General features: G+C 34.3%; 2 protein-coding genes and 1 pseudogene across 2 annotated transcripts in view; 1 reads left to right on the top strand and 2 right to left on the bottom strand.

Moving 5' to 3' along the window:
- Positions 1-4492, top strand: part of LOC120119120 (ATP-dependent 6-phosphofructokinase 5, chloroplastic-like) — a 16535-nt gene extending 12043 nt beyond the window's left edge. The window contains exons 8-13 of the mRNA XM_039139013.1: positions 2433-2573; positions 2723-2839; positions 2920-3024; positions 3629-3709; positions 3938-4066; positions 4213-4492. Of these exons, the coding sequence (XP_038994944.1) occupies positions 2433-2573; positions 2723-2839; positions 2920-3024; positions 3629-3709; positions 3938-4066; positions 4213-4380 (741 nt within the window). The 3' untranslated portion in view covers positions 4381-4492. The remainder of the gene's footprint in view (positions 1-2432; positions 2574-2722; positions 2840-2919; positions 3025-3628; positions 3710-3937; positions 4067-4212) is intronic.
- Positions 4493-37672: 33180 nt separating this feature from the next.
- On the bottom strand, positions 37673-38907 carry LOC120119131. Its single transcript, XM_039139018.1, has 2 exons — positions 38233-38907; positions 37673-37870 (listed from the first exon to the last, which is right to left on the bottom strand). Exons 1-2 carry the CDS (start codon positions 38905-38907, stop codon positions 37673-37675), a joined length of 873 nt encoding a protein of 290 aa, XP_038994949.1.
- A 6994-nt stretch (positions 38908-45901) lies between these two features.
- Positions 45902-56794, bottom strand: LOC120119130 (annotated as a pseudogene).
- Positions 56795-72089: the final 15295 nt, after the last annotated feature.

Here is a 72089-nt window from a genome sequence, read left to right as displayed (position 1 = left end):
GATCATGTAGTTGCATATAGTTGCATTTATGGTTTTGTGCTATTTTATTTCTTAATGGTGGTGTTTGAGGGAAATGTGCAGTTTGTCTATGGTGTGCAGGGAATAGCAAGAAAAAAGATTTTTTGGGAAGTAATGCCGCGACATCACACGTTGCTAAAGCAGATTGAAATGCCTTGGCATTTCTGGTGCAGAAAAAGATAAAAAGATATTTCTACATAAGGACAGCTGGCACTGGACAACTGTCTCTGCACGTGAAGGACTGCTGTAACCGCCTGTCAGAGCTTCCAAAGGACCACTGCCACTTGGAGGATAAGGCTCATGCACAACATGTGATTCTAGGGATATGAGGGGTATTTTGCACCCAACAACCTCATCATTACCCTAGATATTTTTATTATATATGACACCTCATGGGAGAGAAGAAAAAGGAGGACAGAGAGCACAAGCATAGAGCAGAAAAAAATCACATTTTTATTTCTTCTTCCTTGGGATATTCCTCCATTGATAAAGCTCAAAGGAGTGGTAACCTAGGTGCCGGAAGGAGCTAGCGAGGTAGGTGGTTTGTGGTGGCCAAGAGGAGACCTCCGGTGGCGCGTCGAAGGCTTCTTCTCACTTCCCTTTTGCTGCTATTTTTCAATTAATTTGTGGGTTGTTGGAACGAATATTTTCATGACTTTGTGTTTGGATATTTCGAATCCCACCATGAACTAACTTATTTGGTGGTGGTTGGTTGAACGATTGCTTAAACTTTATTTTTTGAGGGTATATTTAAGTTTATTTTGGGTTCTTTATTTGCTTTGCTTATGAATGCTTCACCATCTAGGCTTGTAAGAGGCATGAAAATGTTAATCTCTTAGATGAAGGTTAGGTATTCGGAAGAATCCTAAGCTAAAAATACTTGTAAGTATTCGGAAGAAACGCAAGATAAGATCCTCATAAGCAATGGGTTATAGTATTTTCAAGGGGCTTTGAACCGGCCTAGGAATATTATAACTTAATCCCTTAAATCTCGGAAGAGACTAGGATAGGATTTCAACGACTAAAAAGAGTGTCTTTATCAATAGGGTAGGCTGTCCAACATCGTTGAGTGAGAGCAGATGCCTTGGCATCCTATTCTGTTAGGTTCTTTTGAACACCTTAGGAAAGCCCTGTCGAGTAAGTAAAGACAAGATAGCTTAAATATACATGATAAATAAGTTTAGCAACCTTAGACCAATCCTTACCATTCATTTCATTGGAAGCTTGTCACGTGAGGATTATTTTCTTCTTATTTTATTTATCTTTTTATTTATTGTTTTTACCATTTTTCAGTGCCATACTCAATATTAAACATCCATCATTGCCACTGCATTTCCATTTGCTACACCATCACACCATCAATCCACATTCACCAGCATACACATTTCCATTACCGTGACATTTGTATATATCAAGACTAACTATATTTAGATAATTTAGTGCGTTGCTTTGGTTAGACTTTCGTAATTTCACCCAATCCTTGTGGAGACGATACTCACTCATCATTATATTATTTGAGCGATTGTGTATACTTGCACATTATTTGCGTATATTTTATAGTACTCACAACACGTGAACACTTATTGGTTCTTAGCTAAGTTTAAATATTTGTCTACTCCTAAGGACTCTCTTATCAGTGACCCCTCCCTAGGGGATTTTTGTTTCCCCCATAACAAATAGATCAACACTAAGCTCCCTTGGTCCCCTCCTCCTAAGGGCTTCGTCAAATTGAATGTGGATGCAGCAACAAGCGGTGATTGGAAGAGAAGTGGAATTGCTGGTATTCTAAGAGATGATGCAGGAGTGATTTTAGGTTCATTCAAGGAGGCTTCTAGCCCGGGTCCACCTGCTTTGATGGAGCTAAAGGCTGTTTAGAAGGGATTATCTCTTTTTGATTCCTTGCGAGGATGTATTAAGGGTCGGTTGATTATTGAAACTGATTGTAAAGTGGCAGTGGAATGGGTTAAGAATGTTGTAAATTGTCATGATATGTATGTCATAATTGTCAAAGGCATAGCTGATAGGCTTTTAATGACTTGGAGGGTGTAATTAGATGAGTTGCTAGGACAATCAATATAGAGGCAAATGGACTAGCTAAGGCTGGAATAGGCTAAGTATACTGTTGTTATTAGGGGCATTTGATTTTGGGTTTTCGGGTTGTTTGTAAGGGGGTTATCTAGATGTTTTAAATTTTATGTATCCTCTTTATTATTAATGAAGTATATGACTCTTTTCCTCCTTCCGCTGATTAAGAAACTCATTTTGAATTCCATTAATCATGAAAGGCGTTTTTAACGAGACCTTCAATTCTTATATAAAAAAAAGAATCTCTAAGAGTTGCAAAAATCTTCTGTCACAAATAGGGGCTGGCTTTGTGTTTTGCTAAATCTATATGTTCGTACACTTGTTTTCAGTGCCGCAAAAGAAAATTAAAAGTGGCTGTAGTTGGTGTGCCAAAAACTATTGACAATGACATTCTGCTGATGGATAAAACCTTTGGTTTTGATACTGCTGTTGAAGAAGCACAACGGGCAATCAACTCTGCATACATTGAGGTATATCAGCTTCGATTGTTGGTGTTGATATAAAATAATTATTTTACTTTTGGGTTCATGCATTACATGATACTTATCTACCTAAATATATTTGCAAAAAATCTTTCCCGTCTTTAACTACCCTTTTTTCTACTTTAATCAATTACCAGGCACATAGTGCTTACCACGGAATCGGTATTGTGAAATTGATGGGTCGTAGCAGTGGTTTCATAGCCATGCAATCATCCTCGGCTAGTGGACAAGTTGACATATGTTTGATTCCAGAGGTATTTTACTGATTATTAACAATAAATTATGATCAACGATGATCTTCAGTCTTTAAATGCATGTTACTAGTGCTGATCAGGTACCTTTCAATTTGAATGGGCCTCATGGTGTATTAAGGCATCTGAAATACCTCACAGAGACAAAGGGATCGGCTGTGGTCTGCGTGGCAGAAGGAGCTGGACAGGTGACTATATAAGTGTGTGCGTGTGTTAGGGGCGGGGGGCTGGTTTTTTTATTATTGCTTTAATCTGCTGTCTATTCTATGGTTTTTTATTATTATTGCTTTAATCTGCTGTCTATTCTATGGTTTCTTCCGTTCAATTCTATTAGTAAATTTTGTATCTTTCTCAACATCAATAACTTCTCGTATGGGAATTATAAATTATGTGAAATTCACTTGCTTTACTGCAGAGAAGATTGGTCTATATTCAGTTGGTAGCTTCGCAGAGACGTTCCTTGAAAAATATTTTTTTTGTGTGCTCTCTCAATTTTATCATGTTTTGGCAGTGTAAATGTTTTGAGTCTGATGAAATTCACAAGCAATTAGTTGAAGGATAAAAGAACCAATAGGTTGAACTTTATTTCCCTTTGTAAAATAGGTATTTTCAAAAGCAGGGTTAAGGTACCAGGATATCTCTTTATATTTGTTTGAGAAATTGTTTTACTGTGTTGTGTCCCTATTCGAAGACGAAGCGTCATTTCTTAAAGAGATTTTCAAATTTGAAAAATATGATGCACATTAAAATATGTGAGCTGAGCATTTCTGAAGTGCTGCTTTTTTGGTGCAGAATCTCGTTGAAAAAACTAATGCTACCGATGCTTCTGGAAACATTGTACTTGGAGATATTGGTGTGCATATCCAACAAGAGGTATTTCATTCTCGTTGTAGTTTATTTCTTACATTTGTTTGTTTGTAAACTCCCGCTAGAAGAAGTAAAGATCTACTAAGACATTTGAAACCTTTCTAAATCGTGTTTCTAGGAGACGGTGAAGCAAATCACGTTCTATGTTCTTCTATTAAAAGATATATCATTTTTCTTTGCATTTGATGAACATTTATAGGTTTACTAAATGTTATTTCACTATCTTACTACCAGACAAAGAAATATTTTAAGGAAATTGGCGTCCCTGCTGATGTGAAGTATATTGATCCAACATACATGATTCGTGCAATCCGTGCAAATGCATCAGATCGAATTCTATGCACTGTGCTAGGACAAAATGCTGTAAGTATCCATTACTTTTAACCCTTGCATTTTAATTTTGGCTTTGCCTTCTGGCATGTCACTTCCTCGTTCCATATCGATGTAGGGTTATATTACATAGATATAGAACTGATCTCCTGAAATGGGATGCATGCATGCATTTACAGGTTCATGGTGCATTTGCTGGATATAGTGGCATTACAGTCGGTATATGCAACACTCATTATGTCTATTTTCCAATCCCTGAGGTTATTTCTCATCCTCGAAAAGTAGATCCGAACAGCCGTATGTGGCATCGATGCTTGACTTCAACAGGCCAGCCCGACTTCATCTAAAAGTTTTGAAATTGTTTATTTCAGTTTTAGGGTTCAAAAGAAATAAAAACCAAGAGAGAACATGGATAATAAAGCGGGATTACCATATTGTTTTCATATGTAACAAACAAAAAGCAGGTGTAATTTGGACAAATAATTGTATTTTCTAATTCTGTTCCATTTTGCAATTCATGTATTATTGTTTTGCATTGTATCCTCGCCCGCATCACGACGGGGAGTAAAACGCCTTTGAAGAGATAGGTGCAGCGCAATACGAGAAGCTTTACTAGACACGTACTTCAGGGGCTTTCTGAATAGGTGCCAAGCGCGTCTCTGTCACCTTAGGGATAAAAGATAAAGTTTACCACTACTTGCCTCTATTGAAAATTCTAGACGTTAACCAGAGAAAAAAATACAAATAGAAGCTCAAAGATTCCAGAGACTAAAGAAGAGGAAGATAATGGTATATAAAATGACTTTTGAAATGATACAATGAATATCATCTACACTGTTAATGACAGAGTCATTTTATATTCAATGACTTTTGAGATGATACAATGAATCTCATCTACACTGTTACCAAGACAATTAATGATAGAATTAGCAGCACATTTTTCAAGTCGAACATGCATGAATCTAGTTGGATGTGGAAGAGTTAAATGAACGATGATTGCAAATGCAATTAGATTTAGCAAACTAACATATAAAGTAGAGAAATGTAGGTCACTAGATGATTTTTGACCCTAACCAATTAAACTTTTATGTAGCCCCTAATAGTCTAGCAGATCAATACAAGGAGTTTGATCCATCAAAGACTGATTGCGCTTAATCATTGCAAACAAACTAACAACTTAGGCTAGCTTGTAAGAACCATAACAACTCTCCTAACAAATTCCAATGGCCTTTTAACTTCTCAACAGCCGTTTCCATAAAAACATGCCACATATGTAGTATAATTTTGTGGAAGGGACAAACAATAGTGAAAGAACATGAACTTAAGTTCTTTAGCAGTCAATCAGTGGATATGGATAATAGGTATGTATATACTCTAAAACTGATTTATCAACTTCTTTTTAGCGTGAAATGGGCGCCTCGTTTAGGAAAGGTGTGCGCCTTTACCTTGCGCCTTACGCCTGAGACTAGGGTTGCACATAATTCGGATTTCAATCCGATCCGGATCGGTTTTTATCCGATCCGGTTTTTTCCCATAGAAAAAAAACCGGTTTATAAAATAACCGGTTCGGTTTCTAACCGGTTTGGAGGGCCGGATATCCTAACCGGTGTAACCGGTTTCGGTTTTAAAAAAACCGGTTATAAAAAAACCGATTTTAATATTCCAGATTGCTCATAGGGAACCGATTCCCCCCCAAGGGGGTACCGATTCTTCACTGAATGGTTTGGCTCCGAGATTTCCAGAATGCTCGGAGGGAACCGATTCCCCCATAGGGGTACTGATTCCCCCCTATTCAACGGTCGAAATATTTGAATTTTACACTTAGGGAACCGATTCCCTATGAGAGGAAACCGATTCCCTATGAGAGGAAACCGATTCCCCCATGCTCCAAGCATTTTTATTAAATGTTTTCACACTTAAACGACTATATTATCTTCATTAATTATCACTAACGTTCAGAAGTGATTCAAGGTGTATTTAAGCAAGCTTAGAAGCCATTGATCAAAGACAAGAAACATCAAGCAACTAGAATCAAGAGAGAATCAAAGAGAAAGCATCAAACCTCAAGTATGATAAATTCAAATACTTAATTGAAATACTTAATTAACTCAACATAATTGAAATACTTAAATACTTCCAAGTTTGATAAATTCAAATACTTAAAAACTTCCAAGTTCGATAAATTCAAATACTTAAAAACTTCAAGTTCGATAATTGAAACAAAGTTTACGATAATTGAAATAAAGTTATAAAATAAACTACATTGCCATCTCTTCTTCATCATCTTCGCCTTCTTCGTTTGGAGGGGATATTCCAAGTTCGACTTCTTCAATGTGTAAGTTTGCTTCCAAATCGGCATCAATTGCATCTTCTAGGGTGGTGATATGTTGCTTACGAGCCGCTCCATCCAAATAATCCTTTAAACAAATGCATACTTCCACCGACTCGGGACTTAGTCTTGATCTCCGTTGTGATATAACCCTACCACTAACAGAAAAAGCGGATTCCGAAGCTACCGTAGAAGCTTGGACGGTTAGTAAATCACGGGCCATGGCGGCTAGAATCGGAAATTGTGCTTCCTTTTCTTTCCACCAAGCCAAAATATCCAAACTTTCAAACTCTTCAAATGTCATTTTTGATAGAAAATCGCATGACATGTAATTTCCCAACTCGCTACTTGGGGTGGTAGTACGTGATCGTTTGGATTGGGAATTTACAAGAGTGTTAAAAAGATTCAAATTTATGTTACTTGGACGTCTACTAGATGATTCCGCATTCATTCTCATTTGATCGTGTATTACACTACTTGATCCGTATTTAGTTAAATAAATTGCAAACATGTCTCGAAAACATTTGTTAAAATAATTTATTTGGTTTTGGACAAAGTTGGGTTCATCATCGGTTAGATTAAAAGCAAACGCAATTTGTTCAATTAGTGTTTCAACCCCACCAACATTTAACGTTGGGTTTAAAGCGGTGGCACAAGTAAAAATGGGAGGAATCTCCTTAAAATATTTTAAAAGTTTTTCCTTTATTGCAAAGCCAATTTCTTGAAAAACTTCGGTTTCAAATTCAAAGTCATTTAGTCGGGTAGCCAACAAAAATATTTGATTAAGAACCAACGGGCTAGTAGGGTAATAAACACCGGATAAAAAAGTTGTTGCATTTTAAAAACCTCAAGCAAATCGGTTATTTTGGCTATAGTTTCCCAACTCGAATCCGGATAAATGTTTGGGACATGACCCCTCTCGAAAAGCCGATCGTGAAATGTTTGCAATGTTTCCCTTTGCCTTAAGGCAGTATGCATCATCATCCAAGTTGAGTTCCAATGAGTTGGACAATCCAAATTAGGACCCAAAGCTTTTTTATTAACAGACTTACAAAATCGTTTATAATCATTTAGTTTTTTATTGTTGTTACAAAGAATCGATTTTATCATTGTTTTAAATTCTAATCTAATTGGCTCAATAACCTCCAAACCGGCTTGCACGGATAAATTAATTATGTGTGCAACGCAACGGGTATGAAAAAACGCACCGTCTAAAATCGGTGAAAGTAATATTTTCAATCTTGGAACCGCGTTTGTTTTATTCGATGCATTATCAAAGGATATAGAAAAAACTTTATTTTCTAATTTATAAAGACAAATTACTCGTTTTAAAAGTGTAAATAAATTAGCACCGGTATGCGGCTCACCGAATAATTCAAACGCGATTGTTATTTTCATCATTTGCCAATTATCTTGATCTAACCAATGTGACGTAACGGCTAAAAAAGAATTTCCGGTATTATGAGGGGAACTCCAAACGTCACATGTAAGCGACACCATAACGGTGTTCTTGGAATCCTAAAATCATTTTTTCCCTCGCCGTACGCTACATTTTTATAGCATCTCTTCTAAGGGTAGTACGACTTACTTGAGTATAACGTGGTTGCATTAGTTGTTGAATTGTTGTCGTGAAATCTTCATCATCAAAGTGGTCGAACGGCAATGCTTTTGTAATCACAAACTTTGTAAACGCTTCTCGTAATTTTTCGTTGTCGTAAACAAAAACACCACCTTGCGGTGTAAGATTCGATTGACTAGGATCCGATCTTGAGCGAAGTGCCTTGCATGATTTTGTCAAATGGTTCTTCAACGTTGTGTTTCCTTCCGATGCAAGAAACTTTAGACAAAGTTTACAACGCGCCCTCCTCGAGCCATTTGACATCTCACATAAATCGTAGTGATCCCAAATATCTTTGTTTCGAGTGTGTTCGATCACTCTCACGACTTCAAGGTTTCCCCCGACGGAAGATTCAGCAGTGTTACTCATGATGAACAAAAAATTACAAAACTAAGATTTGAGAGATGTTTAAATGTTGTGTAATAAGATTTGAGAAAGTTGTAATCAACCAAATACATCCCCAACCTATTTATACATGTTTAGGGTGGTAAAATGGTAATTTTTTAAAGAAAAAAACGGTCAAAAACGGTCACAAACGGCTATATTAACGGCTAGTTTTTTAAACCTAGACCGGTTTTTTTTCCGGATAAAAACCGGTTTTTTAACCGGTTTTTTTCAAACCGGTTTTTTATCCGGTAAAAAAACCGGTCTGATTTTTTTTCTCCAAACCGGTTTAAATAACCGATTTAAAAAAATCTGATCCGGTTTAAAAAAACCGATTTTTCCCAAATCCGGTTTCGGATATTTTTTTCGCAAAATCGGATATTCGGATTTTTTGTGCACCCTACCTGAGACCCTTTAAGCCTCAGTGCATCTAGCACTTCTTAAAACCAAGATTGCATCCATGTTTGATATCGCTTGATGTTTTGTGTTCTTGTTTCCTTAGAACCTCCTAAAAAATTATTAGCAATTTGTTGCAAACAGACTTACCCTGCTAATTCTACTATTTGATTTATTAAAGAAAATTACTACATTTTCTATTAAACTTTGAGCATTATTCATTTATATCATTGCACTTTAAATTTTATTAATTATAATGTTAAATTTTGATTTTCGTGTTAATTATATTAGTTTGTATTTAAATCACCCACGGTGTGGTGATATGACTAACATACAATGACATAATATATTGCTACAAACATAATATACATATAAGATATTTTAAATTATTTTTAATTTATATTTTAATATTAAAATATTATTTTTAATATAAATAATATTAAAAGAGATAAAATACTATTCATATATTAATATATAATATAATTAATATTAATATATATATATATGGTTTATAATAAAAATAGTTTTCTAAAAACCCTATAAAATTTCATAATTTTTTTAAGAAAAGGGTAAGCTATACCATTGACTACTAAATTATTTAGCTCTTTAAGTTTTACTACTGATCTTTCAATTTTGTCAAACATACTACTAACTATTTAATTGTTTTCAATCAAGCCATTTGACATTAACATTTAACAAATTGGATGATGTGACAGTTAAATATTTTGGTATACTCACACTTTTGACAACTGTTATTCACATAATCCTGGGACGCATGGGTAACTAACCAAACACTAAACAACCAAGCCTAGGCAACTGCTTGGTTTCAAATTACAACATTGTTTATATATTTGTATGTTATTATCACCCTTTGATTTCAAAAAATTAAATCATGCAAAATTAAGATATTTTAAAGATTGACAACATCTTTTATTTTTATTTAAAAATATTTAAAATGTATATTTTATTTCTATATTAACTTATTAAATATTATTTTATTCTTACTTTAACTTATTAAATATATGTTAATTTTTTTTAAATTAAGAATAAAAGTAAAATATATTTTTTGAATTTAAGATAAAAATAATATATATATATTATTTTTATCTTAAATTCAAAAACTATATTTTACTTTTATTCTTAATTTAAAAATATTTTACATGTATTTAATAAGTTAAGAATAACATATATGTTTTCAAGTTAAAATAAGATTAAAATAATTTTAAGTTAAAATAAAAATAAAATATATTAAATAATTTAAAATAATAATATAATCTATTTAATAAATTAAGATACAATATATACTTTCAAAATTTAAAATAATAATAAAATATATTTTTAATTAAGTTGAGAATAAAATATATTTAGTAAGTTAAGATAAAAATAAAATATTTTTTGAAGTTAATATATATAAAATAATATAAGTTACGTATTTATACATTGAAGTAAAATTTATAGAACCCTTCTTTGATTCTCTTTGTTTTGCTTTGTTTTCTTTCAACTAGAGCGGGTGACATATCACCCCTCTTATTTGTAAAAAATAAGTATATTAAATTAAAATAAATTTAATCCTTCAATTAAATATTGACACGTGACACTATTTGATTCATGTAACGCCTTGAATCTCGAAAACCATAATCTGATCTGTCGGAATCATCTTTCGGGTCGGGTGGGCCCCGAATTTGGGCTTCAATTTGGATTAAACGAATTGGAATCGCCACCGATCATTTATTTTAAAACAAATGGGTTGATCGGATACCCTATTTCTTACCTGATCTGCGTCTTTCCAAAGATGTGTCGGATTCGGGAGTTAGTTACAGTCAAGGAAGGGTTAGCACCCTTGAACTGCCATTTCGGTACTACACAATTTTCAGTTGTCTTAAATTAAGAAAATTGTAATTTAAAATTTAAAGGTAAAAATACGATCTCAATTACTTACCTTAGATAGTTTTAAAGGTGTGCCCTTAAGAAGGTAAAGAAATCATGTTAGATAAAAAAGGTAAAAAATAAATAAATTAATTAAATTAAAATGAAGAAAAAAATAAATTAAATAAAAGATAAGATAAAGAAAAAAAAGATAAAATAGTAAGTAAAATAAAGAAAAAATTAAAAAAATAAAGAAAAAGAAGAAAAAAATATATAAATAAAATAATAATAAAAAAGTAAAAATAATATATATATATATATATAATACATAAAAACATAAAAAATAGTAAATATATATATAAATTAATAAAACAGATAATAAAAAATAACATATATATATATGTAATCTAAAAAAATAAAAATATATACTAAAGTAAAAAAGAAAATGGATAAAATGTAAACAAAATATTACATGAAAAAAAAAGAAAAAAAATAACAAAGCAATTAAATAAAATGAGTAATAAGGAAAATGTGCGTATAAATAAAGGTAAATAAATAAAATAATAATAATTAAAACGTAAATGTAATGAACCGAATCAAAAGGAAAAACAAATCAATGGGTAAATTTCGAAGAAAAAAATTGATTTAGGGGGAGAATTGAATATTTAAAAATAGGAACACACCTCGGGGTAGATCTAGGTTCGAAACTTCGAAACCCCACCCCTTTTTGATCATCGGTGCAACCCACGTTTTCGGTTATTCAAACCAAATCTCAAGAAAAATAACATGCACATGCGAGAAATGAACGAATCAAGGTAAAAAAAGATGTTACCTTTTATTTCCTTTTCGAATCGTTTACAATAGCTTTGCCTTTGTATTTTTTCGTACTTTCCTATGTATTTTGTATATAAATCATGTGTTACAATAGTGAGTTACAATGGCTATTTATAATGCTTGTGAAACCTATTTTTAGGAGTTTGAATCGTAGTAAAACTCTATTCTATTTTTAGGAGTTTGAATCTTAGTAAAACTCTATCCTATTTTTAGGAGTTTGAATCTTACTAAAACTCTAACGTTTGTTTTCTGAATTTGACTAAATTGGGATTGTTGAGAGTGTTGTAGCCGAACGAAAAGGTGTGTTGACAGTTGCCCCTATTTGCCCATATTCATGTAACGGGGATAGGGAAAAGAATAAAAGACACGTTTTTCGTTTGGTGAAGTTGAAAATTGACTCTGATGTTTCAATAACTCCCTGTTGAATTGAGTTACGGATGACTCCTCCGTCGTGAAGTCGAGTTCATCTTGAAATGATATAGAATTGAAGCCGTAGTTCAGAATTTGAATCAGCACGTGGCTTCTCGTTACCCTTCGGTCTTCTTCTCAGTTTAAAGACCTTGGATTAGAATCAAACTTAGAAATCTTCGTTGACAGATAGTTTTTCTTGAATTAAGCTATGCTGCTTGAAAATGGTTGTTTGTCACTAAGGCACGATTAATCCAGGTCTTCTTCTAGACTCAAAAACCTCGACTACAACCGGAAAGTGGTGTGATTGATGTGTCATCAAGCTGAATGGAATTGAACTCGACCAATTTATTGACATATAACCCTTATTGCCTTGGGCTATTCTATAAATTTGCCTCTGAGCTGAGTGTAATCGAACTCGAAGGTCTTCGGTTGGCAGATAGCTCTTCTTGACTTAAGTTATGCTACAAATGATATGCCTTGGAGCTGAGCGTAGTCGAACTCGAAGGTCTTTGGTTGGAAGATAACCCTTATCGACTTAAGTTATACTACAAATGATGTGCCTTGGAGTTGAGCGTAGTCAAACTCGAAGGCCTTTGGTGGGCAAGATTCCCTTCGTCGTGAAGTTGAAACCGTAGATGGCCCCTTCGTTGTGAAGTTGAGCCTTGAATTGGATATTCTTCGTCGTGAAGTTGAAATCTAAATATTTGTGTTGTTTCGAGGCCAATATCCTTCGTCGTGAAGTTGAAATTGACTCTGAAACTGGAAATTTATTTGTTGACAGCCAGCCGCCCCTTCGCTGTGAAGTTGAGCTTGTGTCGTCTCGAGTCCAATATCCTTCGCTGTGAAGTTGAAATTGACTCTAAATAAAACTGAAAAGTTATTTGAAAACAATCAGTCGCCCCTTTGCTGTGAAGTTGAGCTTGTGTTGTCTCGAGTCCAATATCCTTCGCTGTGAAGTTGAGCTTGCGTTGTCTCGAGTCCAATATTCTTCGTTGTGAAGTTAAAATTAACTCTGAATGAAACTGAAAAGTTGTTTGTTGACAGTCAGTCGCCCCTTCACTGTGAAGTTGAGCTTGTGTTGTCTAGAGTCCAATATCTTTCGCTGTGAAGTTGAAATTGACTCTGAATGAAACTGAAAAGTTGTTTGTTGACAGTCAGTCGCCCCTTCGCTGTGAAGTTGAGCTTGTGTTGTCTCAAGTCCAATATCCTTCGTTGTGAAATTGAAATTGACTCTGAATGAAACTGAAAAGTTGTTTGTTGACAGTCAGTCGCCCCTTCGTTGTGAAGTTGAGCTTGTGTTGTCTCGAGTCCAATATCCTTCGTTGTGAAGTTGAAATTGACTCTGAATGAAACTGAAAAGTTGTTTGTTGACAGTCAGTCACCCCTTCGCTGTGAAGTTGAGCAACCACCATCAATTTCTGAATGTGCTTTTGAATCGAGTATCTTTGAAACTTGACTCTAAAAGCTGCAAAAACTTATGTATACAAAAAATGATAAATGTGATACTCTTAAGTATGTCTAAGATGCATGTAACATGAATTAGTTATATTTTATCTCTTAGATGGAGTCTCGTGCTTTGTCTTCTTGTTCCTGCATATGGAGGAAATGCCTTCAGAAGGTCTGATAATTTGCATCAGGATGTTGAATCCCCAAAGGTGCCCAATATTTGATGTTGAATCTCCAAAAATGCCCCAAAATTTGATGTTGAATCTTCAAAATTGCCCCAACATTTGATGTTGAATCTTCAAATATGCCCTCAACGTTCCTCATTTCTTGCTTCAACATTGATTCTAAGCATGAGATTAGTATCTGAGAGCCACATGTCATTTAGATTGTCTTGTTTGAAAAAAATGTTTTTCTTTCTCTTTTATTTTCAAAGTTATGAAAATATCAATTAAAAGAATTTCGAAAAATGTTTAATCAAAAGTTTTGAAAATATTATCCCTTTCACGGTTTTACAATTGAGACGAATCATAAAACTAGAGTTCATTGGATATTAAAGAATTAATTACATTGTTAATCCTTCAATAAATTATAGCTATTTGACACGTGCCAAGATCAAAGCTATTTTTAAGAGATGGTTAAGTAAGGAAAGGATAAAAAAGTCTTAGGTTATTATGTTCGGTCAAAGGTTTGGTATTTTTGTTTATTTGATGCTTAAAGGTTTGATGGGGTAGCTTGTATGTTCCTCTATTGGAAGTGTTCTCCGACTCCCAGCTTTCATGGTCACGCTCGGATTGTGCGATGCCTTATCAAGGAATTTGTGCGATCGCATCAGCTACCCAATTTTTTATTCGAGCCGTCTCTTCAGGTTTTCAACTCGAATCCTCCTTTGGTTTCAAGATGTCATTAGAAATTTACGTCTTGAACCCCCTTTGTTATTTTTCTCTATCATGCATTAATTACACTGTCTTTTGCAAATACAGATTAATCATGATGGGCGAGATTTAATCTGAAGATAGTCTCTTCTGTTCAGAACTTCATGTATGATTAGAAGGGACTTTTAAGGCACGTAATGTAGGTCATGGTTCATGGTTATGAAAGAAAAGGATAAATAGGCCCAAACAAGTGTTTCAGGGTATCGAACCAAGGATCAATTTGAATATGCTCGTATATGTTTTTCTTGATTTTCTTTGGATGTTCCATGATCTTCGAGTGAAGTGATTCTAGAATGATTGTGCTTGATCAATCTCATAATTTGAATCTCGACGCGTCATTTGAATCGAGTGAATCTTTGTATATGCATCTTGTTTTCTTTTTTCTTCGTTTTTGCTTTTTTTGTTTTTATTTTATTTTTGTTTTTTTATTTGTTTTCTCTTTTTTCTTCTTCTCTTTTTGTTCTTGATTGGATCTTCGCACTTGGCATTTGTTATCTCCTTTGGATTGATGTCTTCACTCATGTGAGCATATTTCTTCCACCTTGCCCCCTAGTGTGGAGGGTGATCCTTGGTTAGGATTGAATCAGAAGAAAAATAATATAGTCTCAAAAGGGGACACAAGAGATATATATTTTCTCCTGTTGTGAAGGGATAAAGAAAGAAAGTCGTTCATTATTTCATACATGGAAGTTTTCACAGAAGAGGTATTCCCAGGGGGATAGATTTTCAAGATTAATTTCATTTACATGAAAGCAGTGTAATTAATGCATGATAGAATTATTTCGAATGAATTCTTCTTTCTACTTCTTGGTCCCGACATGTCTTAATGTTCAAGCTACCTGCGAAATACCCCGAGTTAGAAGAAGTTTCATGTTCAAATGAATAACTCAATGCCTTAGGTCTTAGTGGTATAAAAAAATCAATTTTGAGTCTAAAAAGAAAATGGTGTGACTTTATTGACTCAAAGAAAGGTTCAAAAGTTTCAAAGGGTGATAATGTCAAAATTTGGTCTTTTGGTAATAACCATGAGTTATTTTGGGTAAAGAATCAATGTATTTTATTTTAGGATTTGAGACAGGATAAGAAAGGTCTAATCTTGCCGTATGTCAAAAATCTATAATTCTTGAAGAATTAAAAGAATCCTTAATTCATTTAATATTCGAAGAACTAAAGATTAAAATTTGTTCAATTATTCCACCTTAGAAGGTAGCATAAATTCAATCATTTAAAAGATTAAACAAACATGAAAGATCAAAAGCGTGTTCAAACAAAACAATGCTCTCAATGCAAATAGTAAATCCCTTCTTCGACTGTCCATGCCCCTGAATCCATCAGGTTTTGGATCTTGCGCTCACAGTTCTTAGATGAATGTCTGAAGCTTCCTATGTGGTAACTGCAAACAACTTCAACATTGTAGCCCTTAGGATATGTGGACTCTTTTCTCAGATCATCCTAGCAGACTTAGTCCTATAATCAGCTGATCAGGCTCCCACTGTACTGATTTCAAATTTTCTTTTAATTGTTAAAATCTTGCTTTCATGTGGTGTCACGTGGTTAAGAACACTCCATCGAATCCTCCATGAAGAAATTTCATGTTTATGAAAATACTTAAAAATGAAATGTATATGAAAAATGCATGAAATGTTTGAGGCATTGATCCGAAAACATGTCTGTTATTATAAATAATCCTTATTGGGACAAAAGTGTTTCATTTTTTAAGAGACAATAAACATATTTAAAGGTACATCCGGACTAAATCTTTTAAACCAGAAACAAGTTGACTAGTTTTATCTCTTCATCTGTCACCGGTCGAATACCCTGCCGAACCACTCCGGCTTCTCTGGCCAAATCGTGCAAGTGACGAGCTGCTTTTTGTACATGTTCCCATAAGTATTGAATGACTGCATCTCTAGCTTTCATCCTTTGCTGAACCTGTTCTATAATGGAAACGCCATTGAAATCCTCCATCAAAGGGATTATCTAAGTCCATTCGATTGTTTCTTGAATTTGTTGACAATGGCTTCTAATTCAGCTATCGTTTTGTCATCTTGTTCTTGTTGTCTTTGAAGGGACTCTTGAGGTCAGCAACATTTTTCTTGTCTTGCCCCTGCCACCTTTTTCAACCTATTTTTGAAAAGTTGACTTGTGATGTACTTGATTGTGGGCACCACGTCTTCTTGATCGAATGTGACACATAATTACCTTGCAGATTGTTCTTCTTTTCTTTCTTAGTCTTTTTTGACCATAGCTGGACTCCTGCGTTTTTCACCTCTTGTATTACAACCCCTTTGTCCATTAATGTGAATTATTTACGTTTAACGAACACGTTTTTTTTTATCAACACCTCTTTTTTTAATGATGCAAATGATGAAAATTAAAATCAAAGAGAACAAAAATAAAAAGAGTTAGTGAGGTAAATCAAAACAATAATAAAAACAAAAAATCCTACCCCACATGATATCTATCCCACATGCTTATTATTCCTACACGGACATGATCTCTATCCCGCATGCTAATTTCAAACAAATCCTAACTGCATATTTGTCTAGTTCGTATGCTTTGAACAGAAAGTAAAGAAGGAAATAAAATCAAAGCAGCCTAGGATTTGGAATGAGGTTTCGGATGAGCTCTAATTCCTTGTAATCTCCCGGTTTAAGTTCTAAAAAGGTACCCGAGTTCTCCTTGCTGGTGCCCCCTTGGGCTTGCCAGACCCTTAGTCCTAAGCTCATTACAAGCTTATGTGGACTAAGTTAAACTCGAGAGGAAACATTCTCTTATGTCCGCACGGTGAATAAATTCACACAAAGACATAAGGCATATGAATCCCGAAAGCTACTTGCTAGACATGTGTGGTGAATAAATTCACACGAAAGCGTCGCTTTCACCCCCACTTAAATATGGTTTAGAACTCAAGTTTAAAGCCTTAAGTGAGAAACAAACTTTGAAGGCTGAAATCATTAGTAAACAGTTAGTACAACTATTTACTCGAAAATATAATCAAAAGTAAGCAATAAGGATCGAAAAGATACCTTATAATTTAAACTTACCCTTTTCGTTAAAAAGACAACTGAAAATAACCTTAGCCTGACTCACTTACCTGTCCCTAGCGGAGTCGCCAAGCTGTCATAACTGTCTTTCATGTGAACCTCGAATTTAGGCTTCGACTTAGATTAAACAAATTGGAATCGCCACCGATCATTTATTTTAAAACAAATAGGTTGATCGGATACCCTATTTCTTACGTGATATGCGTCTTTCCAAAGATGTGTCGGATTCGGGAGTCGGTTACAGTCAAGGAAGGGCTAGTACCCTTGAACTACCCTTTCGGTACTACGCAATTTCCAGTTGTCTTAAATTAAGAAGATTGTAATTTAAAATTAAAAGGTAAAAATACGATCCCAATTACTTACCTTAGATAGTTTTAAAGGTGTACCCTTGAGAAGGTCAACAAACCATTTTAGATAAAAAAAGGTAAGAAATAAATAAATGAAGAAAATTAAAATGAAGAAAAAAAATTAAATAAAAGATAAGATAAAGAAATCAAAGATAAAATAGTAAGTAAAATATATAAAAAAATAAAAAAAAATAAAGAAAAAGAAGAAAAAAATATATAAATAAAACAATAATAAAAAAATAAAAAAATATATACATATAATAATTAAAAACATAAAAAAATAGTAAATATATCTATAAATTAATAAAACATATAATAAAAAATAGCATATATATATGTAATCTAAAAAAAATAAAAATATATACTAAAGTAAAAAAGAAAATGCATAAAATGTAAAAAAATACTACATGAAAATAATAATAAAGCAATTAAATAAAATGAGTAATAAGAAAAATATGCGTATAAATAAATGTAAATAAATAAAATAATAATAATTAAAATGTAAATGTAATGGACCAAATTAAAAGGAAAAATAAATCAATGGGCAAATTTCGAAGAAAAAAATTGATTTAGAAGGGAGAATTTAATATTTAAAAATAGGAACACGTCTCGAGGTAGATCTAGGTTCGAAACTTCGAAACCCCACCCCTTTTTGGTCATCGGCGTAACCCACGTTTTGGGTTATTCGAACCAAATCTCAAGAAAAATAACATGCACATGCGAGAAATGAACGAATTAAGGTAAAAAAGATGATACCTTTTATTTCCTTTTCGAATCGTTTACAATAGATTTGCCTTTGTATTTTTTCGTGATTTCCTCTGTATTTTTATGTAAATCGTGTGTTACAATAATGAGTTACAATAACTATTTATAATACTTGTGAAACCTATTTTTAAGAGTTTGAATCCTAGTAAAACTCTATCATATTTTTAGGAGTTTGAATTATATTAAAAATCTAATGTTTATTTTCTGAATCTTACTAAATCAGGGTTGCTAAGAATATTATAACCGGACGAAAAAGTATGTTGACACAATCGAATATGATTTCTTGAATACAATTATTTTATTTTTAAAGAGTTATTATTATAATTATATAAATTTAGAGGCCTCTAGACCCACATGTGAAACTGATTTTATGTATATTTTAATAAGATTTGAACTGATATATAAAAGATTTGATGTGATTAATTATTATTATTGTTATTATTATTATTTGATTTTGGGGCTAGAAATGATAGATATTTTTCCAATGAGAAAGAACGTTTTTAAACAGAAGATTTGGGGAAACTCTAACGGAAGAATAAGGTAAAACCAATGTCAACCAATTGAAAATCAAGAGCAAAGTAAATGAAATGATCGACGATGAGCAATCCTTCGATTCCGATGATGGAGGTTTCGCCATGAAGATCCCAATGGTGAGAAGGTCGGGTAGTAGACGAGGAGAGACATACTATGAAACTGACTTCATCGGATCGTTAACGGAAGTGAATAGTGGTCTTTTGCTTTGAAGGAACCGAATGGGTTTTGGGTAAATCTACGTTAAACGACGAAGATCTATAAAAAGCGATCTTTGGATCTAACACCAACAAGTCAAGACGGTTCAAATTAGGGTTTTCGAAGAGGATGGCCATTGAAGAAGGCGGTTGGCACGACGATCAGAGAGGACCATCGACGCTTAGATTCTAAAATAAGGTTAGAAGGTTAGAAGTTCGAGATTTAAAGTGGGTACGCTCGAATTTAAGAGATCAAGGTGAGTGCACCTCTTACTCTAAAATATTTCAAGGTTTTTTCATGATTATGATGTATTGGATGTTGTGTTAGAACATTCGATTAAATATCCGAATATAAAATTAGGAAAATTTCCATAATACTCCTAAATTTACATAGAGAATAATAGATGTTAAAAATGAATACTAGAATGTAAAATTTATTTGAATGTCATAAGACTTCAATAATATTGATAAGATGGGTGTAATTAGTGATTAACGTGGAAGCCTGATTTTGAGTTGGAAACCTGATTTTATTTTCGAAAACATGTTTTAGGTTGGAGATACGATTTTAGGTTGGAAACCTGATTTTGAGTTGGAAACCTGATTTTGGAATTGAAAACCAGATTCTACGAAGGATTAGAGTGACTCACATGGAAGCACCTACTTTTATTATTCTGGGTGACTCGCATAGGAGCCCGAAGGATTAGAGTGACTTGATCGGGAACACATAATCATATTATTTCGGGTGACTTACTCGAGAGCCCCGAAGGATTAGAATGACTCACACGGGAGCACTTAATCATATTATTTCGAGTGACTCGTAAGGGATCCCTAAAGGATTAGAGTGACTCGCACGGGAGCACCTAAATATATAATTTTGGGTGACTTGCATGAGAGCACCTAATTATATTATTGTTGTAGACATTAATTTTTCATAATAATAATTATAATTATTATTTATATAATATATTATTATTATTATTTATTATTAAATATATATATATATATTACAAATTACATCAGAAGCCCAAAAGACCCTCAGGCCCAATTTACAAACCCAAACAAAGAGGCCCGATCAGCCAACTAGCCCATCTAAACCCTAAACCCAATTTAGGGTTTGTATCATCTCTAGCCGCCCCATCATCACAACCGTTGGATCTGAGAGATCCAACGGTCCACAGGAGGTCCAACACGATGCAGCTAGGGTTTCTAAACCCTAGTTTCTACGTGGCCACATCCCAACCGCCGCTCCAAAGTTCCAGTGAGTTCCAGCCGCCTTGCCGACGCTTCAGTGCCACAATCACTCCAACAGAAGACTCTAGAAGCTCTGCTGCAACGATAACAGCCGCCCACGTCGAGCTCTATGGTGAGTCACCACCATAGCTATGGTGACTCACCAAACTCGACCCTCTATTGTCCGGTCCGACGAGAGCCTCGGTGGTGGCTATAAAAGCCACCACACCTGCAAGAAAGACAGACAGAGAGCAACGGAGAACAACAGAGAAACAGACGAAGAGAGAACAAAAAAGGGAGAGATACGAACAGCAACCAACAACCAGACCAAAACAGAAACGAAGAGAAGAAGAGGAACTTACCCTTGAAGCCTCGCTCATTGCCGGAAATCCCAAGCGTCACAGGAGTCTCATTTTTCGAAGGTAAAAAAAATTAGATCTACAGGAATCTAAGGGTTTTTAGGGAAAACAAAGACCGGAATCGGTCTTAGAGCGTTTAGATCTATATTTTAGGTAAATTTGGGAATTTCCTACCACCGGAGGCGGTGGCCGGCGGCGGAACTTGCGGCGGATCATGGTTGCCGGCCGGTGGTCAGCTCTCTCTCCGGGGGAGAGTTTAGAGAGAGCAGAGAGAGTTTTCTCTCTCAGAGAAAGAAAGAAAAGAAAGAAATGAGGAAGATGGCACATAAGGGCCGGCCGATTGGGTATTTAAAACCTTCCCCAAACGACATCGTTTTGGGGAGGGTATTTCTGTAATTTCATAAAGGGTAAACCCCGTTCGCAGTGCTCCAAATTTGTATACCTTTCAATTTAGTCACTAAAAGCAATTTTTGATTCTTTTAATTATGTCATTCAATTTTATTTTATTACATTTTAGTCATTATCAGTTTATATATATTTAGGGTAAATAACTGATTTAGTACCTTATAATTTTATTAACATTATTTTAACCCGATTAATTAAATAAGGCTAAATTACATTTTTAGCACTTAGAATTTTTATTTATTCGAGATAGAGCCTTTAAACTTTGATAAATTTTATTTTAATCACTGATTAATTAATTAAGGGTTAATTACACTATTAGTAATTTTATTTTATGATGATTCGAATTATGTTCATTAATTTAAATAATTTTACATTTATTATTATTTATTTTAGTCATTGTTTAGTTATATTTTAACTTAATTTAATTTTTATTATTTTTTAATATATTTTAAATCATTACTTTAATTATTGTTTTACTATATTATAAATATATATATTATTTATTTATTTAATAATGTTTATTTATTTTCAATATCAAAGAAAAGGGCAGTCTTAATATAACTGGATGTCCTATTCTGGTATTTTAAATAACTAAATATTATAAAAATTATAATTTAGTTTTATTACATTTTTAATATTAATTTTCATTTATTAATATCAAAGAAAAGAGTTGTCTTAAGATACTTAGAAGCCATTTTCTAATATTTCTAAATAAGTAAATATCTTATTTATGTATATTAATATATTTTATTAAAATTATTTGAAATAGTAGAATTATGAATTAAATATATCTTTGAATTTTTAAATTAATAATAATAGAGACAATTTATAATTAAAAAGTACCAATTTTGGGCGTTGTAAGGGTGCTAATCCTTCCCTAAACGTAACCGACCACGAATCCCTTTTTATTATTAAAAAGAACGAATTTTTGGTTAAAACGCAGATCAGTTTATCTTTTAATTGATGTTTTCTTAAAAACTCTTTTAAAAGATATTTTTTAGGTATTCGACCTACCTGACCCAAAAGGCCGATGGCGACTCCCAAATTATTTTCAAAACCATTTATTCACATAAATTTTCCCGCCAAATAAATATTTCGTGCCCGGACAAAAACCGGTTAGCACAGCTTGGCGACTCTGCTGGGGACTGTCAAACTTTAAAATCAATTATAAATTGTCTCTATTAATTAGAAATTAAAAATTCATTTATTTAATTTTTAATTCTTTTCTTTCAAATTTTTATTATTTATTATTTTTATATTGTTTTTTTTATTCAGGTATTAATTATTTTATTATCTGTTAGAGGTTTGAATATTTCTCCTCACACACAACACTTGCATTGCATAACATAAAGCTCTATAATTGAGTTTGTCCCTTTTAAGTGGGAGTGAAAGCAACGTCTTCGTGAGAATTTATTCTCCGTGTCAGACCTAGCAAGTAACTTTCGGGGTTCATATGCTCTATGTCTTCGTGAGAATTTATTCTCCGTGTCAGGTATAGAGAATTGTGTCCCCTCGAATTGAACTCGATCCGTTTAAAGTCTGTAATGGACTAGGATTGAGGGTTGACAGCCCAAGGGGGCATCAACAAGGACAATTCGAGTACCTTTACTCCTAGAACTGAAACTCTGCATATAATAAACCCTAGAAATTCACCTAATCTAAGACAGTACTGAACCTCTGTTCATAGGTGTACACAAAGGAGAAATAAGCTCTAGCTTTTAATTTATTTAATTTATTATTATTTTTTCTCCCTGAATAAATGCATGCGAACTAGAAATCATGCGGTTAGGTTAAATTTTCCAAACAAAGCATGGAACTAGAAAGCATGAGGTTAAGATTTATACCTTGATAAATAGATTTTTTTTCATTAGTTGGTACTAACTATTTTATTTTTTTCTCATGTCTTTTGTTTGCGTTGCATGATCATAAGCATAACCAAAAGGTGTTTACTTGAAAGACTGTTCATCATATTGGAAAGAAATTATAAATGGACAAAAAGTTTTATGATCAAACAAAATATGATGCGGCCAAAGAAAGACATCCTGAGAAAACTCTGAGGATAGAAGCAAGCTATGCACCCAAAGATCGTATGACCATTGAAGAACAAAAGGAGATACGAGAAATAAGAGAGCAGATGACCAAGATGATGGATAGAATATCTATGTTGGCCAAAGGAAAAGAGATTCCAGCACAGAAAGAGAGAGAGCTCAATGAACCTAACTCTGCAGTTTCAGATACGCAAGGGACTTCGATTCTTAACCAATTTGAGAAATTACAGACAGTCATCATTCGTATTCACAAATCGTCTGGAGATACCAAAGAAATGGCGACGACCGTACAAGCTCCTAGAGAAGAGAAGAAATCATGTAATCAGAAATTATCAAAGTTTGGTCTGCTCCCGATGTCTAAAACTCAGGTTCAATCCAAGACAAAAGGTGGTTCTCATCTTGATACTATCCCCATATCATATAAAAGAGTTGTATGAAAAGCTACTTGAAGCACGAGAAGTGGATCCATATTATATAAAACCGTTCCAACCTCCGTATCCGAAGTGGTATGACATCAACGTTTATTGTGAATATCATGCCGGAGCTCAAGGACATACCATCGAGAATTGTCTTGCCTTTAAACGTCGAGTCCAAAGTCTTTTGGATCATGGAACCTTACAATTTATGGTAAATGATCGATCTAGTTTGGTAACTGAAGGTCCTGCTAGATTAATACCAAAAGTTTTCAAAGGTAAGAATATCAGTAGGGGCGCCCAGAGAGAAGAAGATTTGCTGAGGTTTGAAGCTCAAATACGTCATTTGAAGATTGAAAACGATAAATTGAGCACCAAAATGGAAACCATACATGAAGACTTCCAGAAGGTCAGTCAAGCCTTTCAAAATGCTGGTATAGGAAACACCCCAGAAGAGTGGATAGCAGGGGTCACCAAACTGAAAAAGAATTACGACATACATGAAGATCTTGTCCAAAAACTTTTTAAACACAAATGTTCTCTCACAAAGGAAAATGATCAACTCCAAGAATTGACATAGGAGATGAAAGAACACCAGAATGTCATGGAAGAAGCTGCAGTCCAGACAAGAAATATAAGCTGATAAACTAACTTGGTTTTAGAGAAGAAAATGGGAAAGTTATTCCCTATATGTAAAGTTTTGTTGAAGTTAGGACTAAAAGTTGTCCCCTACATGTAAAAATTTTGTTTAATGTACTGAAGCTTTTGTGTTCAATGAAATCTGTTCTAAGATGATCACTCTTAAGTAACACCTTTTCATACATGCATTTACATTTTGTATCTGTGCATTTTCATTTTATTTTTTATCTTTGAATTGCACATTTTGCATTCTTATTCTTCCATTTATGCATTTTTCACATTTTTATTTAAGTATTGTCATGTACTTTAATTATAAAAACGTGTTAATAATTAATGAAAGGTTTTGTAACAGTAAAACCAAGGCCATTCATTCATATTACTTTACTATCATCATGAAAACAATGGAGCAATCCTATGAGGGACTACAAGATCAGTGGCTAGAACAATTGACAAGGTTACCTCAGGATATAAGGAAAGAAACATCAGATTCAATACCAACTGGATCAGATCAAATTATTCAGGGAATGGAATCTGATAAAGAAAAGATAACCGGTAAAGAGAAATCGTGCTATCAGATTGAAGAATCGAGACAGATAATATACCCTGGGGCATCCCACTTGAACCCAAAGAATAGCCTCATTAATTATTCACAATATGAGGAGAAAGTCAAGAAGACAGAGAAAGCAATCAGAAACATGAAAGATATTAGTGCCCACCATAAAGAATTAGAAGCAAGAAATCTCAGCTTGGTTCCAGATTTGATTATTCCCCATGAATTCAAAATTCCTGATTTTGAGAAATATGATGGCACCAGTTGTCCCTTAATCCATTTGAGAATGTTTTGCAGAAAAATGGAAGGATATTTGAGTTCTGATGATCTATTAATTCACTCTTTCCATGATAGTCTTGTTGGCCCAACAGTAGTCTGGTACAATCAGTTGACCCAAGAACAGATCAAGAGATGGGTAGATCTAGCTGATGCATTTTTGGGACAATATCGGTATGTTAAAGGCTTAGCTCCAACACGTATGGATCTTCGAAGAGTAAAGAAGAAAACCAATGAAAGATTTCAAGAATATGCCCTAAGATGGAGAGGAGTGGCAGCACAAGTTCAACCTCCCATATTAGAAGAAGAGATATCACGTATGTTTCGTAATTCCCTTCCCGCTCCTTTCTGCGAGTTGATGCAGGCAAATCCGACAAAGGAATTTGAGAATCTTGTGACAACTGGAGATTTAGTTGAGAATGTAATCAGTGAAGAAAATTCAAAAGTCACATCTAGGAGCCCAACTGGTCAGAAAACAAAAGTTGATGATGTAAATGTATGTCGCATCCAGAATCCCCGCAACTGCAAAAGAAAAAGAGCAAGTAACTGTTCGGATCGACCAAAGAAAATCATGCGATCAAGAAAAACTTTGGAAATGTTCCAAACATCCATTTTAGACTTGTATCCTCATTTGGTTATAGGTCAATACATCACACCAAGACCAACTAAAGTGACACCAAACCCTTCTGCTCATAGCTATGATCAAGATAGAGTTTGTAATTTTCACTTGGGGGTATCCGGGCATTCTACAGGCAATTGTAGGCCACTGTTAAAAGAAATTGAGATGCTTGTTGACAAAGGGGTTTTGACACAAGAAATGATCAAGAAATGGGGGGAAATGAAGAAAAGAACCTTGATCCTATTACATACCATTATAGGAGTAATGAGGCATAATAAAATAAATAAGTGGAAGTGTTATCTACCACTATAGTACTTTTCTATTTTCAGCATCTTGTTTGAACTTGTTTTTTTGTTTCTTTCTCCGCCTTTTGGGAAAAAAAATAAATTGTGTTGCTTTTATGGTTATGAGCAAAGAATCAAGTTTTAATCTTGAGATTATTGAGTATCAAGTAGATTAAATATTCTTTTAAATTTGCAAGAGTTATAGATCTATTGGCAAGTGATAAAATTATATCTTCCATATCCCATCCAACACCAATTACTCGACCTTTACCAAAACCAAATCCTGACACTACATTTATCTGAGACTCTGAAGAAATGTCTCTACCTGTTTTTGAGACACAAACTCTAGATGTTTACCTTCTCGGGTAGAGTCGATTGATTGATGATACTACCTTCCACCATATACATGACTTTATAAGTCACACATTTGTCCTTCCAAATACAAAACCATCATAAACCAAAAGACCTCAAAAGAACCAAACTTTCAACTATTCGTGAATTTTACTGCAAGAAGAGACGAGATGAGGCATCATGGACCAACTCATTGATGATAATTTCGAGTGATTAGGGCATACTCAAAGAAGAAGGGGAAAGTGATTGATTGAAATAAATATATCATGCATTAATTACATTTTTTCATGTAAATAAAGTTAATCTTGAATATTCATCCCCCTGTGGATACCTCTTTTTACAAAGGTTTCTGTGTATGAGATGATGAACGGCATTGTTTCATTTATCCTTTAATATATATATATATCCTTTGTTGTCCCCATTTGAGCCTGAATAATTTTTCTTCTAATTCAACCCTAACCAAGGATCACCCTCTACATTGAGGGGCAAGGTAAAGGATATTGGCTCACAAGAATAAAGATTGTCAAATACATTTTTTACGAAGACAAGTTTCCATGAAGTCAAGAAAATTTTGAACTACAAAGTATGTCAAATACAGAGTGCTTGAAGATCAATCCAATCAAGAATAATGGAAAACCTCCAAAATGCAAAAGGAAAAGGAGGTGATCAAAGCAATTGAAGTATTATACTCATCCAGCAAAGAAAGAAGGAAAAAAAAAAACAAAACAAAACAAAAAAAAAAAAAAAATTGAATCAAGATGGGTGAATTATTGAGCCTCAAGTTACAAGGTTGATCAAGTACAAACAAGAAAAGAAAGAAATGCTGAAGATATGAGAAAATGGAAATGAATCCAAAATTTGGCAGTCTAGAGGGATCCAAATGATGGAAAAATCCCCAACAAAGCAGATCCAAGTTAAACAAGGCAAGATTGATGGCATCAGAATGAATTGATCCTTGGTTTGATTACCCTTAAACACTTATTTGGGCCTTTTTATCCCTTTCTTTCGTAACCATAAGCCATGGCCTACGTTACGTACCTGAAAACTCCATTTTAATCATACATGGATTTCTAAGTAAAAGAGAATATCTTCAGAATTCATTCCGCCTCTCAAGATTGATTTTTATTTGCAAAAATTGGTTTTTAAAATCTTTAATGCATGATATGAAAAATGATAAAAAGGGGTTCAAGATGTAAATTTTTAAATAACATCTTAGAACCAAAGGAGGATTCGAGTTGAAAACCTGAAAAGGCGGCTCGAATATTGAATGGTGCAACAAACGACATAAGAGATGATCTTAAGCTCTTAAATGAAGCACCACACATCCCAAAGACGTTCCTGAGAATAGGGAAACAAGAAGCATCTCTACAAGATGGGCATAACAACCATTTCTTCAAGTTAGTGTAAGCCAAAACAACATACTGAACCAACTTGAAAGAACTTACTTTACCAAAATCCACCTACACTTCAAATCAGTCAATAATTTTGACACTTGCCATAGGACTATGATTTTTGAATGATTTAAAAGCGTAGTTGATTTATTAGATATTCATTAAATTTATTGTTTATGATTTGATTATATTGTGAACCTGAAAGGGGCAATACTTTGTAAAATTCTTCAATAAACAAAGCAAAAAAAAAAAAAATTTTCAAACAGGACAGTCTCAAATAGAGAAGGTCCTTGAAGCAAATTGTTGCTTAGTCTACCTCTGTTGAAGAAAAAGAATGAACGAGGCCAGAATAATGAAGCACTTCACATTTTTGAAGGCAAGTGGTCCAGGAAGCCAGAAAGTATGGATAATTGAACTTGTGACATTCCCCTATGACATTATTAGCAACTCATCAAGAAAGATTATCGTTTATCTCATGCTGAGGGCAATAAGCATCACCAGACAGATTATTTTCCCAAACCATCAATTCATGTTCTCTAGAAGATTACATCATAAAGCCATGAACAAGTCACTACCTGCACTCTGGTGTTGGCTCAAGTCTTGATACATCATTGCTATTTTTTTGTATGACGATCATTTTATTTGTCAAGATGATATCCATCCATTATGTCCTTCAGAAGATTGCTGAATTTGAATTTGAGGACTTAGGGCACAGAACAAGATATTGGAACAGAATCTACCCTTATAGGCCTTTTATATAAGTAAAGTTGTTACGCTGGATACCACCGACAACAAGGTCGAATTCGACAAATCTACTCATCAATTGCTCCAACCGATCATCATTCAGTTCTTGCACATCTGTTTTCAAAAATATGCCAAGACAGTAGAAGACAGCCTCTGCATCACTAATCCCAGAAGAAAAAAGACAGGACATGGATAACACCGAGGAACATGTCTCTAGCAGATCCTCCTCCTCGTGTATGGTTTTTAGGGAAACCTAGAAGCATTCCACCTCATCAGGTTCAAGTGGAACCATTTTATTCCTTCTAATCCATACCAGATTCCATTTTCAAGCACTCATCAAGAACATACTTCTAGACACTCGAAGGTGGCTCATTGTCATAAGCTTCAAGAGCCTTACATATCCTTTCTGTCAATTTGGCACTTCCTGTACATGTTTATAAACAGTTCAACTTTGTTCTTGGATCGAAGGAAGACCATCATTTCTTTGTCAATGGAAAAGCATCAGCACATGGAGAAAGCATAATAAGAGAAAATCTGTTCTCAATTGGCAGAATTATGAATATAGCCCTTTTCAGTGTAACAGCATGAAAATGCTTCGAATCTACAAATTCTGGCTCTACATCGAATAAGTATTATGATATTCCAGTCCAAACATTAACTGGAACAAGTGCCATGTGCTCATAGTAGAAATAAGGAGACCCAATAGTATCTTCTGGAAGTGTTCTTTGAATTATCTGATCTGATTTGGTATGAACTCCAAAATCAATCATTGGATTTGAAAGATGAATTTTGCTCATAGTAGAAATAAGGAGACCCAATAGCATCTTCTGGAAGTGTTCTTTGAGTTATCTGATCTGATTCGTTAGGAACCCCAGAACCGATCATTGGAATTGAAAGATGAACTGCATGATCATCTTCATTAAGAAGTTTCTTTTCAAGCTTCCTCTGCTTCTTCCTTTTCCACAAATCATAGCCCAAGTTTCACCTTTGCTTGTAATTGGGATTATTGCATAATGGCTTCCTATCTTCTACCATAAGAAGTGCATCAGTAACCTTAGCCATTTGATCAGCACATATAAAATCTGTCAATTCTGCAATTGATGAATCTGAACCACATCTCTCATGGTTATTGAAGCTTCAGCCTCTGAGAATCCCATTTTTGTCAAGTATAACAGTTTACTCTCCTCATCAGAATCAGAATTCATGATTTCCTCGATATCAGAAGAACTATCAATATATGTGAAATCATCCTGAAAGATCGCTTCATAATCAGATGAGTTGTTATCAGAATCAACATGTTGCATGGGTGCAGATTTTTGATGAGCTTGTACCATTGTATATGTAGTCTTGCCATTGCATCAGATTATTGTTTGCATAAATTGGTTTCTCTCCCACAGAAAAGTATATTTCAGATATGGCCTTCACTGAAAGATGATAAGCCACTGTGTCAGCCTGGAACAGATTACCAAGCTATTTTTACTTCACTGTCTGACTAAATCCCTCCAGATACAGAAAATGGTCACCTCATTCAGAAGACACATATCTCATACGTTTCTGTTAGAATGATCGAATACTTCTTAAGTTTGTGATAACATGAAGAGAATTTCGGTTACTTGATAACACTACTGTTTAGTGACACCAGAATGAGAGTATTCAAGATAAATAGATTTGGGGCACGAATAAAGCTACAAGTACCTACCACAATTCATTGTCAAAATTGGACCTTGTGGGGATCATGACATTCCAGTCAAACAGATATTGAGAGTGAATCATATAAATCTAGAGGGACATCTTGAGGGCCCATTTCAACCAGAAATAGAATATTGGGGCATTTTGAAGGCTCACAGCAATATGAATATTTGGGCATTCTTGGAGGCTCATCTCAACAAGAAGTAATGTTGAGCACACTTTTAACATTTGTATCAGCAAATATTGGGGCATTTTAAAGCTCACTTTAGACAGATCCATGTGGGATATTTTGAAGACTCAGATTAACAAGAAGCAAATATTGGGGCATGCTGAAAACCCATTTCAATCAGAATCAGAACTGTTGATGCATTTTGAACACTTGTATTAGCCAATGTTGAGGCATGCTGAAGGCCCACAATATCCTGTATAAAGATCATTGAATTGAACAAATATTTCCAATGAGATACAAAGATATGAAGAATGAAAATGGTGAAACAATAACAGTCAATCTGACTACACATAATTGCTTCGTTCATCAGGCAGTTGCATTAGGGTCCTGTTGTTAAACAAATATTTATTCAGCAACTATGGTTTCAAATACCCAATCTTCTTAACCGTATGTCACATGACAGTGTGTTCTTTGATAAACTACATTACGGTTGCATGAATAAAGATGATCCCCAGGTAGACTACTTGATCCAGGGTTCAGTTCTTTAAGATCTCAGCATTGAATTTGGCATTCTGTGTGTCGGTGATAATTGAAAATATTTCTTTGAGATTCCTAGCAAATAGTTTCAACCATACTATTGAGATTATGAAGTTGTTTTTCACATCAGTTTTTGCTTCCTTAATGATATTGAAAAGGGAGACTCGACTCTCACTTATATTACTGTTATTCCCGTTGTTATTTGGGATCATTATTGCTAGCCAAGATGAACTGAGTTTTCATCTATTTTGGTTTTATCATTTGTATTTCATCCCCAGCTGCAAAAATTCCACGAATATCTTTCTGTACATTGATCCTACAGTTGATGTGTTTCTACTTCCTACAAAGGCCATTATAGAAGAAAATGTGATCAGTATTACATTTGTCTTTGCCCGAGATGATATCAAGATCAGTTAGTGTCTCCTATTCAATTCGACACCAGCATATCTTGTGAATTTGACCAACTTTTTGGTCATACCAACATTACACTTGAATCCCCACTGAGTTTTGTTCTCAAGTGGTCTTGTGACGTCATTCAAAAGCTTTGAACATTAGGCAAAGAGCTTCAATGATTAAGAAATCTTGGCAGAAGCCACAGGAAAGGATGAATGTGTTGTCAAATGTTTTACGAACATCTGAACAGAAGCCACAGGAAAGGATGAATGTGTTGTCAAATGCTTCCTTGACCAATAATCCGAGCAGAAACCACAGGAAAAGATGAATGTATTGTCAAATGTTTTACGAACCAGTGATTATGGTGCTGAACCAATGTTGCAATCATATGATTTCCATTTATTGATCCAAGATAAAGTTTTTCTTCTTCAACCCCAAGATTAGAAGTGAGATATAATGAAGATTTCTTTCCACAGAAGGGAAGCAGAAATTTTAACAATAAGAAACTAGTGGAGCCAACTATGGTTGAATTACAAGTTGTTGTTAAGCATCTCGACATTATATGGTCCAAGTTGCATTATTCGAGATCTGATTATATGTGGAGACATGAAATGAATTGGAATAAATCTTCTTTGTGATATGTTTCAAGAGTCAAATCAGAACAGACTCTATTCTCCTAATTAATCCCTGCTGAGTCAGGCATATCTACATCTACACTTTTTAAAGATAATAGATTCTCACTTCAGAGATGACAAATTTTCTTTTTAAAGATGATAGATTCTCTTTTAAAAGATGAAAGCTTTATGGAATTTCTACATAAGTCCAAGCAAAGAAAATTGGTTTTATCCAAGACAAAATGGGACATCAAGGTCATAATTCTGACTACAGCAAGAGTTCCACAAATGAAACATTTCTTCTGAGACCTTCATGAAGCAAAGAAGACAGTAAAGATACAAATTGATCAGATGATTCTGCAGAAATGCAAGCTTGATAACATAAGTTGCTATATTGATATCCAGAGGTAACCCTGGTAATAAATGATGAACTAGAGGAAGACCAAGTTCATCACTTTGAAGTCAAATGAAGATTGCATCAACATTCATGCATTCATAAGAATATCATTTACACAATAGACAATGCATTACATTGATACATCTGAGTGCATTCAAACATGAAGTTTTACAGATCTTCGGAAGAACAAGAAGATTCATGGTAATAAATACCTTACAAGAAGAAGGTATTCAAAATCGCAAATACAGGAATCATACAAACATCTGAAGAAGTGATAGATGCAATCCACAAGTTTGAAAATTATCTTGAGATAAGGGCATGTTACCCAATCAATATGTTATTTTGAAACATAATGAGAAAACGATTTTCATAGTTTCTCATTTTATCTTTTCTAAAATGAAATTATTGAAAAGTAAGAAAACGATTTTCTTAGTTTTTTTACTTAGTAAACTATTTCTCACATCTGTAAGTCCTTCAGTGCATGATGTTTCTAAAAAGCCTTCGGGAGCTTTTTGATGTTTTCAAAGCCTTCGGGTCATCTATAAGTCCTTCAGTGCATGATGTTTCCAAAAAGCCTTCGGGAGCTTTTTGATGTTTTCAAAGCCTTCGGGTCATCTGTAAGTCCTTCAGTGCATGATGTTTCCAAAAAGCCTTCGGGAGCTTTTTGATGTTTTCAAAGCCTTTGGGTCATCTGTAAGTCCTTCAGTGCATGATGTTTCCAAAAAGCCTTTGGGAGCTTTTTGATGTTTTCAAAGCCTTCGGGAGCTTTTTGATGTTTTCAAAGCCTTCGGGTCATCTGTAAGTCCTTCAGTGCATGATGTTTCCAAAAAGCCTTCGGGAGCTTTTTGATGTTTTCAAAGCCTTCGGGTCATCTGTAAGTCCTTCAGTGCATGATGTTTCCAAAAAGCCTTCGGGAGCTTTTTGATGTTTTCAAAGCCTTCGGGTCATCTGTAAGTCCTTCAGTGCATGATGTTTCCAAAAAGCCTTCGGGAGCTTTTTGATGTTTTCAAAGCCTTTGGGTCATCTGTAAGTCCTTCAGTGCATGATGTTTCCAAAAAGCCTTCGGGAGCTTTTTGATGTTTTCAAAGCCTTCGGGTCATCTATAAGTCCTTCAGTGCATGATGTTTCCAAAAAGCCTTCGGAGCTTTTTGATGTTTCAAAGCCTTTGGGTCATCTGTAAGTCCTTCAGTGCATGATGTTTCCAAAAAGCCTTCGGGAGCTTTTTGATGTTTTCAAAGCCTTCGGGTCATCTGTAAGTCCTTCAGTGCACGATGTTTCCAAAAAGCCTTCGGGAGCTTTTTGATGTTTTCAAAGCCTTTGGGTCATCTGTAAGTCCTTCAGTGCATGATGTTTCCAAAAAGCCTTCGGGAGCTTTTTGATGTTTTCAAAGCCTTTGGGTCATCTGTAAGTCCTTCAGTGCATGATGTTTCCAAAAAGCCTTCAGGAGCTTTTTGATGTTTTCAAAGCCTTTGGGTCATCTGTAAGTCCTTCAGTGCATGATGTTTCCAAAAAGCCTTCAGAAGCTTTTTGATGTTTTCAAAGCCTTCGGGTCATCTGTAAGTCCTTCAGTGCATGATGTTTCCAAAAAGCCTTCGGGAGCTTTTTGATGTTTTCAAAGCCTTCGGGTCATCTGTAAGTCCTTCAGTGCATGATGTTTCCAAAAAGCCTTCGGGAGCTTTTTGATGATTTCAAATCCTCAGGGTCATCTGTAAGTCCTGCAGTGCATGATGTTTCCAAAAAGCCTTCGGGAGCTTTTTGATGTTTTTAAACCCTCGGGGTCATTCATAAGACCTCTGGGCAGAATGTTTTCAATATTTCCATATTACTTAAAATAAGCCGAATGAAAAATTATTGTCTTTTTCGTCTTTACTCTATTCTTGTTAACACAAGAATGAGCAAAGAGGGGTAACTGTAGACATTAATTTTTTCATAATAATAATTATAATTATTATTAATATAATATTATTATTATTATTTATTATTAAATATATATATATTACAAATTACATCAGAAGCCCAAAAGACCCTCAGGCCCAATTTACAAACCCAAACAAAGAGGCCCGATCAGCCAACTGGCCCATCTAAACCCTAAACCCAATTTAGGGTTTGTATCATCTCTAGCCGCCCCATCATCACAGCCGTTGGATCTGAGAGATCCAACGGTCCACAGGAGGTCCAACACGATGCAGCTAGGGTTTCTAAACCCTAGTTTCTACGTGGCCACATCCCAACCGCCGCTCTAAAGTTCCAGTGAGTTCCAGCCGCCTTGCCGACGCTTCAGTGCCACGATGACTCCAACAGAAGACTCCAGAAGCTCTGCTGCAACGATAACAGCCGCCCACGTCGAGCTCTATGGTGAGTCACCACCATAGCTATGGTGACTCACCAAACTCGACCCTCTATTGTCCGGTCCGACGAGAGCCTCGGTGGTGGCTATAAAAGCCACCACACCTGCAAGAAAGACAGATAGAGAGCAACGGAGAACAACAGAGAAACAGACGAAGAGAGAACAAAAAAGGGAGAGATACGAACAGCAACCAACAACCAGACCAAAACAGAAACGAAGAGAAGAAGAGGAACTTACCCTTGAAGCCTCGCTCATTGCCAGAAATCCCAAGCGTCACAGGAGTCTCATTTTTCGAAGGTAAAAAAAATTAGATCTACAAGAATCTAAGGGTTTTTAGGGAAAACAAAGACCGGAATCGGTCTTAGAGCGTTTAGATCTATATTTTAGGTAAATTTGGGAATTTTCGACCACCGGAGGCGGTGGTTGGCGGCGGAACTTGCGGCGGATCATGGTTGCCGGTCGGTGGTCAGCTCTCTCTCCGGGGGAGAGTTTAGAGAGAGCAGAGAGAGTTTTCTCTCTCAGAGAAAGAAAGAAAAGAAAGAAATGAGGAAGATGGCACATAAGGGCCGGCCGATTGGGTATTTAAAACCTTCCCCAAACGACGTCGTTTTGGGGAGGGTATTTCTGTAATTTCATAAAGGGTAAACCCCGTCCGCGGTGCTCCAAATTTGTATACCTTTCAATTTAGTCACTAAAAGCAATTTTTGATTCTTTTAATTATGTCATTCAATTTTATTTTATTACATTTTAGTCATTATCAGTTTATATATATATTTAGGGTAAATAACTAATTTAGTACCTTATAATTTTATTAACATTTATTTTAACCCGATTAATTAAATAAGGCTAAATTACATTTTTAGCACTTAGAATTTTTATTTATTCGAGATAGAGCCTTTAAACTTTGATAAATTTTATTTTAATCACTGATTAATTAATTAAGGGTTAATTACACTATTAGTAATTTTATTTTATGATGATTCGAATTATGTTCATTAATTTAAATAATTTTACATTTATTATTATTTATTTTAGTCATTGTTTAGTTATATTTTAACTTAATTTAATTTTTATTATTTTTTAATATATTTTAAATCATTACTTTAATTATTGTTTTACTATATTATAAATATATATATTATTTATTTATTTATTTAATAATGTTTATTTATTTTCAATATCAAAGAAAAGGGCAGTCTTAATATAACTGGATGTCCTATTCTGGTATTTTAAATAACTAAATATTATAAAAATTATAATTTAGTTTTATTACATTTTTAATATTTATTTTCATTTATTAATATCAAAGAAAAGAGCTGTCTTAAGATACTTAGAAGCCATTTTTTAATATTTCTAAATAAGTAAATATCTTATTTATGTATATTAATATATTTTATTAAAATTATTTGAAATAGTAGAATTATGAATTAAATATATCTTTGAATTTTTAAATTAATAATAATAGAGACAATTTATAATTAAAAAGTACCAATTTTGGGCGTTGTAGGGGTGCTAATCCTTCCCTAAACGTAACCGACCACGAATCCCTTTTTATTATTAAAAAGAACGAATTTTTGGTTAAAACGCAGATCAATTTATCTTTTAATTGATGTTTTCTTAAAAACTCTTTTAAAAGATATTTTTTAGGTATTCGACCTACCTGACCCAAAAGGCCGATGGCGACTCCCAAATTATTTTCAAAACCATTTATTCACATCAATTTTCCCGCCAAATAAATATTTCGTGCCCGGACGAAAACCGGTTAGCACAATTGTTATATTTGGTGACTTGCACAAAAGCACCTAATTATAGTATTGAGAGAATGTGATGTATCACACGGGGTACACACCTAACTACGAGAATGATCTTATTATGTGATTCAAGTTAAATCATGGCACTCACTCTAGCAATTATGAATGTCGAATGATTGAGACAACTTAGTTGGTTGGTGCATAGTACTTGATATATATAGATAGATAGTATCTTAAGATATGCCTTTGTCGATGCTATAAACTTTAGTAAGTTGAGCCTTTAGATTAGTTACTCGACTGTTGATGCTACGTTGATGGCCTATATGCTCACACATGACTTGCATGCTTTATTATTTATGGATCTATTGAAATATGTTAAAGAAGTTATGTACTTATTGGGCTTGTTAGCTCACTCTTCGAACTATTACCATTTTAGGTTACAAGATTTATGGATAGCGATGGGTCAACAATATCGTTAGAGGAATCTCAGTGGAAGTACTGGTGTACGATGAAGACTACTTGTATGGGCATGTAGAGGTTGTGGTTGTCTTTATTATTCGGATTGTATTATAAATAAATTAATTATTGGTTTATTTTATATTTAATTTTAGAATAAAGGAGTTTCGATCTTATAATTATTTTAAAATTTTGAATAAATCTTGTATTTTGAAGTCAGAAAGTATGGGTTCACCTTGGTGGACTAATGTGATATCTTCGATTCGGGTATAATTCACAGGCCAAGTCTAGAGTGTAACAATTCAATTATTAAATTTATTTTAATTTATTACTAGTAAGACAAATTGAGAAAATATGTAAATAATAGTGACTAAATGTGTGATTATATCAAAATATTTAAATGCCATGTCAACTAATCTGTTAAATGTTAATGGCAAATGATTTGATGGATAAAAATTAAATAGTTTAGTAGTTTGATTGATAAAATTAAAATATTAGTGATAAAATTAAAAGAGTTAAATAGTTGAGTGGTTAATGATATAGTTTACTTAAAAAGAAAAAGCCGACGTACATTGATGCAAGATATGTTGATGAACTTTTGTTTCAACATTTCCAACATGTATTGAAGTTAATTTTATTTTATGTAAATGTATTTTTATTGTAGAATGGATAATAATGGTATATTTTACTTTAAAAGAAAAAACTGATCTGAGCTCTTTTCGCTTTTATATTCTCTATATAGGATCTGATTTCAGATAGATCAATTTCAGTCGATCTACATCTCTCCATGATATTCTGAGCATCACCTTCGACTACCAGAAGATGGAAACCCAATTCCTGTGCAAAAATAAAACCATGCAGGAAAGCGATTGCCTCAGCCTTCAGCAAAAAAGGCTGATTCAACATTGTAAGAGCTTTTATAACAAGAACCCAAAATTTGTCCATCATGATCTCTTACAACACACTCAGAACTGGCTATCTGTGAATTTTTTAGGTAAGCTTCATCCACATTAACTTTCACCAAGGGATCCAAAGGGGGCTCCACAAAGACGATGAGTTCAGATTCGGATGGCTAAGAGATCTTGTCAAAGACTTAAGATCCGCATGACTTTGATATTTACCCTCATAAACGAGTCTATTCCTTGAGAACAAAAGAGCCCATATTGTGATTGCCACTGTTTTATTTTTTTCCAAATTAATTGTTATTCATTCGAACCACTCCATATAGCTTAAGGCTATCACATTAGTAGTCCAAGTGAAACCAAGATAATGCGACACGTTTCGAGCGAAAAGGCAATCGTGAGCAACATAAATATCAGATTCAGTATGATGGGGACACCTTGGGCAAAAAGAGTTTTGGGATATTCTCTTGCTAAAAAGATTATGGAAAGTAGGCAAAAAATTATTTAAAATTTTCCATAGAATAATACGCACCTTACCTGGGTAGTCAATCTTCCACAGCTTGTTTAAAGTGGTTTTGATGTTCGAATCCACCAAATTACCCTCAGAGGGCATCATACATTGGCTACGAATGATGTATAGTCCCGTTCTTTCCCCACTCCAGGGCTGCAAATCCCTGATGATCGAGGAAGGTATACGAATCATCTTAATCCTATCGACCTCCTCCCTCAAGAAATTAGATTCTAGAAGACCCAAATTCCAGGATCTTTCACTTTGATTCATCATATCATCTATAAAATTTAATCCCTCAACTGGTTCCGTAGAAATCTTTATCTTATCATTTCCTGGGAGCCAGTAATTGTTCCAAATAGACTCCAAATCTCCCGTGCTTATTCTCCAATAAATGCCAACAAATCCAACATAAAAAAATACCAACATTAACAAATGCCAAATCAGAGAGGGGTTGGAGCCCAAACGAGCTTTAGAGAAGGTGAAAGATGGGTAATATTTGGCTCGAAAAACACGCACCGCAAGGGAATCCGAATTATAAATGAGCCTCCAGCCTTGCTTAGCTAACAAAGCAAAGTTAAATTTTCCCATATCTCTAAATCCCATCCCAACTTCATCATTCAAAGCGCTTAAACTAGACCATGTACACCAATGAACCCCTCTTTTAGTATTATTATGGGACCACCAGAAGCGAGCCATGATAGAATCAAACTTATTGCAGAGAGTCTTAGGGAGCAGGAAACAGGACATGGAAAAGAGGGGCAAAGCTTTGAGGACATACTTAATAAAGACCTCTTTTCCACACATAGAGATAAGAGCTCCAACTATTTATCTTACCTTCAAATTTATCCACCAAAGCTGCAAGAGCACAAAGCTTATTTCGCCCAACAACACCAGGAAGACCCATATATTTTTTTGGGCAATCAAAAATATTCAACTCTAACATGTCTTATATCTTCCTCGATAGAGATGTTCACGTTCGATCCAAAAAAACACCTCTGATCTTTCAAAGTTTACAAGCTTCCAGGAACGCTGCACGTAGATTTAAAAGAGATTTTTAATGTTTAAACTTCCACAGTAGATGCCTCCTTAAAAGTTAAATAGTCGTCTGCAAACAAAAGATGGGTAAGAAGGGGCGCACTCTGAGAGACACGGATGCCAGATAGACTTCCTTGAGAAACAAAATTATTAAGGAGAGTTGTTAAACCTTTCGTGCAAATAAGGAATAAATAAGGGCTTATGGCGTTGCCTTGTCTCAACCCACACGATAGATGGAATGTATCTCCCAGAATACCATTGATTGACACTGAGCAGGAAACAGATTAAATACAATTCATGATCCAATTAACCCAAATAAAAGAGAAGCCCATACAAAGCAGCATAGCTCTAATGAAGTGTTATTCAACACGATCATAAGCCTTACTTATGTCAAGTTTCAAGGCGAAGGATCCCTTCCAACCATATTTCTTGTTCTTAAAGGGGGTGCAAGACCTCATAAGCAAGAAGGATATTGTCCGATATCAACCAGCCTGGAACAAAAGCGCTCTAAGCCTCATCTATACAATTATGAAGAACTCTTTGGAATATATTGGCAAGAACCTTTGAAAAGATTTTGTAGATGACGATGCAAAGGCTTATTGGCATAGAAGAAGTCATTGCCTACGGATAATTAACCTTTGGAATAAGGATAATATGAGTCTTGTTGATCCCATAGATATGATTCTCCCTCTCAAAATAGATTAACATAAAATCTGAACATCTCTGCCAACGATATGCTAGAATTTCTTATAGAAAACCACACCAAGCCATCTGGACCTGAGGCCTTAAGTGGATGCATGGATTTAACAGCCAAGGTCACTTCCTTATAAGAAATATCTTTAATAAGCTCGTTATTCATGGTCAGGGTAACACATGGGCTCACGTTGTCCAGAATTGTATTTGAGAGAACCAATCCCTAAGAAGGGAAAAGATTTAAGAAATAATCATTAACAATGCAACAAATATCAACATCCTCTTGGTGGAAATTTCCTTGCTGATCGTGGAGGCCTTTGATACGATTTCTATGTCGGCGTTGAGAAGCAAAATTATGAAAATAACTCATTTTTCGATCGCCATGTTTTAACCAATTAGCCCTCGCATACTGCTCCCAAAATAATTCTTCACGATCTGCTTCAAGATTCAAAGCTAATTTTGTTTCAATGATTTCGTCTAAGATGTCATCTCAGACTTGGGCCGAATTAAGCTGGCTAAGATGTTTCTTCAACTCATTCTCAGAAAACCTTTTCTCATGTCTTAATCTTCGAAACCACCTTTTTAAACTCGCGCTTACAAATTGTAATTTTTTTTGCAGCGAACTTGTGTAACTTCCTCAGTACATGACTCCTCCGTAAGCTAAACAACTTCAAAATGAAAGTGAAAAAAGGTTCGATTCCTAGGGTCCATGGCTATTGTGTTGCACATAATGGGATAGTGATCGGACAAGATGTGAGATAAATGATCCAGACGAAAGTGAGCAAATAAATTCCACCAATGGTTATTTGCTACCCCTCTATTAAGCCTTTTCTCTGATGTTTGTAGCTTCAAAGTTGCCCCTTTCCCAAGTAAACCAATGACCCAAATAGCCTAAGGTGGTGTTTGTTTTTGCAGAGGTAAAAGGTTTGCAATCTGCGGACCACATCTGCAGGCATCTGCAGCAGAAGAGGTGGACCAAAAGTCTGTAGTCTGCAAGAAGAAGACTGTTTGTTTTTTAACATCTGCAGAATGCTAAAATGAACTGAAATATAAATAAACTGATTTTTTAAACTTAAAAGAGTTTTGCAATACTGAGATTTAAATAATTTTAGTTTTACAATACTGAAATTTAAATAATCCATACAACTACAATAATAAATTATTTAAAATAAATCAATCCATATTTTAAAACAAATCAATTCATACTAATAAATTATTTAAAATAAATCATTTTAAAATAAATCAATCCATATTTTATAATAATTTATTTTAAAATAAATAACCTTATCAAATTATTTAAAATTATTTTAATAAATAATTATATTTTATAATTGTTCTTGAAGAGGTTTGAAGACCTTTAAAAACATAAAACCATATCTACACCAAGAAGAGCTCGTGCAGACGTTTGAAGAGTTTCTGTCTTCTAAAAATCAAATAGTTTGTGAAGCCTAATGTCTGCGCGACACAGACATAAGTGTTTGAAGAGCTTGCACAATAAAAACAAACAGCACCTAAGTCTTTAAGATCACAGTCCGTAAGGGAAGAACGAAAAGCTTCCATCTGGATATATCTTCTAATAAGCCGTCCTCGCTTCTCATGGGTGAATAAGATCTCATTGAAGTTGCCGATGACCAACCAAGGAATGTACTGATCGAAATTAAGATCACAAAGGAAATTCTATGTAGCTTCTCTTTGGCAGTCATCTGGTTCCCCATAAAAGCCCATGAACCTCTATCGTTTTCCATCTGAATACTCATCAATAAACACATTAATATGTCTTTGTAAAAAAAAAAAAAAAAAAATAAGAGATATCTTACAGTGATACAGTGATGTTTCCACGCCATGCACAAACCTCCCCTCGTTCCAACTACTGCCACCTTAATACCGTTAGGAAAACCACAACTATTTCACACCTTTTCCATCCTGAAGTTCTGTAATTTTGTTTCACACAAGAAAATTACAGAGGGGTTTGCATCTCTAAGAGCATGCTTGAGATGCCTAACCACTCGGGGTTGCCCCAAACATTCCGACATAGCATTTTCATTGTTCCCGGCTGGCTTGATTATCCAGTTCTTCATATATTTCTGAATTTTGAATCATAACATATTCTTTGTCAAAAACAGGTAAACCGAAAGAACTAGTAACAAACTGTGATTGAGACTGATGTCTGGGTTATTTTCTTTTTGAAACCGTAACCTCTGGGTCTTCCATTTCCTCCTGGCCTATTACTGTGTCACAATAAAAAAGATACATATTTGCTGACGAACCCAGATTAGCTCCATTATTCACCATATCCACATTTAAATCAGACAACCCACATTTTGGATTTGGTTCCTTAGGTTGAGCATGCACACTAATTTGAACCGTTGAATTAGGGAATTCCTTCTCCCTAATTGTAGGCTCAAAATTTTCCTTATTTTGAGCACCCCTGATTCTCGTCTGATTGTACATTTGGAAACTGCTTGTTCATCTGAGTCGCCTCCCTCAGCCAAATACTCGTCGGAATAGCCGCTTTGTGAGGTCGATAGATCACACCCCAAATAAAGATTCTTTCCTCTATGAGTTTCCCTGATGGGATAGAAACTTTCTCCATGGCCTAACTTACCATAGAGGAAGCATAATAGGGTCAACTTCTCATATACAAATTTGACATGATAAAAATATCCATTCCTCAACAGCATCTTCTTTCTCCGTTTCAAGGCATGTCGAACATCAACCTTCACCCAAATTCTCATAACTATGTCATACCCTGTAACATTATTTTTGAGTCATATTCAACAAAAACACCAATAAAATCTCCAAAAGCTTTGGACATTTTTTCTGTCGTCTTCCCCAAAGGGACATCAAGAACTCTAACCCAAAAATTTACATAGACCAAAGGCACAATACGTGGGTCTTCCCCTTCTAACAAACGGCCCCAAATATCGAATTAGAGACTTTATTGAAAAAGATTTAAAAATTGAGGATTTAAGTGATTAAATAATAAAAGATGAGAAATGATTTGGATTAGTGGTTTAGACTAAATTGTAACAAGGGATGATTAAAAGGGTTTTTTTGGTCATTTGGAATAAAATGAATTTAAAATTCATTCTTTATAATGAATTAAAGTAAAGAAATAAGGGGAAAAGGAGGTTAATTGGGTTAACTCTTTTCTTCTTCTTCTTTCATGTGGGAAGCTCTCTTCCATAGCTAAAGGTGATATTTTAATTTGATGGTTTATTCTTTCATTTTTTGTTGGTTTTTGAAGCATTAAGTATGATAGAAACTTAAGGAATGATTAAATGAGATCAAAACTAAGAGATTGATGAAATATTGGAGATATAAGGAAATGGGTTTTTGAATGATATGTTAGAATATGAGTTTTTACTGATGTTTATTAGTATATTTGACTTGTCAAAGATGTAAATAAGATATTAGAAGCATTGGATAGGATTAAGAACATGTTAGAAAAAGGGGTGTGATTCTTAGATTTACATGTTCTTGGAAGAGTTTAGATGTTTTAAGAAGCTAAATGAAGGAAAGTCAGTATGGATAAGTAAAGAAGAATTTAATAGTATTGTTGGGTGTAAATATAAGGAAATTTGACACAATTTGGATAATAATCGGGTTGAAAACTAGAAAATATGGGTATAGGTATCGGTACTGATAGAACAGTACCAATACTATAAGCTTAAAATAGGAAGAACAAATGAGTAGTATCGATAATGATGCAAGCAATATCGATACTGAAAGGGGGGTATCGATACTGTGAGGAAGGTATCGATATCATTGATTACAGAATGAAAAAATAGTATCGATACCGTAATAGAGTATCGATACCATAGTATAGTTGTATCAATACCATGGTATGAGTATCGATACTAATGAGCTAGAAATGTAAAGATAGGCTGAGATTGTTATAGAAAATATAATAATAGTACTCTTGAGTATTGTTTAAGTATAATTGTTAGGAAATATACTAACAATTGATATTGTATGTGTCTTTAATGGGTGATTTAGTAGATCGAAATCAAGCTCCCGAGTCAAGCAAAATGAAGGGTAATGACAAAGTACCTGAGTGATCAATTTTGCATTTTGGATACGATAGCGAGGCAAGCCAGGTGAGTGCATTCATTATGTACATTAAGAGTTATAAATAGATATTGTATAATTATATATTGCAATGGTATATCAATATTATGTGTACTACAGGCACTATGTGTGCAAATCCACAGAATTCATCATGAGTTGATGAATAACCGTACAGACACTATGTGTGCAAATCCACGGAATTCATCATGAGCTGATGAATAACCGTACAGACACTATGTGTACAAATCCACAGAATTCGTCATGAGTTGATGAATAACCGTACATGCACTATGTATGCAAATCCACGGAATTCATCATGAGTTGATGAATAACCGTACATGCACTATGTGTGCAAATCCACGGAATTCATCATGAGTTGATGAATAACCGTACATGCACTATGTGTGCAAATCCACATAATTCATCATGAGTTGATGAATAACCGTACAGGCACTATGTGTGCAAATCCACGGAATTCATCATGAGTTGATGAATAACCGTACATTCAATATGTGTACAAATTCACGGAATTCATCATGAGTTGATGAATAACGTACATGCACTATGTGTACAAATCCACGGAATTCATCATGAGTTGATGAATAACCGTACAGACACTATGTGTGCAAACCCACATAATTCATCATAAGTTAATGAACTACTGTATAGGCACTAAGTGTGCAGCTTAATGAATGAACATGATTAGAAAGTTGGTAAATTACCATATTAACACTAAATGTGCAAATTGATAAGGTTAATAATAAATTATGAAGAGTTGCTCGATATTAGAATTGTTATACTATACTTATGTTTATAAGTTTGTAAGATTAAGTATTTCTTACTAAGAAATTACTTGATGTGTGTTGATTTCACACGTAGGTTTGGATACCATCGGTGTAAGGAGATCATCAGACATCACCAAACAAGTGTCGTCTCATAAGTAACAGTATGCCATTTATGTCTATTTTTGATGTAGTAAGTTGGCATGCAACAACTTTAATTAAAACGCTCTGAAAAGCAGTTTATTTAACATGATGTAAAATGATGAAGTGTGAACATTTATTTTTGTTCGTCTATTTAAATTTAATGCATGTTTTATTATTAGTAAATTAAAATGTTTTATTAAAAAAACAAAATTTTACGAGTTTACAAATGAGGAACTGTTATAAAAAGTGATGTGACATATGTATCTCGTATACGGAAAGGTATACGGGAGATGGACGTTACAAAATGGCCCAGGATAAGTAAATGATTATTGAAATTCCAAGCCCCCCTACTTCTAGTCGATCTGCATCCACTTGAGTAAAGTGTTTAAACAAAATTCTTTTCTCCATAACTTTGTTATGTCAATACCACCAATAGGGTGCCAAACATTGGCAAGAATGGCTCTCATCGCTTTAAAATTAACAACGCTTGAAGTGAGGAAAATACCTACAAAGCATAGGTCGAAATTAACCTCTTTATTATCTGCATCATCCTCTGCTTCTAGGACATCCTCATCCCTCGTGTTTAGATCAAGTCTCACTAGAACATCTGAAATCTCCGTCATGAGATAAGAAAAAAAAACGATCAGCGACCCGAAAAAAACAAAGAAAAAGAAAAACTATGAGAAGACAAAGAAAAGCAAATGATGTCTCATCGATTTCTGTTTTTATGTGATCACATCGATTAATATCGTACATTAATAAAGATATTGCATTTAATTAAAAAATTGATAACCATAGATGAATACATGACTAGATAACAAAAGCAAATATTATATGATGACAGTACTTTTTTTTATTATTAAGATGATATTGCTTATTAAATATGAATTCATACATTAATATTTCCCTGTATTCAATACTTTATTATTTTCATCCCAATGTATATAACTCCAAACATAGAATTCCTAGTATTCATGGTCAAAATAACTCAAAAAATTCTTAAGCAACTTTCAAACATGTTCCAAGGTAACAAAAAACACTACCGTGAACGGTCCTGTTTGGAGACTGTGGGTATAAACCCTTTATATAAAGGTGATTTGACTAAACTGACACCTTTTCGTCGAAATTCTCCCTTTCTAACACCTTTTGACCAATATTTTTTGAAGTAGCACCCTTTCGGCTGAGGTGGCACAAAGACGCATCCTCGGGGACGCGTTTTACCTGGGTTTATGCTGACTGGGATGCCACGCATGTAAGGCGCATCACCGGGGATGCGCTTTACATGGGTTCTGTTGAGTCGGATGCCACGCTAGTATTTTTTTAATAATAAAGATTTTATTTTTATTGTTATTATAAATTAGTAATATATTATGTAAAGTGTTTCGGTTATAATTTAAGAATTATCGAATATATTTTTTAAATATGTGTTAAAGGTGAAGTGAATTTAGGTTTGAGTGTTATATGTTTTAGGAACTTTGACATTCACCCATTCCATGTGACATTAATCGGATGGAACAATAGATGAAAACCAACTTTGATCTTATTGTAGTTATAGGAAAAATGTATGAAATTATAATATTACACGTATAATTATATATATATTATTTTTTTTATTTTGATTATCGATCTATTAATTTTATCACTTAATTATTTAAATGTTATCAATCTAGTCATCTGTTAATAAAATTTAATATTTAAGACTTACACATTTTATCAATTTAGTCTTAATTTTAATTTAATTTAATAAATTTAATCCTCCAATCAGAACATGAAATGTGTCATCATATACATAATTTTTTTTATAACTTTAAGTTTGTTTAAGTTAATATTTTTTCTCTACTTAGAAGGTTGAATTATTATAATATTTTAAAACTAATAATTAATTTTTTATAATAAATAATATTAATTATTATATTAAAAAAATATCATAAAATAATTTTTAAATAAAAATTTAAAAAAATAAATAAAATTTATTTCGGTGTACATACATTGGAAAATTGTAGAAAATGCAATTACATTTAAATATTAGAAACAAAAACATTCATTTAAATAGAATATTAATTACATAGGGGTTAATGGTTATGTGATGATAACAGAGATTGACATTTTTTTCTATTGTGCCCGATGTTTCTACAATTCCCACATCATTTTTGTTCTGTTGACTTCTCCCGAATATCCATATCATAATGTATTCTAGTAGATTTTGGACGACCTGAGTCCCTCAATAGCAATGGATTTGGTACAATTGTAAGCCAAGTTTGAATCTCATCTGGGTCTCTTTCGTTACCTATGGGCGGAAACTTAAATTCATATACCTTGAATACTTGTGAAAGTTGGTATACGAGATCAACATAATTTTTGTAGTCCAAATGCGAATGTGAGCAAGTTGCAAAGACATGAGAGCGTGGATATTTGAGTGCTTGAAAGAAACCACAATCGTACCACCTCTCTTGCAGATTAACTCTGAAAGAGTTAGCTTCAATCCCTTACAGCGGACGTGGCATTTCGATTACATGAAATAATTCACGGGTGCGAGAAACATTTGTAACCATCATCCCATTTGATGCAGCCACTTTTTTCTGTAAATCAGCTACTAGTCTTAGGTGGTAAATATGGTCGTTTTGCATCTCAGTAAGAGCTTGTCCATCGAGCTTTGCAAAGAGTTGACCCAAACAAAAATAAGTCGTTTTGACCAACGTCGTGATTGGTAAATGACGCGCCCCCTTTAAGGTTGAATTTATTGCTTCAGCCAAGTTGGTTGTCATATGACCATAGCGATACCCCCCGTCATACGTATTTGTCCACATTTCTTTACTGATGTCCATAATGTACTCGCACCCCTTTTTATTTTTGCCAAACAGCTCTTGTAGCATAGACTCAAACCTTTGAGGTAAGAGTTTGTAACCTAAGCCATTAGGAATATGTAATAGTTAATATGAAGTATAAATAAGTAATACGAAAATGATAGAAAAATTAGGAAAAAGTAACATACTCATCCGCACGACTAACTGACGTTCATTGTTCTTCTTGTATTTTCCATAATAGTTTGAAGCAATATGACGGACACAATAACGATGTTGAACATGTGGAGGTCTATATATTGTACCCAAAGAGTCCATTGATGCTTTTATCCCGGCTCCTCGGTCTAAAATAATGCATACTCGTTCCCTAGTGACAACATGTAAACGTAAATTTTTAAGGAAAAAAGCCCAACATTCAGTGTCTTTTCCTTGAACGAGGGAAAACGCAATATGAAGAATATTGTGGTTTCATCTTGGACCACAACCAATAGTAAAACTTGCTTGTATTTCCCATACAAGAAAGTATCATCAATTTGGACAACTGGTTTACAATACTTGACTGCATTAATACAGTGAAGGTAAGTCCAAAAGACACGGTAGAATTGGCAGCAATCGTGAACCACTCGATCATTCACGTAATGATGTTGAGTTTCAAACTCAACAATTGTCTCGGGATTGAGTATTTGCACAACATGAAACCAACTGGGCAGCTCGTTGTAAGAAGAATCCCATTCGCCATGAAGTTTGCAAATGACATTCTGTTTTGCTAACCAAGCTTTTTTATAGGAGACGATATACCCATATTGTGACTGTATAGCAGAAATCAACACTGCAACAGCTATATGAGAGCTTTGCTTCACAATGGGCATGATTTCTTGGAAAATAATGTTGGAGTCCAAGTTGGGATGATCCTGGTTTATACCTCTTGCACAACACGTATGAGGATCGTTGTATCTGGTTAGTTCCCATAAGTTGTTCTTCCTCTTCCTCTTTGATACAAGAACCATTAATTGACATCCGTTGTCACGTTGGACGTAGTACAGACATATTTCTCCATGGTAGATCGATCAACTTGGGATTGAACTGAATTACGAATATTGTAACTCTTTATTGCCATCATTGCTTCCTCCTTCGATGTGAACTCCATTCCAATATGTAAATCACCATCATTGACTGATGATTGAAGTCCATAGTTGCCAACATCAGGAAGATCCAGAAATTCAGGCTCGTACATTGTATCATAATCAACCCCATATATATATGCAGAAAGTTCGGTTGGTGTTCTATTTATCAGAATGTCATCCTCATCATCATCAAAATGTATGTTAAATTGTGGTGAGTCAGGTTCAACGAATAATCCCGTTTCAGCACCAACTGCACCTGGCTCCCGAAGAGGTTCTTCTGGTGAAGATGATGGTTCCTCTGATAATCTAATGTTGAGGTCAAATAAGTTCCCGGTTGCGTGTCCTCCCCTTGAGCTTGAGGTCATTGTATCATGTGGGATATGAATAGACTGTCGTCTCGATGGCAATTACATATGTAAGTTGAAAACATTGACAGATGAATGTCTCCCCTTGAAGTAGAAGAGATGTTGACATATGGATTATTGGTGAAGCCACGTGGTTTGAGATCATAAGCATTTGTTGATGAACGCCTTCCTATTGAACTTGATGACATGACATCTGCGTTGGATCTGCCATTAATGATGTGAAATCATTACAGATCAGTTGCGTCGGGATATCAACTTGATCAGCTTGATATGCAATGCCAAAGTGAGAGGAATATGAGAGACCATGAGAAGCGCGAACCACAATAAAAGTGGCATACATTTCAATAAGAGATTATGAACTCCCCATATGAGCATCAGCCATTATAGAAACATCATCATCGTTAGAAAACTGAAATGATGTATACGTGAGTGGAAAACGTTCAGTAGGAAATCTATACTGAAGTGAAGATAGTTTTCTCCGGCCTGCTACACGAATCTTTAATGAAATTTTTGTGATTAACTCCTCAAGAGTGATATTTCTCTTCAAGGTTAAGGGGATATAATGATCTGGCTAAAAAACAACCCCCTTTTCAGCTTCCTTAATTTCTCCATCATATAAAACAATAGCATAAAGACGACTCATTTTCAAAGAATAGAGGATTAAAATTTTTGAGAAATTTAGAGTTTGAGAATTTGAAAACTTGTGAACTGAAGTTTGTTTTGAAAGTTTATAATACGTTGCATATAATAGTGTCTATAATCGGGGTACTATTCACGTGAAGGCACGTTCCTGGAGAGGCGCCTTCCATTATTTTTCAGATAATATGTTATCATTGTCCTATTATGTCACTCATGTTCCTCGGGGATACTATTCATGTCAGTACCCAAAGTGGTGAAAGCGCATTCCCGGGGGCGCGCCTTCGATTATTTTGTCAGAGAATATGCTATCATTGCCCTATTATGTCACTCATGTCCCCCAGGGGAACTATTCATGTCAGTACCTATTATGTTTGAGGAGACTTGGCAAAGTGGTGAAAGCGCGTTCCCACGGGCGCGCCTTCCTTATTTTGTCAGAGAATATGTTATCATTGCCCTATTATGTCACTCATGTCCCCCGAGAAACTATTCATGTCAGTACCTATTATGTTTGAGGGGACTTGGCAAAGTGGTGAAAGTGCGTTCCCAGGGGTGCGCCTTCGATTACTTTGTCAAAGAATAAAATATGTTATCATTGCCCTATTATGTCACTCATGTCCCCCGAGGAACTATTCATGTTAGTACCTATTATTTCTAAGAGGATTTGGCAAAGTAGTGAAAGCGCATTCCCGGGGGCGCTCCTTCCATTATTTTGTCAGAGAATATATTATCATTGTCCTATTATGTCACTCATGTCCCCCGGGGAACTATTCATGTCAGTACCTATTATTTCTGAGGGACTTGACAAAGTGGTGAAAGCGCGTTCCCGAGGGCGCGCCTTCCATTATTTTGTCAGAGAATATGTTATCATTGCCCTATTATGTCACTCATGTCCCCTGGGAAACTATTCATGTCAGTACCTATTATTTCTGAGGGGACTTGGCAAAGTGGTTAAATTACGTTCCCGGGGGCACACCTTCCATTATTTTGTCAGAGAATATGTTATCATTGCCCTATTATGTCACTCATGTCCCCCGGGGAACTATAGATGGATGGTGAAATTAGGTAAATTATAACCAAAATTTAAGCTCTTTTTGAAAGTTCAGCAAGTTAAGGATAAAATTATACATATGGATAGATTTAAGTTCATAACTTAAATTAAAACGTTATGTGAAGTTTGAATAAATTGGATAAAATGTTATGGATAAATTGAATAAATGTGAAGTGATCAGGTTGTTGTTTGAATAAATTGGATAAAATGTTATGGAAAAATTAAATAAATGTGAAGTGATCAGTTGGTTGTTTGAATAAATTGGATAAAATGTTATGGATAAATTGAATAAATGTGAAGTGATAAGTTGGTTGTGACATTGAACTTGTATGGAATGAGCATCGACATGTTTTTACGAATAAATGTGAAGTGATAAGTTGGTTTTAATGTATATGTTTTAATGTATATGTTAAGGATAAAATCATACGTATGGATAAATTTAATTTCAATTTAAGTATTGTAACTATAATTGGAATATAACTTTTACTTTTGAATACAATTGGAATATTAAGTTGAATTTAATGTTAAATTTCAAATACTATAATTTTTATTTTTATTTTAAATTTTGAATACTATAATTTATATTTTAAAAACATTTAACAAACATTTAATGTTAAATTTGAACAAAAAATAACATTAAAAATATTATTGTAACAACCATGAAACATTTAAATAACATAACCAAATTACATAAATTTCTGAAATATAACTATTTAAATAACATTAAAATACAACTGGATCACCGATGTCGTCTTCTCGAATGAGTTCCACATGGCGGTGGTTGTCTATTTCGCTGAGGATTTCTTCGTGGAACTTGTTTTTCAGTCTCTTCATCTTCAGTATCATCATCATCATTGGCATTTTATTCATTTGGCGTAGATGACGCTGAAGGGCCTGTATAAAATAACAACCCTGGAGGAGTGCTACTAACAATCCCACAGCTCATAGAAAATTGAGAAAACTGTGAAAACATTGGATCAATGTCTTCGATTCAGATGGAGATTGAGGTGTCTGTGGAGATGGACCACCAACCAAATAAGATGCATATGAACCATATGTTGGATAATTAAACATAGTCGTATATGCACCTCTATATGGTGTCATAAAACCTTGCGGGCTAGGCATGTAACCTGGCGGGCTAGGAATGTAACCTTGAGGGCTAAGAATGTAACCCTACGGAGATGGCATATAAATTGGTAGGCTTGACATATACCCCTGAGGAGATGGCATCTGAACTGGAGGGCTGGGCATGTACCCTTGTTGCATCATCATCGGTGGATAGGGATGTTGTGGTGGGACTGATGCAGAACCGGTAGCGCATTCTCTCCGTTCACGAGTCGGGGGATGATGATATTGAGATGGTGGACATCTCTCTCGGTGCCTAGGAATGCTAACCCCTCGTGTTTCCGCCGAAAGTAGAAACGACTTTCTATTTTCATTAAACCAGTTCATATAGTTATCCGTAACTATATGACTAGTTTCAGCGTAAAATTGTCGAGGGGCCAACTGTGCATACTGGTTCTCCCAAAGCGCAATCCAATCTCTGTGTCTCACCACCCAGTTAACCTCTTTCTTTCCTCGTCTATCTATGTTATGCATGTCGTCTAAATTCCTAGGTACTCTAGGAATATATTGCGTACAACAAAACTGACGGAGCACGCGATCAACTGGATGCCACTCAATAATAGCATAACATATAAAAGGTACAATTGACATCCAAACCTCTAATAACCCACTCAGGTGGGGTGGGATGCAAGCCTTTACTTCATTGCTCGCATAAGGTTTTAACTGAAACTGAAATATAAATATACAATTCAAATAAATATAATATTCTAATTATATCTAGCATTTTAAATTAAAATATTCATATTTAAACAGATTTCAAAACATACCTCAGACCCAACTTTTGTATCAATAAGTAAACGGATTTCCTCTAGTCCAGTAGGTGTATCTCTATGGTTCTTTCTTTTCATCGACCACCTATGAAATATAATATAAACTAAATATCACCCTATTTAATTAAAAATATTTAAATCAAAATTTAGTTTGAAAATTACCTCAATAATAAGGGGAATACGTATAGTTTATTGACGATCGGGTATAAGAAAGGCATGCGGAACCAGGCCCATGATTGTAGAAGCAGAAGACATCCACCGATAGCAGTTTTTTTATAATTCGTCGCACGACACATTTCTCTAAAGAGAAATGCCAAAACTGCAGCACCCCAACTATATCTTCCAGCTTCATCAAAATCAATCAGATGCCGCAACCACATACAATGCACTTGGTTGCGAGATTTGTCGGGCATCAATATTCCTCCAATGATTCGTAGAATATAAGCCCGATCATATGCCTTTTCTTCATCATCTGAAGCATTTTCATTCAGAACTTCAAAATTAGCTTTCAACCATGATAAAGCTATTCTACCTCCATTAACTCTGGCGGAGTAGCTCCAAGATACTCCATGCACATTGACTGCCAATCACCATCTGCCGTACCACACATAATATTTCTATCGACGGGAAGCCCCAGATGCATAGAGACATCCTCCAATGTAATTGTAGCCTATCCACAAGGAAGATGAAATGTGTGTGTCTCGGGCCTCCACCTCTCAATCAATGCAGAAATTAGGACATGTTCGAGTATGCAACCGCCAATAATTGTTGCAATATACCCGAACCCGATAGAAGACAAATATGGAAAAATACATTGTGGTGTCAGTATACGTGGATTTTTAATAAATGCCTCTAAAATACGATCAGTTTCCTAAATAATATGCATTATAAAAATTTATAATTAATATAAATTTATGATAAATTTAAATTAAAAATAATAATAAATATTAATATTAATTATAAAAAAATATTATCATATCACTAAAATATTTGGGTATATGGTTTGTATCTAATCGTAGCAGCATTTCACTTTCCATTATAACTGTAGACAAAAAAATATATATTTAGCACAAAAAATAATTAATTAATTTAAATAATAATAATTATATAAATATTATTTTAATAAAAATAATAATATTTATATAATTATATTAATATAAAATATAACAACTATTTAAAAAATACTAACTTAAAATAAATTTCTTACCACTAATAAGAAATTTAAAACTCAAATAGTTGGAGAATTTGAGTTATATAAGAGAAGAGAAGATGATTTTAGTATAAAGCATGAGGGGGTTGAAGGGGTTTATATAGGGGAGGAGGAGGGGTAGTTGAAGAAAAAACGGATGGGTATTTATGATATTTAATGAAAGGCGCGTCCCCGGGGATGCGCCTTACTCCTGTGGCATCCGACTCAGCAAAACCCCATGAAAGCGCGTCCCCGGAGATACGCCTTACACGCGTGACATCCCAATCAACATAAACTCAGGTAAAACGCGTCCCCGGAAATACATCTTTATGCCACCCAACCAAAAGAGTGTTATTTCAAAAAATATTAATAAAAAAATATTAAAAAAAAAAGAATTTCGATGAAAAGATGTCAGTTTAATCAAATCGTCTTATATAATGCCTCGGTCCCTCCTCCTCCACCGTATTCATAGCACAATCCAAAGCAATGGTGTACGGTGGCTTCTGCCCCGACACCTTCATGTTCATTACCCTTGTCTTGATCACATCAATGGGTTTTACAACACCGCAGCAAAAAATCCTATATAAAAACTCGCCGCCACGTGTGTCCCGAACCCATCTTTCATCCACCCATTTATCAAAATGAATTATTTGATTTGATCGTAGGAAGACAACTTGCGAAGCCGTCACCAACATCGCACGGTTCACTGTGAGCGACAACCCGCGCCACAAAGAGCTAATGCCTTCTTGTTTGGTCATGCGAGTGACGTCGTCGATAACGCTGGTGTAGTTATGGTGTTGAGATGGAGTTAAGCGATCGTCGGCCTGCCTACAAACCATCGCGACGTCGGCTGGGTTCCCAATGGCAGCGCCGATCCCTCCAGCTATCAACCCAGCAACAATCTTGCTGGCGAGAGGCATGATATTAATCTCCTTATCGGACCATTTATGTTACAGGATGTCTTAGATCCCCATCCGAGTGGTGGAATAAAGGGCCTGGCAGATCATGGTGGCTAAGACACCTGAGAAAAGAGATGCGACGCCTTCAGTCTAGAAGATACGAATCCCTGTGGCAATTGGTCCAGCACGCGCCGACGCAGATGGTCGCAGGTGGACAACATTGGGGGCGGATTTAGCCGACTGAAAGGCTAAAGTGGGGTGGACGGATTGAACGGCGGCGTTAGGAGCGTGGGTTTCACCCTGGAGTTGCATTAATGCATTCGAACTTTGATTAAATCAAGTGGATGGGTTGAACAGCCAGCCACGATTGATGCAATGCCTCCTTCAATAAAACCTTTAACTCCTCCTGTTTTAATTCTCTAATAAAAACTTGATTGCGAAATCAAGAAGCGGCCATTGGAATAAATGAATGAAGCATCGACACACCTGAGATGGTGACGAAGATGGAAAGCCATTGAACAAGAGTGACCAACGCTGGGCCTTTGAGAGCTTTGCGTTTGTTATAAATATAGCAAACTCAGTCTATGGATATTGGGAATGTGTATTTATAGAAGGATTAGATTTTTCATTTTATTAAATTGTAGGGACTAAACCCACAAGTAGACTAAACGTTTTAGAGTAAATTACACCAAAAGTAACCATGGTAAATTTATAATTGGATCATCATATTAAAAAAAAGTTACAATCAAGTCACTTTATTCATCAATTATTACAATTAAGTCGTTTTATTATTAAATATATAAAAAATGTTATTATACTCAACGTTGACGATGAGTGTTCAAAATGTAAATTTATTAGAAGAAATTAACATTTATTATATACTCGACATTAAAGTGACATCACTGTCACAATATATTAATAGAATGATTCGATTTTAACCTTTTTAAAATAGGTATAATGTTAAAATGTATCTATTGATTGAATAAATTGTTTTGGTTCATATTTTTTGGAATATTCTGATTCTTTAATGTCTTATTATAGGGTTAAAAGATTCCTCGTATATGAAAATTATTAATTAATAAATGATTAACGCTATAAAATAAATGTCTTTTATCCTAAAATGAAATAATGAGAGTCAAAATATTCTATAAAAGAATGAGAATCAAAATGACTATTCAATCGAAAGTTATGTGTCTTTTTATCTTAAAATAAAATGTTAAGTGTCAAAATGTTAGTGTGGCATTTTTTAATTTTTTTCAACAATGACATGACATTATCTTAATACGACACGTCAGTATCACTATTATTTTTTTAATAACATCTGATCGAAATTAAACATTGAATGTGATTTTGAAAAACAATATTTAAGTGATGAAAATGAAATAAAAATAATAATGCAGACACTAAATTTTTGGCCCATTTTATTTTTATTATTATTATAATTGTTATAATAATTATTATTATATTTTTTTTATTATTAATAAATATTATTATTACATATTACAGGCCTAGATTACACGACCCAATTACAAATCCCGGAGCCCAATCCAATTGAAGACTCGACCCAGTTCTGGCCCAAGTAGAACCCTAAACCCAACAAGGGTTTCATCTCATACCCCAGCCGCCAGCTACTCCTCACTGTTGGATCTGGAGAGATCCAACGGCCACTAATGAGCCAGATGAAACCCTAGGGTATCATCACCCTAGGGCCACGTCGTCGTCTCCCTTGTTACCACCATCTCGCCAACGCCAGCTGCCGCTCTACACCCCGCCGTTTCAACAGGAGATCATCCACGTTATGGCCCTAAGGTGAGTCACCACCATAGGTTCGGTGACTCACCGAAGGGTGCTCTATTACCCGGTCCGATGTGGGTACCATAGTGGCCTACAAAGGCCATTGAATCTGCGAAATAAAAAAAGAAAAGGAAAAAAAAGAAGGAGCAACCAACATTGACAGCAAGCAAAAACGGACGACAGCAACCCGAGAGCAAGCCAAAACATACCAATAAAGCAAAAACAGAGAGCAAGAAAGAGAGACCACGCCAACAAACAAACGAAATATTTTTTAAAGGAGTGCTTACTATCGTCGTTGTAGCTTCAACACCATCGAGAAGTCTAAAAGCCGAAGGTATTAACGTAGATCTATAGAGTTTGGTAGATTTTTAAGCAAAACTAAGCTTAGATTTGGGTTTAAGATAAAAAAGGCTTCGATTTGGTGGGTTTTGGAATTTTCGGCCACCGTGGATGGTGGTCGGTGACGGCGGTGATCAGCGGCGGAAGACTGTCGGCCGGTGACCATATTCCTCTGGTGGATCATTTTTTTTAGAGAGAAGGATGAGAGAAATTTCATTCTCTCTCTTAGAGAGAGAAATTTCATTCTCTCTCTTAGAGAGAGAAATGAAATGAGAAAATGAGAGCATTTAGCTCTTTAGGGCCAGTTGGGAGGCATTTATACCCTCCCGAAAACTACGTCGTTTTGGGAAGGGGCTTTTGGGTAAATTCGCGTAAGATCAAACCACGCGCGTAGTCATCCTTGTTTTGTAAATTTCCATTATAGTCACTGAAATTAAATTTAGATCCTTATAATTCGATCTTTTAATTTTATTCCTTTATAATTTAGTCCTCACTATATAAATATATAGATTTTAGACAAATAACCAATTTAGCCATCATAATTTTAATAATTAATATTTTAATCCCGAATAGCATGTTTTAATTTAATTTAATTTGATGTCTGAATTTTATATATATTTATTTTAGTCCCTAAATTAATAAATGGGTAAAATAACATGATTAGCCACTGTAATTTTAAATAACTAATTACAAATTAGGATATTTACTTTTAATATGTTATAATTTAGTCATTAATTTTACTTTCGTTATTTTTTAATTAGAAGTTTTATTGCTTTTATATTTTAAATATATAGTTTTAATTATATTTATTTTAGACACTGTTTAGTTATATTTTAATTTTATATGTTTATTTTCAATATATTTAATTATTATTATTAGTATTATAAACATATATAATAAATAATATTTATTTATTTATTTTAAATCATATCTATAAATTTAATTTTATAAATTACTTTTAGAAAAATAATTATATTTAAATATATATTTATTTTTCAATATTAAGAAAGGGCAGTCTTAAAGCAACTAGATGTCCATTTTCTGATATTTTTAAATAAATAAATATCTTATTTTTATAAATTATATATATATATTTTAATTATTTAATTGTTTTATTAATATTTATTTTTTAATATTAAGAAATGGGTTGTCTTAAAGCACCTAGAAGTCATTTTATGATATTTCTAAATAAATAAATATCTTATTTATAAAAATAAAAAATATATATAGATATTAATATATTTTCTTAAAATTATTTTAAAATAACAGGATTATGAATTAAATATATTTTTGAATTTTTAAATAATAGAGAAAAATTATAATTAATGAGTACCAATTTTGGGCGTTATAGGGGTGATAATCCTTCCCTAAACGTAATCGACCACGAATCCCTTATTTACTAAAATTTTTTGGTTATAAGCAGATCAGTTTATCTTTTAAATTATGTTTTCTTAAAAACTATTTTAAAAGATTGTTTTTAGGTATTTGACCTACTTAACTCAAAAAGGTCAATGACGACTCCCAAAACATTTTTTAAATCAAAACCATTTTTCTATACACATTATTTTTCCTGCCAAGAAAAATTTCGTGCCCGGGCAAAAACCGGTTACGACAGCTTGGCGACTCCGCTGGTATAAATTGTCTCTATTAATTAGAAATTAAAAATTCATATATTTAATTTATAATTCTTTCTTTTCAAAATTTTTATACTTATTATTTTCATAATATTTATATATATTATTTTTTATGTTTTTAGTTTTATTTTCAAAGTATTAAATTTCACTATTTATTTGTTTGTCAGAGGTTTGAACATTTCTCCTCACACACATCACTTGCATTGCATAACATAAGTTTTATAATCAAGCTTGTCCCTTTTAAGTGGGAGTGAAAGCGGCGTCTTCGTGAGAATTTATTCTCTATGTCAGACCTAATAAGTAGCTTTCGAGGTTCATATGCTCTATGTCTTCGTGAGAATTTATTCTCCGTGTCAGGAATAGAGAAGTGTGTCCCCTCGAATTGAACTTGATCCGCTTAAGTCTGTAATGGACCAGGATTGAGGGTTTAGCAACCCAAGGGGCACCAACAAGGACAGTTCGAGTACCTTTACTCTTAGAACTGAAACCCTGCATATAATAAACCCTAGAAACTCTTCTGATCCAAAACTATGCCGAAATTTTGTCTAAAATAGGTGTACACAAAGGAGAAATAAGCTCTAGGTTTTAATTTATTTGATTTCCTTTTTTCCTAAATAAATGCATGCGAACTAGTAATCATGCGATTAGGTAATTTTTCCAAACAAAATATGGAACTAGAAAGCATGAGGTTAGGATTTATACCTTGATAGATAGAAATGCATGCAAACTAGTAATCATGCGATTAGGTAATTTTTCCAAACAAAATATGGAGCTAGAATTTTTCATACATTTTGTTTTGCTCTAATTTGTTTCTATTGGTTTCTTGTGCTTGCATTGCATGATCATAGCATAATCAAAAGGTGTTGACTTGAAAGACTGTTCATCAAATTGAAAAGAAATCGTAAATGGACAAAAAGTTTTATGATCAAACAAAATATGATGCGGCCAAGGAAAGACATCCTGAGGAAACTCCGAGGATAGAAACAAGCAATACATACAGAGATCCTGTTATATTAATACCAAAAGTATTACACAAAGATCCTGCCAGATTGATACCAAAAGCAGTCTATGGCAAGAGTATCAGTCAGGGCATTTAGAATAAAAGAGGTTTTTATGAGGCTCAAACATGTTGTTTGAAGGATCAAAACAAGAAATTGAGCACATAAATAGAAACCATGCATGAAGATTTCCAGAAGATGAGTCAAGCCTTTCAAAGTGTTGGCATAGGAAACACCCCAGAAGAGTGGATAAAAGGGGTCACCAAACTAAAAAAGAACTGCAACATATATGAAGATCTTATCCAAGAACTTCTTGGACAGAAATGTTCTCTTACAAGGGAAAATGAGAAACTTAGAGAATTGTTACAGAAGATGAAAGAGAATGTCATTGAAGAAGCTGCAGTCCATTCAAGCAATACGGCCCATAAGCTGATAGACTAACTTGGCTTTAGGAGGGAAAGTTATCCCCTATATGTAAAGTTTTGTTGAAGTTAGGACTGAAAGATGTCCCCTATATGTAAAGTTTTGTTTGATGCATGGAAACTTTTGTGTTCAATGAAATCTATTCTAAGATGATCACTCTTGAGTAACACCTTTTCATACATGCATTTGCATTTTGCATCTTTATGTTTTGCATTTATACTTTTATGTTTGTTGTTGTATTGCGCAATTTGCATTCTTATTGTTACATTCACATATTTACATTTACATTTGCATTTGTATCTTTATGTTTGTATTTACATTCACATTTTTTTTCATTTGCATATTTGCATAGTTACAACTATATTTTCAAACTTACATCATACATTAAAACATTCATTCATTAAAATAAGGATTTCAACCGAAGTGATCTTGGTTATTCCTTGAAGCAAGAATGCTTAGCACTACACAAGAAAAATGTTTAAAGAAACGGAGGATAGGCTAACCAAATTTGAGATAGAGCAAAAAGAGAGGCAAGAAGAATTGAGGAGCAAGTTGGCAAAAATTGAAGCTAATATCACAAATTCTCATATCGATCTACTGAACAATATGAAAGAAATGATTGGGAAGCACCAGACCGTTGGAAAAAGTCTTGTTGAAAACCCCACAAATCCTTTGGGTGTTACACCTGTTCACATTCCTGAGCACACCTTGTACACCAGGAAATTCAATCACCAGTTCATTTCGTTGTTAAGAATCACAATATCAAGCTAGAGCATCGTTCCCCGCTGATTGTCCTACTGCTTCTGGGTTGAAGCTAAATGAATTTTGTACTGCTTCTAGAGAGGCGATTGAGTCATTTTATGGGTTTGATGCCAGAGAGCTAAGTTTGGTCCCCAACCTAGTTCTCCCACCAAAATTCAAAGTTCCAGATTTTGAGAAGTATAATGGGACCACACGCCCTTCATATCATATCACTATGTACTATCATCGTATGACTGGCTATATGGAGAATGCAAAAATGTTGATCCACTGTTTCCAAGACAGTTTATCTAGGACTGCATCCAAATGGTATAATCAGCTAAAACGTACTCAAATACGTTCTTGGAAAGACCTAGCTCAAGCTTTTCTGGGTCAATACAAGAACATGGCTGATATGGCCCCTGATCGAACAATGTTGCAAAACATGAATATGAAGTGCAATGAAAGCTTTCGACAATATTCATAATGATGGAAGGACATTGCTTCTCAAGTGCATCCACCATTGACTGAAAGGGAGTTCACTACTTTGTTCATCAGTGCATTAAAATTCCCATATATTAATCACATGATATGGTTTGCCCCTAATAATTTCCATGACATCATCATAAGTGGAGAAATGATCGAAATGGCTATCAAGAATGGCAAGATAAGAGGCTCTGACGATATTGATGTCAAGAAAGAAGACGAGGTTAATACAGTGAGGTCTTATTCAGTTAAACATGGTGCCAAACCTTATAGAGTGGTTAAGAAGAAAAAGAATGTGAAGGGTTTTCAATTTCCTCTCTTCCACTGTTTGAGTGAAAAATTGCATCCAAAAATACACTCAGCCAGATTAACTACTCCACGATATGTTCAGTCACAGTGGCCTCCAAATGAAAATTGGACCTATGAGGAGGTTCCTTGGATAAATCAGAATGGAATTCCAAATTGTTCAGCTAAGGTTCCTGGTAACCTTGAAGGAAATTTCCAAGATCTTTTAGAGCAAGCAATTCAAAAAAGCAAGGTAAAAGGAGAGGTTAAGATTCAATACTCAGAAATCGTTGCCTCAACAGAGACTGATGTGACCAAATCCTGCGAAGAATATCGAGCACAAGAAAATGGGAAAAGAAATCAAAATGCTCCCATGGAGGTAACTCGAGAACAAAGAAAAGAACACTCAAGAATGAATACAATTGAACACAATAAGTGTTCTTGAAAGCAAAATGAATATTGAATGAAAAATGGGCTTGAAATGCTCAAACTTGAGGTTGATGCTTTCTCTTTGATTCTCTCTTGATTCTAGTTGCTTGATGTTTCTTGTTGTTGATCAATGGCTTCTAAGCTTGCTTAAACACACCTTGAATCACTTCTAAACGTTGGGGATCATTAATGAAGATAATATAGCCGTTTTAGTGTGAAATCAATTAATAAAATAGTTTGGAGCATGGGGGGAATCGGTACCCCTTAAGGGGAATCGGTTCCCTAAGTGTAAAATTCAAATATTTCAACCGTGACACAGGGGGGAATCGGTACCCCCTGGGGGGAATCAGTTCCCTCTGAGCATACTGGAATTCTCGGAGCCAAACCATTCAGGGGGAATAGGTACCCCCTTGGGGGAGAATCGGTTCCCTCTGAGCAATCTGGAATTTTTGGCTTTGAGATGGTTCAAAATATTTTGTAAAATCATTTTGAAATTATTTTAAGATTAAAACTTAATTTTACGCTTGAGTAAGGATTAAAAATGACATTTGAAAGATTTGGAGTAATATTTTGATATTCGAATAATTATATCGAATATACTTAGAAAACCTTTTTGGAAAATCTTAAAATTCATTTAACTTAATTTGTTATATCGAAATATCAAATTGTTTTCAACAATCTCCCCCTTTTTGATATAACAAAACATTTTAGTAATTTTAAGATTTTGAAATCAAAAACGACATTTTTGAAAAAATACTCCCCCTTACTTTAACACTTCTCCCCCTTTAAAACACTTAACACTTCTCCTCCTTTTTTTTAAATCAAAAAGACTTGTAAAAGATTTTAAACAAGGTTTTTAAATCATATAACCAATTGAATATATATAGTTTAAGCTGCTAAGATCACAATCAAGAGAAATGTTAGCCATTAGTTCCATAATCAATATTCATAATTATTATGATATGGAAAAATTGGTCATATTGCTAAAGTGATGTAAATGATGCAATAATGAATAAATTTAACCACACAATATATAAGTTCAAACATCCAAATAAATTCAAAGTCTAACAATCCACAAATTCAAACAATCCAAAATATTCAAAATATTGAAACAATAATCTTTTAGTTCAAAGTTCTAAAGCTAAACACAGAATTAAACATCCGGATCGGGAGGAGGAAAACGAGCTCGCATAGCAGCCATCTCGTGTGAGAGTGCATCAATACGTTCATTCATCGAAGCGTTGTTTGTGCGCATCTCTCGGAGGATTTCTAATTGTTGAGCTCCCATTGTGGATAAATGAGACTCTATAGAAGTAAAGCGCGAATCCATGGTAGCATATCGGAAATCAAATGTCTCCATAAAAGATTAAAAATATGGAGGCATTTGATGCATTTGTTGTGCTTGCTCCTCGGGATGTTCAGGCTCATCTTTGGCTTCATCGATGTCTCGCATTAATTGTTAAAGATCGGGATCGTCGTCAACTTCTGGTTGAGCTCGTGAAGAACTAGCTCCCGGAGTATTTTTAGATGATCGAACCCATTCACCGGTTTCTTTATCCTTTATCCATCCCGCTCTCGTTAAAGAAAGAATATTAATTTGTTTCTTTAGAGGAAAGGAAGCATCTAGACCTACTCTAAGCCCAGCTTTAGAAAATATATTACTCAAAATGCAACCGTAAACTAGAGATGAACAGAGTTTCTTGTTAGGAACAAGATTTACGGTTTCAACAATTTCAGCAAAAATGATCTGAGGTAGGTTTATTTTAATACTGTTTTCGAAACAATGTAACCACCAAAGATCCAAGGCTCTAAGAGTAGAATAACAACCTCCGGATGGTCGAAACCACCAAGAAATCATTAGATGAAGAAAACGTTCATGAATGTCTAAAACACTTGCATTATCCCTTCTTTTATAACGAGATCCTAAGATTTGTTTTTCATTTGAAATACCATCATTATCTAATCCGAATGCATTGGCTATGTAAGCCGAGTCAATATATAAGAATTGTCCTAAGAGGTAGGAACGAACTCCTATGGTTTCGGTTTTTAACACAAACTACATCAGAATAGAAGATACGAACAAGTTGATGGTAGACAATGGGTTCAAGCTCAAAGAGTTTATCAAATTTCCACTCTTGTAAAAGAGGAAGATATTTAAAATTAATATCTAACATAGCTTGACGAGAAGGGATAATTTCTTCTCTAATTTTGTAAGAGTCGAAATATTGATAATACCAAAAACGATGATTTCTAGGACTAAGATGATTGAAGCACGAGTTTTGGATCGTTATATTGGGATCAACTGGATTAGGATTAGGAATTGGAATTTCAGGAATAGGAGGAGGATTTGGAGGTGGATTTGGTTGACGGTGTGAGCGACTAGATGATGACCTAGCACGTTTAGGATTGGACATGGTTTAGGAAATCGGAATAGAATGGATAACCTGCAATTTAGAAAACACATGTATGCAATACAATCAATCCCAAAACTCAATTGAGTCCTCAATATTTCAAGGTTCTCTAATTCAATCCTAATGGGCAAAGTTTTTGAAAACTATTGAAAAATAAGATTTTGAAAAACAATATATTTATAGTTTTCACAACAACAACATAATTCAATCAAAACTCAATAATTTGAAAAACAATTTTTTTTATTTCAAAAATTTCAAATATTTTGGAAAATTCTTGTGTTTTTGATGAAATTAGTTGTAATATCTAGTTTCTAATTACTAAACAATCAATGCTCGATCACTATTTCTACCTAGAACTAATTAAAACTAGTCATATGTTCAAAATCAATGAAATAGAGAGTTTAGAAAATTTTACCTTGAAAGATGAGATTAAGTGGATTTTGATGTTGGTTGCACGATTTTAATGATGCTAGCAGGTTTAGAAGATGATGTTTGAAGTGAATTCTGATTAAAATCGTTGATTTGAGGAAAAATAGAGATAAGAGAGTAGAAGAGGAGAAACGGCGTGAATGAGAGAAGAAGAGGGTTTGAGGTTTTAAGGGTTCTACCCGTGTTAAAATCCAGAACCCCAGGGGGGTATCGATTCCCCTGTGGGGGAAATCGGTTCCCCTTCAAAGGGGGAATCGGTTCCCTCATGGGGGTATCGATTCCCTCTGCACCAAAATGCTAAAACCCGATTTTAAACACACAAAATGCTAAATTAATTTTCTCTAGTGGTATTGGCAACTCATATATTGAAAATTAATCATGTTCAAACAATCAAATTATTCTTTAAATGATATTTGAACATAAAATTAATTTTTCATCAAGAATCATAAACTCCCCCTAACTAATAGCAATGAATGCAATAAAAAATTAGCATTTTTCATTTAGTCTTAAAAGTGCTAAAATTATTTTAAACACTAAGTGAAGATAAGTTGGTCAAACCTAATTCTCTCCTAAGTGTCCAAAATCTTTCCTTGTCTAAAAGTTTTGAAAGATATCCGCTAATTGGTGCAAAGTATCAACAAATTCTAGAACTACATCTTCCTTAGTGACATGGTCTCTAATGAAGTGATGTCTTATATCAATGTGCTTAGTTATAGAGTGTTGGATGGGATTTTTAGTGAGAAAAATAGCACTAGTATTGTCACACTTGATAGGAATGGTACCAAATTTAATTTCATAATCAAAAAGTTGTTGTTTCATCCATAAAACTTGTACACAACAACTACCAGTTGAAATGTATTCGGCTTCAGTGGTAGATAATGCAACACAATTTTGTTTCTTTGAAAACCAAGAAATCAACATATTTCCAAGGAATTGGCAAGTACCGGGGGTGCTTTTCCTATCTAATTTGCATCCTCCATAATCCGCATCAGAAAAAGCATGCAAGCTAAAGCTAGAGTCTCTAGGATACCAAAGTCCTAAACTAGGAGTGTCCTTAAGGTATCTAAAGAATCTCTTAACTGATAGTAAATGTGATTCCTTAGGGCATGATTGAAATCTAGCACATAAGCAAACACTAAACATAATATCCGGTCTACTTGCAGTTATATAAAGTAGAGATCCAATCATTGACCTATATAATTTAACATCTACACATTTACCTCCTTCATCTAAGTCAAGCTTTGTTGAAGAGCTCATTGGAGTGTCATGAGGTTTGTCATTTTCCAGTCCAAACTTCTTAAGCATGTCTTTGATGTATTTAGCTTGATTGATGAAGATGCCATCTTTTCTTTGCTTGATTTGGAGTCCTAAGAAAAATGAGAGCTCCCCCATCATGCTCATTTCGAATTCACTTTGCATTAGCTTAGAAAATTCTTGGCAAAGAACATCATTAGTAGAACCAAATATTATATCATCAACATAAATTTGAACTACTAATAAATCTTTACCTTTGTGCTTTAAAAACAATGTAGTGTAAACCTTCCCTTTTGAAAAACCTTTTTCAATTAAAAAATTTGACAATCTTTCATACCAAGCTCTAGGAGCTTGTTTTAAACCATAAAGTGTTTTTCTCAATTTAAGAACATAATCTGGAAATTTTGAATCTTCAAAACCTGGAGGTTGTTCCACATACACTTCTTCCTTTATAAAACAATTTAAAAATGCACTTTTAACATCCATTTGATATAATTTAAATTCATGAAAACATGCAAATGCTAATAACATTCTAATTGCTTCCATCTAGTTACGGGAGCGTATGTTTCATCATAGTCTATGCCCTCTTCTTGAGTATACCCTTGAGCAACAAGTCTAGCCTTGTTTCTCACTATATTACCACTTTCATCAAGCTTATTCCTAAATACCCATCTAGTACCTACAGTAGATTTATTACTAGGCCTTTCAACTAATGTCCATACTTTACTTCTCTCAAATTGATTTAATTCTTCTTGCATAGCCATAATACAATGTTCATCATTTAATGCTTCTTTTATATTTTTAGACTCTATGCATGAAATAAATGCAACATAATTACAAATATTTATAAGAGAAGATCGAGTTGTTACCCCTTTGGATGGATCACCTATAATCTCACCATCCTTGACATAGGTGTACTCTCTTGGATAAGATACTTCCCTTTCTTCAATGGTTGGATTCTCGAGGGAATCATGAGTTTCCTCATCTTTCGTTTCTTGTTTTGATGATGATTCTCCAACGTCATGTCTAACGTCATTTTTATTTATAATACCTACATCATCATTAACACAAGAATCTTTCCTTGGAAGGGGATTATCATCGAAAACAACATGTATAGACTCTTCTACAACTAAAGTTCTTTAATTAAATACTAGATAAGCTTTAGAATTTAAGGAATAACCCAGAAAATTTCCTTCATCACTTTTAGCATCAAATTTGCCAAGGTTTTCTTTACCGTTGTTTAAAACAAAACATTTACATCCAAAAGGATGAAAATAGCTAATGTTAGGCTTTTTATTTTTGAAAATTTCATATGGAGTTTTCTTTAAAATAGGCCTAATCATTACTCGATTTACAACATAACAAGCGGTATTTGTGGCTTCCGCCCAAAAATAGTTTTGCAAATTATTTTCACAAAGCATGGTTCTAGCCATTTCTTCTAAAGTTTGATTTTTCCTCTCAACAACTCCATTTTGTTGAGGGGTTCTAGGTGCTGAAAAATTGTGACTAATACCATTAGAATTACAAAACTCAGTAAATCCAAGATGTTGAGTTAATCGATTGACGGATTTGGCCAAGAGGGGGTGAATTGGCAATTAAAAATTTGGTGAAAGCTTTTGCAGAAAATTGAAAGTAATTGCACAGCGATTTAGAGTGGTTCGACTTTCTCAATCAAAGTCTATGTCCACTACCTTAGCTATCCACACTAAGGATTTTCCAACAAATTCACTAATTTGTTATTTCTTTTGAGGCCAAAGAGATAACCTTACAACACCCTCAAGAATATACCCCAATTCTTGAGAACACTCTTTCCCAAAGAGAAGATTACAAATTTGCAAACTTACAAGGAAAACCTCACAAGGTAAGATGTTTGCACAATTCTAGAACAAGAAAAGAACACTCAAAGATAATTACAAATGAGCACAAATGGTGTTCTTGAAAGCAAAATGAATATTGAAAGGAAAATTGGCTTGATTTTCACAAACTTGGTGTTTGATGCTTTCTCTCTTGTTTCTCTATAATTTTTTATTGATCAAGGGCTTCAGAACTTGTTTAAATACACCTTGAATCACTTATGAATGTTAGGGATGATTAGTGAAGATCATATAGCCATTTTAGTGTGAAAATAATTAATAAAAGAGCTTGGAGCGTGGGGGGAATCGGTTCCCCCTCATAGGGAATCGGTTCCCTAAGTGTAAAATTCAAATATTTTGACCGTTGAACAGGGGGGAATGGTACCCCCTATGGGGGAATCGGTTCCCTCCGAGCATTCTGAAAATCTCGGAGCCAAACCATTCAGGGGGAATCGGTTCCCTCTGAGCAATCTGGTTTTGGCTTTGAAATGGTTCGAAATACTTTGAAAGATTATTTTGAAATTGTTTTAAGATTAAAACTTAATTTTACACTTAATTAAGGATTAAAAATGATTTTTGAAATATTTGGAGTAATGTTTTGATATTCGAATAATTATATCGAATATACTTAGAAAACCATTTTGGAAAATCTTAAAATTCATTTAACTTAATTTGTTATATCGAAATATCAAAATGTTTTCAACAATCTCCCCTTTTTTGATATAACAAAACATTTTAGTAATTTTAAGATTTTGAAATCAAGTTTTGAAATTACTCCCCCTTACTTTAACACTTCTCCCATTTATCATTTTAAAACACACTTATTTTAAAACACACTTAAAACACACTTATTTTAAAACACACTTAAAACCACTTCTCCCCCTTTTTGTTAAATCAAAAAGATTCAAAGAAACGTGAAAAACATTTAGCCAATTGATTAGGCATATGTATACATAAGCTGCTAAGATTACAATCAAGAGAAACGTTAGCCATTAGCTTCATAATCAATATTCATATTTAATGTGATATGGCAAAATTGGTCATATATCTAACATGAAGTAAATGATGCAATACTGAATAAATCACACAAAACATATAAGTTCATACCATCCATAAATCCAAACAAATTCACAATCAATCAATTCACAAAAACATTCCAAAATATTCAAAATGTTAAAACAATAAGTTTGGAGTTCAAAGTAAAATATTTAATCACATATCCGGATCAGGAGGAGGAAAACGAGCTCGCATAGCGGCCATTTCGTTAGTGAGGTCATTAATACGTACGTTGGTTGCTTCATTATTTGCACGCATTTCCCGAAGAATTTCTAATTGTTGAGCTCCCATTGTGGATAAATGGTACTCTATAGAAGTAAAGCGCGAATCCATGGTCGGATATCGGAAATCAAATGTCTCCATAAAGGATTGAAAATATGGAGGCATTTGAGTCGATTGTTGTGCGTGCTCCTCGGGTTTCTCAGGCTCATCTTTTGCTTCATCGATATCCCTCATTAATTGTTCAAACTCTGGATCTTCGTCAGCTTCGAGTGGAGCTTGTGAAGAACTAGCTCCCATAGTAGTTGCAGAAGATCGAACCCAATCACCGGTTTCTTTATTTTTGACCCATCCTGCTCTTGTTAAAGAAAGAAGATTGATTTGTTTCTTAAGAGGAAAGGAGGCATCTAGACCAACTCGAAGCTCGGCTTTAGAAAAGAGATTACTAAGGATACAACCATAAACTAGTGAAGAACAGAGTTTCTTATTTGGCACTAGGTTAACGGTTTCAACAATCTCGGCAAAGATAATCTCGAAAAGGTTTACTTTTATATTGTGTTAAAACCAATGAAACCACCAAAGATCTAAAGCTATGAGAGTAGAATAACGACCCCCGAATGGTCGAAACCACCAAGTGATCATGAGATGAAGAAAACGCTCATGAAGATCTAGAACACTTGCACTATCATTTCGTTTATATCGAGAGCCTAAAACTTGTTTTTCATTAGATAAACCTTCATTATCCAAGCCTAAGGCATTGGCTATGTAAGCCGGATCAAGATGGAAATATTGACCTAGGAGGTAGGAACGTACTCCTATGGTTTTGGTTTTGTCACGATTTTTTATACAAACGGCATTACAATAGAAGATACGAACAAGTTGATGATAGACAACGGGTTCAAGTTCGAAAAGTTTATCAAATTTCCATTCATGCAAGATAGGGAGATATTTAAAGTTAATATCAACCATAGCTTGAAGAGATGGGATACGTTCTTCCCTAATCTTATACGAGTCAAAATATTGGTAAAACCAATAACGATAATCTTTAGGACCCGGTTGATTGAAACAAGAATTTTGGATAGTCAAGTTAGGATCAAGATTTGGAATAGGATTTTGAGGAATAGGAGGAGGATTTGGAGGTGGATTTGGTTGACGACTAGAACGACTAGATGAAGACCTAGCACGTTTAGGATTAGACATGGTGAAGGAAATCGGAATAGATTGGATAACCTGCAATTTTAAAAACAAATGTATGCAATTCAATTAATCCCAAAACTCAATTGAGTCTTCAATCCTAATGGGTAAAGTTTTTGAAAAACTTTTGAAAAATATGATTTTGAGAAACAATATATGTATAGTTTTCATAACAACAACATAATTTAATCAAAACACAATAATTTGAAAATTAACATTTTTTTTAATTTCGAAAATTTAAATTTTTTTGAAAAATTCTTGTGTTTTTGATGAAATTAGTTGTAACATCTAGTTTCTAATCACTAAAGAATCAATGCCCGATCATTATTTCAACATAGAACTAATTAAAACTAATCATATGTTCAAAATCAATGGAATAGAGAGTTTAGAAAAATTTACCTTGAAAGATGAAGATTGAGGGGATTTAGATGTTGTTTGCACTATTTTAATGATTCCAACAGGTTTAGAAGATGATATTTGATTCGAATTCCGATTAATAGCGTTTATTTGAGGCAAAAATGGAGATTTGAGAAAAGTTGAGAGAGAACGGCGGAAGAGGGTTTTGGGGTGTTCTGCCCGATTTTAACAGAACCCCAGGGGGGTATCGATTCCCCTGTGGGGGGGAATCGGTTCCCCTTCAAAGGAGGAATCGGTTCCCTCATGGGGGGATCGATTCCCTCTGCACCAAAATGCTAAAATCTGATTTTTAAGCACACAAAATGCTAAATTAATCTTCTCTAGTGGTATAGGCAACTCATATATTGAAAAAATAATTATGTTCAAACAATTAAATTAATCTTTAATCGATATTTGAACATAAAATTAATTTTTCATCAAGAATCATAAACTCCCTCTAACTAATAGCAATGAATGCAATCAAAAATTGCTATTATGAGCATTTTTCAGTATTTATTAAAAGTGCTGAATTATTTTAAACACTAAGTGAAGATAGGTCAGTTAAACCTAATTCTCTCCTAAGTGTCAAAAACCTTTTTTTATCTAAGGGTTTTGTAAAAATATCCGCTAATTGATGCAAAGTATCAACAAATTCTAGAACTACATCTTCCTTAGTGACATGGTCTCTAATGAAGTGATGTCTAATTTCAATGTGTTTAGTTCTAGAGTGTTGGATGGGATTTTTAGTGAGACAAATAGCACTAGTATTGTCACACTTGATAGGAATAGTACCTAATTCAATTCCATAATTAAAAAGTTGTTGTTTCATCCATAAAACTTGTGCACAACAACTACCGGCTGAAATATATTCCGCTTCAGTGGTAGATAATGCAACACAATTTTGTTTCTTTGAAAACTAAGAAATCAACATATTTCCAAGGAATTGGCAAGAACCGAAGGTTCTTTTCCTATCTAATTTACATCCTCCATATTCTGCATCAGAGAAGGCATGCAAGCTAAAACTAGAGTCTCTAGGATACCAAAGTCCTAAACTAGGAGTTTCCTTAAGGTATCTAAAGATTCTCTTAACAACTAGTAAATGTGATTCCTTAGGACATGATTGAAATCTAGCACATAAGCAAACACTAAACATAATGTCCGGTCTACTTGCAGTTAGATAAAGCAAAGAGCCAATCATTGACCTATATAATTTAACATCTACACATTTACCTCCTTCATCTAAGTCAAGCTTTGT

This window comes from Hibiscus syriacus, unplaced genomic scaffold (assembly GCF_006381635.1).
Source record: "Hibiscus syriacus cultivar Baekdansim isolate YM2019G1 unplaced genomic scaffold, ASM638163v2 tig00110331_pilon, whole genome shotgun sequence".
NCBI lineage: Eukaryota > Viridiplantae > Streptophyta > Magnoliopsida > Malvales > Malvaceae > Hibiscus > Hibiscus syriacus.
The sequence above is the reverse complement of the archived record's forward strand: the minus strand, read 5'-3'. Positions and strand labels throughout refer to the sequence as shown.

Bases quoted from the DNA above. Each gene is read 5' to 3' on its own strand.
- LOC120119131 (XM_039139018.1), bottom strand. From the start codon at position 38,907: ATGGCTCGCTTCTGGTGGTCCCATAATAATACTAAAAGAGGGGTTCAT. The intron at 37,871-38,232 runs GTGCGTATTATT...AAGATCTCTTAG, and splicing joins AGATTGACTACCCAGGTAAG to CCATCCGAATCTGAACTCAT.